This window comes from Rutidosis leptorrhynchoides, chromosome 5 (assembly GCF_046630445.1).
Source record: "Rutidosis leptorrhynchoides isolate AG116_Rl617_1_P2 chromosome 5, CSIRO_AGI_Rlap_v1, whole genome shotgun sequence".
In the NCBI taxonomy this organism is placed as follows: domain Eukaryota; kingdom Viridiplantae; phylum Streptophyta; class Magnoliopsida; order Asterales; family Asteraceae; genus Rutidosis; species Rutidosis leptorrhynchoides.
In genome coordinates this window covers 331,203,879-331,275,967 of record NC_092337.1, presented here as the reverse complement: position 1 = coordinate 331,275,967, position 72,089 = coordinate 331,203,879, and the positions used below count along the sequence as shown (strand labels likewise).

Sequence of the window (72,089 nt, the reverse complement as noted above, 5' to 3'; positions counted from 1 at the left end):
TTATTAAGGTAGAAAAGCGCATCATCATAGTTCTTTTTATTAGTCTGATTCTCCAAACTTAAATTCTTAAGGTCAATTCTAAGCTTAGGACAAGTCTCACATGTAACAGATATCTCATTAAGCTTTGTGATAACACATTCAAGCCTCTCACTTTTATGTTCATAACCAATGCATTTAGAATAATTAGAAACTGAGTCAATACATACTTTATCATTTCCGGGCATGTTGGCCATGAATGCATAGTCATTTCTTCCAACCTGAGAATCTGCATCTGATTCTGACTCTGACTCTGAGCTGTACTATCCGAGTAATCAGCCTCATAACCTCCTTTACCCTCACCTTGATCTGCACAAACTGGACTCTGAACAGTAACAATCTTCTCATCACCACTCTTAAGATCACAGTTGAGCAAATGTTCCAGCTCTTTTCTGAACCAAGTACCAACATGACAACTCATCCCTTCTTCTTCATCAGACGAGTCAGTAGTAAACTCAAGATCTGATAAGTCCTGAGCTTTGCGAAACTTATCATACAACCTATCCTTAATCCTCTTCCTGAAGCAAAATTTCATCAGCTCTTCTGCTCTTTTCAACCTAGCATCACATTTGCACGCATAGCATGGGCAATTTGGATTATCCTTACCCGTACAACCTGCATTTTTCTGAACAATTCTTTCCTCTTCAATTTCTGCTTCTCTTTTACCTACAAACACAACGTTAGCTTTTTGTGTATCTACCGAAATGGACCAGTCACATACTTCATCCGCATACGTTGTAGTCAAAGTCTTGGATTGAACAGAACCCGAAGATTCTTTTTCTACAATTACATGTTGTGGTGTAACTGAGATGGTTGTCTGGTGAAAAGGATCATGAAAACCAGGCTTGGGTGGTCTCGTGCAAGTCTTCTTAAAATGACCATATTCATCACAATTGTAGCACCTGACCTTTGACATATCAAAACTGAATTTCGAATCTCGATTCAAACTCAACGATCTTTGTCCTGTTCTCTTCAAGTACTTTCTAGCCCGTCTCACAATGCTACCCATACAGTAGAGTATATCCATTCTCTCAAGCTCGTCCTCATCAATCTGATCATAGTCTTCATTTTCAAGATGACTATTAAGCACTTGTCCACCAATCATATCGTTGTATGAGTTAACTTTTTCTTAAAATCATCATTCCCTTCAGGCAATGACAATATAGGTACCGTAGTTAGCTTTTTCTTTAATAATTGAAACGCCTTCTCTTGTTCATCCTTCCATTCAAATTTCTTCACTTTATGCGTTAATGCAGTCAAGGGTTTTGCTATTCTGGAAAAGTCTTGGATGAATCTTCTGTAGTAACCAGCCAATCCTAAAAATTGACGTATATGCTTCGGAGTTTTTGGGGTTTACCACTTTTCAACGGTTTCGATCTTTGCCGGGTCCACCTGGATACCTTCTTTGTTCACTATGTGACCGAGGAATTGAACTTCTTCCAACCAAAATGCACACTTTGAAAACTTAGCGTACAGTTTTTCTTTCCTCAATACTTCTAGCACTTTTCTCAAATGTTCTTCGTGCTCTTGATCATTCTTTGAGTAAATAAGTATGTCATCGATGAAAATAATGACAAACTTGTCAAGATATGGCCCACACACTCGGTTCATAAGGTCCATGAACACAGCTGGTGCGTTAGTCAATCCAAACAGCATAACCATAAACTCGTAATGACCATAACGCGTCCTAAAAGCAGTTTTTGGAATATCATCCTCCTTTACTCGCATTTGATGAAATCCAGAACGTAAATCGATCTTCGAATAAACCGACGAGCCTTGTAGTTGATCAAATAAGTCGTCAATTCTCAGCAGTGGATAACGGTTTTTGATGGTAAGTTTGTTCAACTCTCTGTAGTCAATACACAACCTAAATATACCATCCTTCTTCTTAACAAACAAAATAGGAGCTCCCCATGGTGATGTGCTTGGTCGAATGAAACCACGTTCTAATAGTTCTTGCAGTTGGCTTTGCAGTTCTTTCATCTCGCTGGATGCGAGTCTATAAGGAGCACGAGCTATTGGTGCAGCTCCTGGTACAAGATCTATTTGAAATTCAACGGATCGATGTGGGGGTAATCCCGGTAATTCTTTCGGAAATACATCGGGAAATTCTTTTGTGACGGGAACATCATTGATGCTCTTTTCTTCAGTTTGTACTTTCTCGACGTGTGCTAGAATAGCATAGCAACTTTTTCTTATTAGTTTTTGTGTCTTCAAATTACTAATAAGATGCAGCTTCGTGTTGCCCTTTTCTCCGTACACCATTAAGGGTTCTCCTTCTTCTCGTACAATGCGAATTGCATTTTTATAACATACGATCTCTGCTTTCACCTTCTTCAGCCAGTCCATGCCAACTATTACATCAAAACTCCCTAACTCTACTGGTATCAAATCAATCTTAAATATTTCGCTACCCAGTTTAATTTCTCGATTCCGGCATATATAATCTGCTAAAATTAATTTACCGTTTGCTAATTCGAGTAAAAATTTACTATTCAACGGCGTCAACGGACAACTTAATTTAGCACAAAAATCTCTACTCATATAGCTTCTATCCGCACCCGAATCAAATAAAACGTAAGCAGATTTATTTTCAATAAGAAACGTACCCGTAACAAGCTCCGGGTCTTCCTGTGCCTCTGCCGCATTAATATTGAAAACTCTTCCGCAGCCTTGTCCATTCGTGTTCTCCTAGTTCGGGCAATTTCTAATAATGTGGCCCGGTTTTCCACATTTATAACAAACTACATTGGCATAACTTGCTCCGACACTACTTGCTCTGCCATTACTCGTTCCGACACCATTTGTTCCTTTCATTCTGTTAACCCCTGGTCCGTAGACCTCACACTTCACCGCGCTATGACCATTTATTTTACACTTGTTACAAAATTTGGTGCAGAACTCCGAGTGATACTTTTCACACCTTTGGCATAGCTGCTTCTGATTGTTGTTGTTATTGCGGTTGTTATTGTTGTTGGGATGATTGTTGTAGTTGTTGTTGTTGTTGTTGTTGGGCCGTTTGTTGTAGTTGCGATTGATGTTGTGATTGTTGGGATAGTTGTTGCGATTATTGTTGTAATTGCTATTGTTGTTGTATTGGTGATTCTTATCACCGTTTTCCTCCCACTTTCTTTTGACTTGCTTCACATTGGCCTCTTCAGCCGCCTGTTCTTTAATTCTTTCCTCAATCTGGTTCACTAGTTTGTGAGCCATTCTACATGCCTGTTGTATGGAGGTGGGCTCGTGTGAACTTATATCTTCTTGGATTCTTTTCGGTAATCCTTTCACAAACGCGTCGATATTCTCTTCCTCATCTTCGAACGCTCTCGGAAACAATAGGCACAATTCTGTGAATCGTCTTTCGTACGTGGTAATATCAAATCCTTGGGTTCGTAACCCTCTAAGTTCTGTCTTGAGCTTATTGACCTCGGTTCTGGGACGGTACTTCTAATTCATCAAGTGCTTGAATGCTGACCACGGTAGTGCGTAAGCATCATCTTGTCCCACTTGCTCTAGATAGGTATTCCATCATGTTAACGCAGTACATGTGAAGGTATGCGTAGCGTACTTCACTTTGTCCTCTTCAGTACACTTACTTATGGCAAACACCGATTCGACCTTCTCGGTCCACCGTTTCAATCCGATCGGTCCTTCGGTTCCATCAAATTCTAAAGGTTTGCAGGCAGTGAATTCTTTGTAGGTGCATCCTACACGATTTCTTGCGCCGTTAGGTGCATTGCTAGATTCAGAGTTATTGTTGGTATGTAGCGCAGCCTGTACTGCGGCTATGTTTACAGCAAGAAAGGTACGAAATTCCTCTTCGCTCATATTCATGGTTTGTCAAGTAGTCGGTGCCATTTCCTTCAAATAGTCAAATGAAACAAGTTAATCATACAGAATATTAAGAGTAGTCAATAGTATCTCGTAGCATAATATGAACTCATTTATAAAAGCTTTTTCTTCATATTAGCGTTTTATAAGTTTAAATTCGGGTAGTACCTACCCGTTAAGTTCATACTTAGTAGCTAATATACAATTCAACTACTACAATTCTATATGAAAAACTGATTATAATAATATTTCGTGTTCAAACTTTTACACAATATTTTACAAACTTACAATACCGCTTATTTTACATATAGCATGAAATATAGCACACAATAACTTTGATACAAGATAGTTGTGAAGATAATTCTAGCTAGTACACAAGTCGTTCAGTAAAGGCAATAAAGACACGTAATTCATACGTCCAGAAACAAGTCATGCATTCTGGTTTTACTAGGACTACTTCCCATCCTTGGTATTGTGGAACATTACCATTATGGCCGTTGATAAGACAGCGTGTTGTAACGTCGTCAAAGGGACGAGGGTTACGTAATGTCCAACAGTCCCGTAACAATCTAAAAACCTCATTTCTTACCCCAATTACCGACTCTGTCACTTGTGGGAACGTTTTTTTTAATAGTTGTAGCCCGATGTTCTTGTTCTCACTTTGGTGAGAAGCGAACATTACTAACCCCTAAGCATAACATGCTTCTTTATGTTGCATGTTAGCCGCTTTTTCTAAATCACGAAGTCCTATATTCGGATATATTGAGTCAAAATAATTTCTTAACCCGTTGCGTAAAATAGTATTTGGGTTCCCCGCAATATACGCGTCAAAGTAAACACATCGTAACTTATGGATTTCCCAATGTGATATCCCCCATCTTTCGAACGAAAGCCTTTTATAAATCAAGGCATTCTTGGAACGTTCTTCGAATGTCTTACAAACTGATCTCGCCTTAAATAGTTGTGCCGAGAAATTCTGACCGACTCTAGACAAGATTTCATCAATCATGTCTCCGGGTAGGTCTCTTAAAATATTGGGTTGTCTATCCATTTTGTGTTTTTAAACTGTAAAATAGACAAGAGTTAGATTCATAAAAAAAAAATACTTATTAATACAAGCAATTTTTACATATATCATAAAGAATAAGCACACTATATTACATATATTACACCATACGAATAGAACTATCTTATTCCGACTCGCTCGTTTCTTCTTCTTCGGTTTTGGTTCGTTTTGCCAAGTTTCTAGGGATATATGATGTTCTCCTAATACGATCCGTCGTTTTCCATATTGGTTTAGAAAAACCTGGTGGTTTAGAGGTTCCCGGGTTATTGTCACAACTTAAGAAATACGGGTGTTGACGATACATATAAAGTTCATCGGGTTTGGAATCAAATTTCTCTATTTTTATGCCCTTTCCCTTATTGTTCTCTTTTGCCTTATTAAATTGTGTTGGGGTAATTTCTATAACATCATCGGAATCCTTGTCGGGATCCGATTCATCGGAGAATTGGTAATCCTCCCAATACTTTGCTTCCTTGGCGGAAACACCATTGACCATAATTAACTTTGGTCGGTTGGTTGAGGATTTTCTTCTACTTAACCGTTTTATTATTTCCCCCACTGGTTCTATTTCTTCTTCCGGTTCCGATTCTTCTTCCGGTTCCGACTCTTCTTCCGGTTCCTCTTCGGGAACTTGTGAATCAGTCCACGAATCATTCCAATTTACATTTGACTCTTCATTATTATTAGGTGAGTCAATGAGACTTGTTCTAGAGGTAGACATCTATCACATAATATCAAACAAATTAAGAGATTAATATATCACATAATATTCACATGTTAAAAAAAATATAGTTTCCAACAAAATTTGTTAAGCAATCATTTTTCAAGTAAACACGGTCGAAGTTCAGACTCACTAATGCATCCTAACAAGCTCGATAAGACACACTAATGCAAAATTCTGGTTCTCTAAGACCAACGCTCGGATACCAACTGAAATGTCCCGTTCTTATTGATTAAAAACGTTCCATATTAATTGATTTCGTTGCGAGGTTTTGACTTCTATATGAGACATTTTTCAAAGACTGCATTCATTTTAAAACAAACCATAACCTTTATTTCATCAATAAAGGTTTAAAAAGCTTTACGTAGATTATCAAATAATGATAATCTAAAATATCCTGTTTACACACGACTATTACATAATGGTTTACAATACAAATATGTTACAACGAAATAAGTTTCTTGAATGCAGTTTTTACACAATATCATACTAGCATGGACTCCAAATCTTGTCCTTATTTAAGTATGCGACAGCGGAAGCTCTTAATAATCACCTGAGAATAAACATGCTTAAAACGTCAACAAAAATGTTGGTGAGTTATAGGTTTAACCTATATATATATATCAAATCGTAACAATAGACCACAAGATTTCATATTTCAATATACATCCCATACATAGAGATAAAAATCATTCATATGGTGATCACCTGGTAACCAACATTAACAAGATGCATATATAAGAATATCCCCATCATTCCGGGACACCCTTCGGATATGATATAAATTTCAAAGTACTAAAGCATCCAGTACTTTGGATGGGGTTTGTTAGGCCCAATAGATCTATCTTTAGGATTCGCGTCAATTAGGGTGTATGTTCCCTAATTCTTAGATTACCAGACTTAATAAAAAGGGGCATATTCGATTTCGATAATTCAACCATAGAATGTAGTTTCACGTACTTGTGTCTATTTTGTAAATCATTTATAAAACCTGCATGTATTCTCATCCCAAAAATATTAGATTTTAAAAGTGGGACTATAACTCACTTTCACAGATTTTTACTTCGTCGGGAAGTAAGACTTGGCCACTGGTCGATTCACGAACCTATAACAAATATGTACATATATATCAAAGTATGTTCAAAATATATTTACAACACTTTTAATACATTTTGATGTTTTAAGTTTATTAAGTCAGCTGTCCTCGTTATTAACCTACAACTAGTTGTCCACAGTTAGATATACAGAAATAAATCGATATATATTATCTTGAATCAATCCACGACCCAGTGTATACATGTCTCAGGCTAGATCACAACTCAAAGTATATATATTTTTGGAATCAACCTCAACCCTATATAGCTAACTCCAACATTACTGCATATAGAGTGTCTATGGTTGTTCCAAATAATATATATACATGGGTCGATATGATATGTCAAAACATTTGCATACGTGTTTATGGTATCCCAAGATTACATAATATATTAGAATATATGTATAATACAATATAAGTTAGCTAGGATATGATTTGTATAGAATTGTTAATATTTCCCGTAGCTACAAAAATAAAAAAATATCCAATCTTGTTTTACCCATAACTTCTTCATTTTAAATCCGTTTTGAGTGAATCAAATTGCTATGGTTTCATATTGAACTCTATTTTATGAATATAAACAGAAAAATTATAGGTTTATAGTCAGAAATATAAATTACAAGTCGTTTTTGTAAGAGGTAGTCATTTCAGTTGAAAGAACGACGTCTTGATGACCATTTTGAAAAACATACTTCCACTTTGAGTTTAACCATGATTTTTGGATATAGTTTCATGTTCATAAGAAAAATCATTTTCCCAGAAGAACAACTTTTAAATCAAAGTTTATCATAGTTTTTAATTATCAAACCCAAAACAGCCCGCGGTGTTACTACGACGGCGTATGTCCAGTTTTACGGTGTTTTTCGTGTTTCCAGGTTTTAAATCATTAAGTTAGCATATCATATAGATATAGAACATGTGTTTAGTTGATTTTAAAAGTCAAGTTAGAAGGATTAACTTTTGTTTGCGAACAAGTTTAGAATTAACTAAACTATGTTCTAGTGATTACAAGTTTAAACCTTCGAATAAGATAGCTTTATATGTATGAATCGAATGATGTTATGAACATCATTACTACCTCAAGCTTTCTGAATAAAGCTACTGGAAATGAGAAAAATGGATCTAGCTTCAAAGGATCCTTGGATGGCTTGAAAGTTCTTGAAGCAGAATCATGACACGAAAACAAGTTCAAGTAAGATTTTCACTCGAAATAAGATTGTTATAGTTATAGAAATTGAATCAAAGTTTGAATATGAGTATTACCTTGTATTAGAAAGATATCTTACTGTAAATAGAAATATTTCTTGAGGTTGGATGATCACTCTACAAGATTGGAAGTAAGCTAGCAAACTTGGAAGTATTCTTGATTTTATGAAACTAGAACTTGTAGAATTTATGAAGAACACTTAGAACTTGAAGATAGAACTTGAGAGAGATCAATTAGATGAAGAAAATTGAAGAATGAAAGTGTTTGTAGGTGTTTTTAGTCGTTGGTGTATGGATTAGATATATAGGATATGTAATTTTGTTTTCATGTAAATAAGTCATGAATGATTACTCATATTTTTGTAATTTTATGAGATATTTCATGCTAGTTGCCAAATGATGGTTTCCACATGTGTTAGGTGACTCACATGGGTTGTTAAGAGCTGATCATTGGAGTGTATATACCAATAGTACATACATCTAAAAGCTGTGTAATGTACGAGTACGAATACGGGTGCATACGAGTAGAATTGTTGATGAAACTGAACGAGGATGTAATTGTAAGCATTTTTGTTAAGTAGAAGTATTTTGATAAGTGTCTTAAAGTCTTTCAAAAGTGTATGAATACATATTAAAACACTACATGTATATACATTTTAACTGAGTCGTTAAGTCATCGTTAGTCGTTACATGTAAGTGTTGTTTTGAAACCTTTAGGTTAACGATCTTGTTAAATGTTGTTAACCCATTGTTTATTAAATCAAATGAGATGTTAAATTATTACATTATCATGATATCATGATGTATTAATATATCTTAATATGATATATATACATTAAATGTCGTTACAACGATAATCGTTACATATATGTCTCGTTTCAAAATCATTAAGTTAGTAGTCTTGTTTTTATATATATAGTTCATTGCTAATATACTTAATGATATGTTTACTTATCATAATATCATGTTAACTATATATATATATATATATATATATATATATATATATATATATATATATATATATATATATATATATATCCATATATATGTCATCATATAGTTTTTACAAGTTTTAACGTTCGTGAATCGCCGATCAACTTGGGTGGTCAATTGTCTATATGAAACCTTTTTCAATTAATCAAATCTTAACAAGTTTGATTGCTTAACATGTTAGAAACACTTAATCATGTAAATAACAATTTCATTTAATATATATATAAACATGGAAAAGTTCGGGTCACTACAACATCGGCCGGTGGTCTGGGACCTACGGCCGATGGTGATAGTCCCTCGATCGATGGTCTCTACCATCGGTCGATGGTCTGAGCAGCTGATAATGCTAAAAACGAACATATATTTCATAGCATTATTCCTCAAGAAAGACAAGCTTTTAGTTGCAATTGTTCTATTTACAAGTGATATTCGTTTAAATAATAAAAGGTGAAGACAAAAGACAGATTCGACGAATTGAAGACACAAACGACCAAAAAGCTCAAAAGTACAAAAGACAATCAAAAAGGTTCCAATTATTGATAAGAAACGTCTCGAAAATACAAGAGTACAAGATTCAAAACGCAAAGTACAAGATATTAAATTGTACGCAAGGACGTTCGAAAATCCGGAACCGGGACCAGAGTCAACTCTTAACGCTCGACGCAACGGACTAAAAATTACAAGTTAACTATGTATATAAATATAATATAATATATAATTAATTATATTAATTATATATATATTATATTTATAAATAAAAACCGTCGGCAGAGAAAGACTCCAAGGGACTGAGCTGTAATTTCATTCTCTGCGACTCGCGGAGTTTGAAGGCAAAAATGCCGCGAGTCGCGGAGCCCCAAAATGAAATTCTGCCTATAAAGCCAACCGAATTCTGATCGTAAAAATCATCTTTTTCTTCCTCATTCATACGTAAAATTTATATTTATATTTATAATTTATATTTTAATTTTAATTATAATTCTAATAATAAGGGTATGTTAGCGAATGTTGTAAGGGTGTAAGTCGAAATTCTGTCCGTGTAACGCTACGCTATTTTTAATCATTGTAAGTTATGTTCAACCTTTTTACATTAATGTCTCGTAGCTAAGTTATTATTATGCTTATTTAAAACGAAGTAATCATGATGTTGGGCTAATTACTAAAATTGGGTAATTGGGCTTTGTACCATAATTGGGGTTTGGACAAAAGAACGACACTTGTGGAAATTAGGCTATGGGCTATTAATGGGCTTTATATTTGTTTAACTAAATGAAAGTTTGTTAATATTAATATAAAGATTTACAATTGGGCGTCCCTATAAATTACCATATACACTCAATCGGACAAGATGGGTGGGGTATTTATATGTACGAATAATCGTTCATTTAACCGGACACGGAAATGGATTAATAGCCACTAGAATAATTAAAACAGGGGTGAAATTACATTCAAGGGTAATTGGTGTAATTGTTAACAAAGTAGTAAAACCTTGGTTTACACGCAGTTGATAACCTGGTGTATTCATTAAACAAAGTATTAAAACCTTGTTACAATTCGAATCCCCAATTAGTTGAAATATTTAACTTCGGGTATAAGGATAATTTGACGAGGACACTCGCACTTTATATTTATGACTGATGGACTGTTATGGACAAAAACCAGACGGACATATTAAATAATCCAGGACAAAGGACAATTAACCCATGGGCATAAAACTAAAATCAACACGTCAAACATCATGATTACGGAAGTTTAAATAAGCATAATTCTTTTATTTCATATTTAATTTCCTTTATTTTATATTTAATTGCACTTCTAATTATCGCACTTTTATTTATTGTTATTTAATCGCACTTTTAATTATCGTACTTTTTAATTATCGCAATTTTATTTTATCACACTTTTATTATTCGCAATTTCATTATCGTTATTTATTTTACGCTTTAAATTAAGTCTTTTATTTATTTAATATTTTACATTAGGTTTTAACTGCGACTAAAGTTTTAAAATCGACAAACCGGTCATTAAACGGTAAAAACCCCCCTTTATAATAATAATATTACTTATATATATATTTGTATTTTTATAAAAGTAAACTAATATAGCGTTGAGCTTTGTTTAAAAAAAAAAGATTCCCTGTGGAACGAACCGGACTTACTAAAAACTACACTACTGTACGATTAGGTACACTGCCTATAAGTGTTGTAGCAAGGTTTAAGTATATCCATTCTATAAATAAATAAATATCTTGTGTAAAATTGTATCGTATTTAATAGTTTTTCCTAGTAAAATATAAACTATTTCGTATACCTTAGCTTTGACATCAAGTATTTTTGGCGCCGCTGCCGGGGAACTCTCTTAAAAGCCGGAAGCGCAACGCTAATATTAAAAAAAAAAAGATTTTTAGTTAACTTTTATTAAAATTCGTTTTTGTAAAAATACGTTTTAATTATTCAAAAATATAAAAAGAAAAACAAAAATATAAGTATTTTTAAGATTTTGTTAAATATTTAAGTTTTATAAGTTTCTTTATTTTTATTTTAGTTTATAAAAATATAATTTTTATTTAAATATCTTTTATTTATTTAAAAACAGAAAACAGAAAATAAAAAAAATATAAAAAAAATAAATAAAGAAAAACGCGTCGAAATTAAAAGCTGTCATCTGAATTTCTGAACCCCGCGACTCGCGGGGTTTGATGCAATAAATACCGCGACTCGCGGAGACTTTCTGACACGCCGACAGAAGCCCTAATTCAGCATTAATTACGGGTTATTTAATAATTATTATTATTATTAACCCTAATTATTATTATTATTATAATTAATTTTATTTTAACTTTTACTTTTTATTTAATTTATGTATTTAGTATTAATTAGTTTTATTAAATTGTTAAATTAATAGTTTTAATAAATAAATAATATAAAAATAATATTTGTAATTTTTACAACTTTTTGTATATTTTTATATTTTGTCCCTTTTTAATTGTTCTAGCATAACTTTTGTATTTTTAGCTCATATTTAATTTTAAACTTAGTTTTTGCCATAGTCATTTTTACTCCTAGATTTTTAGGCTTTGCCGTAGAATTCCTTAAGTGCTTTTTCTTTAGACTAAGATTTAGGTGCTTTAGAATTTTGCGACGCCTTTTTAAGTTTTAGTTTCTTTTTAAGTTATTTCCATTTGGGATTTAGTTTTTCCTGTAAGCTTTAATATTTTTAGACACCTTTTACTATGTATCAATTATCATTCCAATTAGTAATTTCAATTTGCGATTATAATTTTAAGTTAGTTGTAGTAATAAGATTAGGTTAGTCAAGTATTTTTAAGTTTTATAAGTTTCTTTTATTTTTTTTTTCGTCACCTTTTATTTTTCAACCATTTTTTCTTTTTCGACCTTTTTCGACGAACTCTTTTTCTTTCTTATTTCTCGCTATTCTAGTTTTTAGGACTTAGAATTTTTTCTACTTCTTATCTAAATTTTCTTAAAATTACGAAAATTTATTTTAAGTGGTTAAATTGATAGACATCAAAATTTTCTGGTTCGTAGTAATAGTTGGATTTGTACGTGGACCGGGTTATTGGAGCCAAACAGTCCTCAATTATATTGAGACCAAACGAATCCTGCCCCTCTGCTGTATCTTTTGGCTATTCGAAACGTGGGCAAAATCAGAAAAGTCTATTGGTTGGATAACTTATTATAATTTTTCTTTCCTTTTTAAAACTAATAGGATATTCAGTGAATGCACCGAGCAAGACGTTCACCACCTGTAACTAGATCAAGACATTTAGCAAATATAACCGCCATTGATTTTTCTTTAGAATCGTCATCCAGTCAACCAAGTACTTCAGTTCAAATTTCCGATAATCCATTTTTTGAATCCAACCTCACAATTGAGAATCCGGAGAATATTCAGGAACGGTTCGTAAATCCTGAACCACTAAACTTTCCTCCGGAGCCACCAATTATTCAAACAGAGATTGTTGAGGAACGAACCATTAAATCAGAATCATCTAGTGATACCGATTCAACAAATTCAATTATGGAGAATCTGGAACCTTTAAGTATGGAAGACCGAATGAGAGCTAAACGCACTGGCCAAGGTCACGCAATTACTCATCCAGACATTAATGCGCCAGATTATGAAATCAAAGGACAAATTCTACACATGGTGACTAATCAATGCCAATTTAGTGGTGCGCCGAAGGAAGATCCAAATGAACATCTACGTACCTTTAATAGGATCTGCACACTATTTAAAATCCGAGAAGTGGAGGATGAACAGATATATCTCATGTTATTTCCTTGGACTTTAAAGGGAGAAGCCAAAGATTGGTTGGAATCGTTACCTGAATGGGCGATTGATACATGGGATGTTTTAGCTGACAAATTTCTTAAACAATTCTTTCCTGCATCTAAAGCCGTAAGACTTCAAGCAGAAATTGTTACGTTCACACAGAAACCAAATGAAACTCTATATGAGGCGTGGACAAGATATGGAAAGTTATTAAGAGGATGTCCGCAACATGGTTTAGACACCTTTCAAATAGTACAAATATTCTACCAAGGATGCGACATCACTACAAGGAAAGACATAGATATAGCAGCTGGTGGTTCTATTATGAAGAAAACCAAAACTGATGCTTACAAAATTATTGATAACACTGCTTCCCACTCACATGAGTGGCACCAAGAAAAAGACATCATTAGATCATCTAAAGCAGCTAGAGCCGATTCTAGCCATGACTTAGATTCCATTTCCGCAAAGATAGATGCTGTGGAGAGACGAATGGAAAAGATGACTAAGGATATTCACTCAATACGAATTAGTTGTGAGCAGTGTGGAGGACCACATTTGACAAAAGATTGTCTCAGTATTGAATTAATAATGGAACAAAGAGAGAATATTTCATACATAAACCAAAGGCCTGGAAATAATTATCAGAATAATTATCAACCGCCAAGACCGATTTACAATCAAAACCAAAATTATAACCGAAATATTCCATACAACAACCAACAAGGTCCTAGCAATCAACAAGTATCCAATAATAATTACAATCAGCAAAGACCGAATTTTCAAAACAAACCACCACAACAAACCGATGATAAAAAGCCAAATTTAGAAGATATGATGACAAAGCTAGTTGAAACTCAAACGCAGTTTTTCACATCTCAGAAACAAACCAATGAACAAAATGCTCAAGCATTTAGAAATCAACAAGCTTCTATTCAAAATCTGGAACATGAAGTAAGTAATCTAGCAAGGTTAATAGGTGAAAGAAAACCGGGAAGTCTACCGAGCGATACAAATGCTAACCCCCGAAATGAAACAGCTAAAGCCATTACCACAAGAAGTGGTACAACACTTAAACCACCTGAAATACCTGTAACTTCTGATGAAGCCATTCCTACTCCACAAGAACCACAACCTGATCAAGATAAGGAAAAAGAACCGGTAGTTGAAAAGGTTAATGAAGATAACACAGTTAAGGATAAACCTTATGTTAAACCATACCAACCACCACTTCCTTACCCGAGTAAAATGAAGAAAGAGAAACTTGAAGCCGAGCAATCCAAATTCTTGGATATGTTTAAACAGATAAATGTAAATCTTCCTTTCATTGATGTGATTTCAGGAATGCCTAGATATGCTAAATTCTTGAAAGATCTAATCTCAAATAGAAAGAAAATGGAAGAACTCTCGGCTGTTACTATGAATGCTAATTGTTCAGCAGTGCTGTTGAATAAGATACCAGAAAAACTATCTGATCCAGGAAGTTTTACAATTCCATGTTTTCTGGGTAGTCTTAGTTCAATAGAAGCATTGGCAGACTTAGGTGCTAGTATAAATTTAATGCCGTATTCACTATACGCTAAACTAGACCTTGGAGAATTGAAACCAACAAGAATAAGCATACAACTAGCCGATAGATCAATAAAATATCCTAGAGGGATAATGGAGAACATGCTAGTTAAAGTTGGTACTTTAGTATTTCCAGTAGATTTTGTTGTTCTGGACATGGAAGAAGATTCTCAAGTTCCTCTCATATTAGGAAGACCATTCTTAAACACGGCTAAAGCAATGATAGACGTGTTCGGTAAGAAACTGACCCTAAGTATAGAGGATGAGAGTGTTACCTTTTCAGTTGATAGAGCAATGCAACAACCACAATCTGCAGATGATACATGTTATTATATTCAAACTATAGATGCACATGCAGAATTATTAGAAGAATTTCCAGAATTACAAGGAACAGGAGAATGCTCTTTAGGAGAAGGTAATGAACCAATTGATGAAGCTGAAATGTTAGCTACACTTATAGCTAATGGCTATGAACCAACAACAGAAGAAATTCAAATGCTAAAAGAAGAAGACAGATATCGATATAAATCATCGATAGAAGAACCCCCGAAATTAGAGTTAAAGCCACTTCCAAACCATTTGGAATATGCTTATTTACATGGTGAATCTGAATTACCTGTAATAATATCGTCTTCTCTTACTGAAAATGAGAAATCACAACTCATTTCTGTGTTGAAAGCTCATAAACCAGCCATTGCATGGAAGATTCATGATATTAAAGGAATAAGTCCTTCGTATTGCACACATAAAATCCTTATGGAAGAAGGTCATAAAACGTATGTGCAACGCCAACGAAGACTAAATCCTAATATGCAAGATGTAGTTAAGAAAGAGATTATTAAACTGCTAGATGCAGGTTTAATTTATCCAATCTCTGATAGTCCATGGGTAAGCCCAGTTCAATGCGTGCCTAAGAAGGGTGGCATGACTGTCATTACAAATGAGAAAAATGAGCTTATTCCTACTAGGACTGTAACAGGATGGCGTGTGTGTATTGATTATAGAAAATTAAATGACGCCACCAGAAAAGATCACTTTCCCTTACCTTTCATTGATCAAATGTTGGAAAGATTAGCCGAAAATAGTTACTATTGTTTTCTAGATGGATTTTCCGGATATTTTCAAATTCCAATAGCACCCGAGGACCAAGAGAAAACCACATTTACGTGCCCTTATGGTACTTTTGCTTACAAACGCATGCCATTTGGACTTTGCAACGCCCCTGCAACCTTTCAAAGGTGTATGATGGCGATTTTTCACGACATGATAGAAGAATGCATGGAAGTATTCATGGATGACTTTTCAGTCTTCGGTGATACATTTGAATCATGTCTAGTTAATCTGGAACGAATGCTAATTAGATGCGAAAAATCAAATCTAGTTCTTAATTGGGAGAAATGCCATTTCATGGTTAAAGAAGGCATCGTTCTTGGACATAAAATTTCAAAAGAAGGAATTGAAGTGGATAGAGCTAAAGTAGATGTAATTGCTAAACTTCCACATCCCACCAATGTTAGAGGAGTTAGGAGTTTTCTAGGGCATGCCGGTTTTTACCGACGTTTCATAAAAGATTTTTCTAAGATTGCCACTCCTATGAATAAACTCCTAGAAAAGGATGCGCCATTCATCTTTTCAGATGAGTGTATCAAATCTTTTAATATTCTTAAAGAGAAACTCACTAATGCGCCGATCATGATAACGCCAAATTGGAATCTACCATTTGAACTAATGTGCGATGCAAGTGATTTTGCAATGGGAGCCGTTTTAGGACAAAGGATTGAAAAACGATTTCAACCTATATATTATGCTAGTAAGACATTACAAGGAGCACAAACGAACTATACAACTACTGAAAAAGAACTCCTTGCTATTGTCTTTGCTTTTGACAAATTTCGATCATATCTCGTTCTAGCAAAAACGGTGGTCTATACCGACCATTCTGCTCTTAGATACCTATTTTCAAAACAAGATGCTAAACCAAGATTAATCCGTTGGATCTTACTCTTACAAGAGTTTGATATTGAAATCCGAGATAAAAGAGGAGCAGAAAATCTCGCCGCTGATCATCTTTCTCGTCTTGAAAATCCCGAATTAGAAGTTCTAAATGAATCAGCCATACAAGACAACTTTCCTGATGAATATCTATTGAAAATAGATTATAAAGAAATCTCATGGTTTGCAGACTATGCAAACTACTTAGTTTGTGGATTCCTTGAAAAAGGATTATCGTACCAAAGACGAAAGAAATTCTTCAGTGATATAAAACACTATTTCTGGGAAGATCCACATCTGTTTAAAAGTTGTCCCGATGGAATAATACGCCGATGTGTATTTGGAGATGAATCTAGTAAAATATTAAACCATTGTCACACAGGACCAACAGGAGGGCATTATGGGCCTCAACTAACAGCAAGAAAAGTTTATGATGCTGGATTCTATTGGCCTACAATTTACAAAGATGCACACTTTCTTTGCAAATCCTGTGATGCATGTCAAAGGGCCGGAAAAATAAGTCAACGTGATGAAATGCCACAAAATGTCATCCAAGTATGTGAAGTATTTGACATTTGGGGTATTGACTTTATGAGTCCATTTCCAAAATCTAATAATAATCTATATATACTCGTAGCCATTGATTATGTATCTAAATGGGCGGAAGCACAAGCTCTCCCAACTAACGATGCACGAGTTGTAGTCAACTTTTTAAAACGTCTTTTTGCAAGGTTTGGAACACCGAAAGCTTTAATAAGTGATCGGGGTACTCATTTCTGTAATAATCAACTTGAGAAAGTTCTTAAAAGATATGGAGTAACTCATAAAATCTCCACCGCATATCATCCACAAACAAGTGGACAAGTTGAAAATACCAACCGAGCTTTAAAACGTATTCTAGAGAAAACCGTAGGATCAAATCCGAAGGAATGGTCCATTAAATTGGAGGATGCACTCTGGGCTTTTAGAACAGCCTACAAAACTCCAATTGGAACCACACCTTTTAGACTTGTTTATGGAAAAGCATGTCATCTTCCAGTAGAAATTGAACACAAAGCATTTTGGGCTTTGAAGACATGTAATCTTGATTTACATGAAGCCGGACGTCTACGATTAAGTCAACTAAACGAATTAGAAGAATTAAGACATGAAGCATACGAAAATTCGTTAATCTATAAAGAAAGAACGAAGAAATGGCATGATAAAATAATCAGAAGTTCAAAAGAATTTAAAGAAGGAGACAGAGTTCTTCTTTTCAATTCACGATTCAAGCTATTTCCTGGAAAATTGAAATCAAGATGGTCTGGACCATTCATAGTCAAAAGAGTTTTCCCATACGGAACTATAGAATTAATAAATTCACATGGGATTGAATTTAAAGTTAATGGTCACAGAGTTAAACATTACATACATGGTCCGATGGAAGTCGACAACGAAGTTAATCACAATTTCGACACCACAGCTAACTAAGTGTGGGGAGAATCAAGTCTTTAAAGGATAATATGTATTTCTGTTAGAGTTAGATTATCTGTTTTCGTGTAGTTCTCGAAAATGGAACCCGAATGGTCTTTCCCTAGCAGACCCTAAAGAACTAGTCTTCTCCCCCCATTCTGAATTTTTATTTTTTTAGGTTTTTACGAAATGAAGACTGCCTGTGAACTAAACCATGGTCTAATGCTACATGCTTTGATCACTAAAAGAAATAATGACATACTACCGAGTGAATTAGTATCAGTAATCAGAGAAAGAATGGACGGAGTTAGAAAAGAATCTAGATGCGAAGATAATAAGTTACAATTTGGTAAAGGAAAATCAAAATCCGCAGCGAAAAGAAGAGCACGACACCTAGAACGATGTCACAAATGCGGAAAATGGTCACATGGAGGTAAATGTTCAAATAATCAAACCTATTCAAATACCGAATTTGTTACTTTATGCAGAGACGGACCGTTCATATGTTTAGAAGAAAAGACACTGAATGCTCGAGGTTACGCCTATGTAGCCATGGAAAATCAATTAAACCGACTATCTTATGAATGGGATAGATCATATAACTAAGAAATCTATTCCACAGGTATGTCTGTACAGTTTTTATTTTTATTTTTATTTTTAACCTTTTGATAATAAACGCTAATTTATTCGCTAAAAAGTATTAAATTGGTATTGAATAAAATTAGGTTTGGCGACCGAAATTATTGATATCATTCAAAAATTTATTACATCACTGCGAAATTTAACGTTTATTCTTAAGGTATAAATATCTTTAAACAATCAACCCAAAATATTTCAAAAATTCGTCATGAGTTAAATTAGGTCTTGGAACCGAAATTACTTTACCGAAAAGAGGGGCGCATATTTTTGATAATATTTGATTGATTAAAGTGGGATAAAAAGCCAAAAAAAGATTTTTAATTTTATTTTTACCATGTTTTTAAAATTAATATTTAAATCTTAAATTAATATTGTAAACTTTGTAAAAACAATATATTTAAAATTGTAAATATTTAAAAAATTAATATAAGTTTGGTGTGAATTTATAATATGAATTTTTAAATTAAGATTGGTGTAAATTTTTAATTTTTAAAATATAAATTTTTAATTTTATGCATTTTAAATTTTAAGTTTGGTGTGAATTTTTAATATTAATTTTGAATTTTATATTTAAGTTATGTGAATTTAAAAACAAAAATTTACTTTATCTCATTAAGTTAAGAATATGATTTTTAAAATTCGTCGTAAGTTGAAGACTAGGTCTTTGAACCGAAATTGCTTTACCCGAGGAAGGGACGAGAACTTTTATTATCATTATTTTTAATCTTATTGAATTAAAGTATACCAAAAACAAAAAAAAAACAAAAATCTTAGCTTTTAAAACAATCGCTACAAAAAGACAAATTTTAAAATTTTGTCGAGGGACGGACTAGGACATCGATCCGAAACGACCTCGTCCTAAATAACAAGGGAAACAAAATTTTAAAATTAATTACTTAATTGTTTTAATAAGTTAAAGATTATAAAAAAAAAAAAAAATACCAAACTCCACGACTCGCGGAGTTTGGAGGGTTAATCCCCGCGAGTCGCGGAGGGACTAAAAATCAGAAAAAAATATACCCGCAGAACAGATCAGTCCCCAACCCAAAACAAAAACATACTGCGAATTCTGCACGAAAAACACTCCGCAAAAACACGAAAAAAACCCCCCAAAATCACAATTTTTAACCGTTAATCACCAAATTTTTTGCTAAAATCATGTTGAGAAGAATGCTATCTAAGAATTACTCAAGAAAAACGGTAAATTTCTACACCTAAACACCATTTAATTTGAAATTTGATGTTCTTGAGCAATTTTTTTTCCAATTTGATTTTGATGCTTTTTAGTGTAATTAGGCTTAAATTGTTTATGTATTATGCTTGTATAACCTAGATTGATGCTGTTTAACATGATTAGAAGCCTTAAACTTCAAATTTTGAGTAATCTAGGGTTTGTGTTCTTGAGCAAATTTGGGGCTTTTTGATATAAACAGGTTATGACCGATTTTTGTCATGAATTGTTGCTAAATTGAGTAGTGTAACATGTCTAGGTAGTTAAATGATCCAAACTTTGAGCCTAAACATGATTTTGAGAATTAAAGTGGACTTTTTCAAGTCTAAAATTCATGAACTTGATTTTTGAAAGATAATGCCATTTGAGACTTGTTTAATTGCTAGTAATGATTATTTTGACATGTTATTTGAGTTGAATGATTATGAACTTGGCAAACATTTTCGTATATGCTTATTTGAAAAAGTGTAGATTTGATAAAAATGTGAAAATGAGCTTAAGTTTGATATAAATTGATCATGTCATTGTAATTATTTTGATTGATGATTTTGCTGACACTAATGCATATTTGGATGCACAAAAATTGTGTTTGATGTGTTTTGCAGAATGAAAGGGGTGAATCTTCATCCCAAGCCCGCAATGCTCCTGCTGAGAATTTGGAACAACAGGAGGTGGATAACTACTACAAGCAGGATATACCTCATCCAGTCATGACCTTTTCCGATATGCACTTGGAAGAGTTGCACCCGAACCTGAGATTTGACAGACTTTGGATAGATTATCCAAAATATCAAAGGGGTTTGCATACTCTTCATTCTAAGGTTGTTGAGGTACCAAGGGTCATAGAATGGGGACCCTTAGAAGCTGTAGAATTGGCCGGGCCAATTAGGGAATTACTTGTACAGAGGTATGGTAATTCTTCTTTTAATGACTGGGTACGTTTATTCACCATACGTAGACCTGTATATAAAGTATGGTGTGAAGAATTGTTATGTAGTATAGAGTTGAATGATCGGGTAGCTAGTTTAACCGATCGTTCTTTTATTAGATTTTTGTTAGGAGGTTCGATGCGCCACATGTCTTTACTGGACATGGCTCAGGCTTTACGTATATATACGCCTGAGGAGTTAGCGTCTTCCGATTGTAGAGGATTGATACTAAACGGTAGAAAGATAGATGAAAATTTTGATACACACGGTGTGTGGAGTCAAATGACAAGCCATCACCATTTCAAAGGGGGAAATTACTCTTATTTGGATATAGATAGAGCCGAATTAAGAGTGATACATAGGTTTTTAGCTAATTCGATTACACAAAGAGGTAAGAACAAGGAAAAAGTAAATGAACAAGATTTGTTTTACCATATGTGTATTCGAGACCCACAAAGCGCTGTAAGTATACCATATTGTGTGGGTTATTATTTATCAGCTATGGTTCGGGGGATGCGACCACATAGCATAATAGGAGGTGGTATTTTTATTACTTTGATTGGTGAATATCTCGATGTGGATATAAGTCGGGGGGGATTATTAGTAGAAGAACAGGAACCCCGCGATACTATAGGTTTAAATGTATACCATGGTGCGAAAGTTTTGAAGAGGCGAAATAACGCCGCAGTACGATACCATGGTAGACATCCACAGGTGGAGAGAAACCAACAGCAAGGTAATGTAGGAGGGGGGAATGAGATGCAAGAAATGCATAGGTTTATAGCTTCTCAGGAATACGAAAATGCTAGACAGAGAGCATTTGAAGATTGGCAAGTTCATCAGAACCAAATCATAGCTCATTGCCAACATATAGGTAGAAACTATATTCCTACACCGACACCCATCTTCCCTCCCTGGTCTATAGAGATGCAGCCACCGTATCCTACGTATGACCCTGCTGAAGCATTCTATAGCACCTATGGTTATGCCTGGAACCCCTATTGGTACCAATATCATCCTTAGTTTACTTATTATTTTTTTTATTTTGTAATTTGTAATTATTGATACGTTTAATACTTTTGTTAATATTGTAATCATTTTTATAATTATCTAACTTTTATTCTTAGATTTTAATAATTTTTGAATGTGGGGTAATATACCAAACTTCAAAAATATGTATATATGTTTGCAAGTTTATCTTATGTACACAACAAGGTAAAACAACGCATTTTCAAAGACTGGCATTAAGTTCAGCAAAAGCAACTAATTTTGACGACAAGATGCAAAATATATGTGAAATAACAACAAGACGGAATGAACAAATGATGTGCACCATTTATCATTCAGCAAACAAACGCCAATATATTTGGAAACTTTGGTAAAAATTTAATCATTTTCACACAAATCACCCTCAATAATTTAAATTGTTACTGATTTCTTGCAAATGAGGGCATTGCAAGATCTTAAGTGTGGGAAGGGGTTAAATTCTTTCGGATTTTAAAATTTTTTACTTTATACACTTGGTTACCATTAAAAATACTAGTAAAGCAGTAGTTGTATTAGAATCTAGTGCTCTCTGATAATAAAGAACAGCCCTAGTCTTATATACTGACTACCCAATTCTAGTAAAATTTTTAAAAATTTTCAACTAAATGAACTCAAATTCATGTTTATATATATTTATGAACGATAAAACTAGGTTTTAACACCGAAATTATTGTTACCTCGGAAAGAACATAAATTGAGAAACAAACTAAAATGTTAAAATTCATTTAAAATGAAATAGAGGACGATAAAAAGGAAAATAAAAGCCAAGTGTGGGAAAATTTACCAAGTTATCTTAAACATATGTCACATATATCTGTAACAAATAACTGAAAATACTTTTGCTTTGGACTAAACTAAACTGTTTTACCCGATGAAAGAAAAGAAGAGATGGATCTGCACGATGAATCAATTCCATCATTAAAAGGAAGTAAAGTCTTCCGAAAAAGAAACGCGCTTCTTGATTTAGGTCATGAAGTTGTCGTCCAGGCCAGCTGTAGGTTGACGAAAAATCCAGAAAAGTCATCACTAAAATCAGCAGGAAATCCACGGACCTCAGCATCAAACAGGGTCGTCATGTGGTCAGATTTATCCTAACCATGAGAAGGATTTATCTTGTAAAATGGGGGGGCACCATGCAAATCAGCTGGATAAGACTAATGAATCAGATCCCCAGAAAGGATAATCTCCTTAAAGATTAAAAATCAGCTTTTAAGACTGATATTACTCAATCCTAGAGATTGACCTTAAAGATTGAGAATTCAAACTCATGGAATTTGATGATATCTAAACTCGAGCTTGAACGAGAAAATATTTTGATCAAAATTATAAACCGATTTGTTTTCTGAAAACCCTATTTTCAATGCGTTCATTACCATTGAACGTAAAATCCTAGGAATTCACCTGGAATTCATTAGGTCACCTGAACCAAAACGGGTGTCAACCGTAAGAACGGTGGTTGCATAGTGGTCAAAGACAGGACCTTGTGCCATACCGAAAAATTATAAGGGTGAGCTTTACTATTGCTCCTACCAAGGATAGTAATTGCGTCCGACACGTTATAGACCATAATTAAAAGCATGTCAGGGGACATTGCCTTAACAGTTGCTTGTTCAACGCTTTCCTTTACAACCGGACGGTAGTTTACCGAAAGGTAATATACGGGACAAGTGAACTGGACGTGTTGCTTTCCAAATACAAGGTTAGCAAGTGGGTGACACAAAACCGCAAGTTTTGAGCTAAAATTTTCAAATCTGAAACCCACCAAACCCACAAAAATATTTTGCAAACACCGGTAAAGGGTTATTCCGGAAAACTTATCTAGGGTAAAAACTAGATTTAATTTTCAAAAGATCAAATGTTTTCATAAAGATCCAATTTCCTTAATGGATCTAAATTTTTATAGTCATGTGGGACTGTAAACCATATCGTTACTACTATTGTTTATACCGTCGTATAAAAATCACTGATGTACAAAGTGTGAAGAATAAAGAAGTGATTCTAGTATTTCAAGACAATATTGCTTGAGGACAAGCAACGCTCAAGTGTGGGAATATTTGATAATGCTAAAAACGAACATATATTTCATAGCATTATTCCTCAAGAAAGACAAGCTTTTAGTTGCAATTGTTCTATTTACAAGTGATATTCGTTTAAATAATAAAAGGTGAAGACAAAAGACAGATTCGACGAATTGAAGACACAAACGACCAAAAAGCTCAAAAGTACAAAAGACAATCAAAAAGGTTCCAATTATTGATAAGAAACGTCTCGAAAATACAAGAGTACAAGATTCAAAACGCAAAGTACAAGATATTAAATTGTACGCAAGGACGTTCGAAAATCCGGAACCGGGACCAGAGTCAACTCTTAACGCTCGACGCAACGGACTAAAAATTACAAGTTAACTATGTATATAAATATAATATAATATATAATTAATTATATTAATTATATATATATTATATTTATAAATAAAAACCGTCGGCAGAGAAAGACTCCAAGGGACTGAGCTGTAATTTCATTCTCCGCGACTCGCGGAGTTTGAAGGCAAAAATGCCGCGAGTCGCGGAGCCCCAAAATGAAATTCTGCCTATAAAGCCAACCGAATTCTGATCGTAAAAATCATCTTTTTCTTCCTCATTCATACGTAAAATTTATATTTATATTTATAATTTATATTTTAATTTTAATTATAATTCTAATAATAAGGGTATGTTAGCGAATGTTGTAAGGGTGTAAGTCGAAATTCTGTCCGTGTAACGCTACGCTATTTTTAATCATTGTAAGTTATGTTCAAACTTTTTACATTAATGTCTCGTAGCTAAGTTATTATTATGCTTATTTAAAACGAAGTAATCATGATGTTGGGCTAATTACTAAAATTGGGTAATTGGGCTTTGTACCATAATTGGGGTTTGGACAAAAGAACGACACTTGTGGAAATTAGGCTATGGGCTATTAATGGGCTTTATATTTGTTTAACTAAATGAAAGTTTGTTAATGTTAATATAAAGATTTACAATTGGGCGTCCCTATAAATTACCATATACACTCAATCGGACACGATGGGCGGGGTATTTATATGTACGAATAATCGTTCATTTAACCGGACACGGGAATGGATTAATAGCCACTAGAATAATTAAAACAGGGGTGAAATTACATTCAAGGGTAATTGGTGTAATTGTTAACAAAGTAGTAAAACCTTGGTTTACACGCAGTTGATAACCTGGTGTATTCATTAAACAAAGTATTAAAACCTTGTTACAATTCGAATCCCCAATTAGTTGAAATATTTAACTTCGGGTATAAGGATAATTTGACGAGGACACTCGCACTTTATATTTATGACTGATGGACTGTTATGGACAAAAACCAGACGGACATATTAAATAATCCAGGACAAAGGACAATTAACCCATGGGCATAAAACTAAAATCAACACGTCAAACATCATGATTACGGAAGTTTAAATAAGCATAATTCTTTTATTTCATATTTAATTTCCTTTATTTTATATTTAATTGCACTTCTAATTATCGCACTTTTATTTATTGTTATTTAATCGCACTTTTAATTATCGTACTTTTTAATTATCGCAATTTTATTTTATCACACTTTTATTATTCGCAATTTCATTATCGTTATTTATTTTACGCTTTAAATTAAGTCTTTTATTTATTTAATATTTTACATTAGGTTTTAACTGCGACTAAAGTTTTAAAATCGACAAACCGGTCATTAAACGGTAAAAACCCCCCTTTATAATAATAATATTACTTATATATATATTTGTATTTTTATAAAAGTAAACTAATATAGCGTTGAGCTTTGTTTAAAAAAAAAAAAGATTCCCTGTGGAACGAACCGGACTTACTAAAAACTTCACTACTGTACGATTAGGTACACTGCCTATAAGTGTTGTAGCAAGGTTTAAGTATATCCATTCTATAAATAAATAAATATCTTGTGTAAAATTGTATCGTATTTAATAGTTTTTCCTAGTAAAATATAAACTATTTCGTATACCTTAGCTTTGACATCAGCAGCCAACCAAACTGCTCAAACCATTTCACGTCATCATATTAAACAATCCAAACACAATGTATTAATGACGTAATCCTTACACGACTGAAATAGAAAATACAAAACGAATAGAACTCATTACAAAATAGAACTTGAGATTATGCACCAACACTAGGGGAGGTGATTCTCACACACCACTTTTTGATCCATATACACTTTTGTCTCATAAAATCACAGTTATACACCTAGAGAGTTGAACTTATATTATTAAAGTAAGTATAATTAAGGGTAAAATAGATAATTAGGTGTACATGGATCAAAAATGGGATATTCGCAGCAAATTAATGGATAGAGTATTGACAAACAAACCTTTATAATGAGTGGCACTTTTTGAATTCTCTCTCCTAAAAGGGCGATCCGGCCACTGTTCACTGCCTTCCACCACTGAATTTTAAGTTTTTTCTTTTGATTTTTGCATCTCACCACCCCCGCCAATCGATTCATACATAGTCGAATTGCAAACCCTGAAATTTTCATTCAGTTCTGACCACCACTGCCATTCCCACGCGCCGCCTTGCTCAGCTGCCGGTATTCCACGTGCCGGCGTGTGAACCTCTGTTGCACCGCCGTTTTCTGCCGTTCTCTTCCAGTAAGACTATCTTAGATCTCCGACCAAAACCCAGGTGAGTATTGGTCTGATTTGTCGCTTTCAAATTTGAGTTATAGTACTGAGATACCTGCTATCTCTGTTATTGCTATCTGCTGAGTATCATGGTGTCCAAGAAGAAGAAAAAGTACCAAGATTTAACGGACACTGCTACTAGGATTTTGCGAAACCGATTGGTTAGTCGTGGAACATCGGATGCGGCTTCTAAAAGTGGAGAAGTGTTTTCATCTGATTCTGATGGGGATCGTTCATCTCCGATTATGAATGACGTCGTACGTTCCAATCTGATGGTAGATGAAGTTGATCAGCCAAATAAGAACGAGGGAGATGTGCCAATTGATCAACCTGGGAAGGATAATTGTGATTCAGAAGGGAAGATTCTGAAAACCTATAGTTCTAGAAAGAGGAAGGGTAAAGTGAACCAGCTGATTGAAGTTGGGGATGGTCCGTCAAAGGAAAAGAAGAGTGCTCAATTTGTTCCTTATGTTGGTGATTCTTCTATTCCTGCTAATGAAAAAATTCTCCCTGAAGTAATTAAAAAACGCAAAGGTAACAGGAAGAAAGATGGGTATGGTAAGAATTCTGCTGTAACTGATCATTCTATTGATGATATTGTTGCTAGTAACTATGATATTATTGCTAAATCTATTGGTGAAACTATTGCTGTTGCTAAACCGGCTAGTCCTGTTGTATTCTTTAAAAGTTCAAAAGATGGTAGCTATAATGAGGTTGATGTAAACCTAGTGGCTGCTGCTGAGAATGCTGTTAAGTTATTTAAGAATGATGGTATTAGAGAGTCAATTGTTGTTCCTGATGATTTCTCCCAATTTACATTGGGTGACAATGTAAATTTAATGAATACGCAGGATAATAATAGCGGTGATAAAGATAATGTGTTTCTGGGATTAAATCTACAACAATGGAAGGGGTTGAGACTAGTGATGGGCAATGCAATACAAATACTAAATCCCCAAGAGCATGGGTAAATCCAAACATCATTTTTGCTGACTTCTTAAAACAAACCAAAGATGAAGAAGAATTAAAAATGGAGTTCATTCCTCCAGTTTTAATGTCTAGTGGTCAAAAGAGAGTAGTTTTCTCCGCCGAGGAGGTTAAGAAGGGCGGTAGTGCTTTTTCCCTTCAATTATATGGGTATTTTATTGGAACTTCTATGGAATATAGGGTTGTTAATGCCCATCTAAGGAGAATGTGGCGAAGGTATGACCTTAAAGAAATCGTCAAAACAGCTGCAGGATTTTATTTATGCAAATTTAATAACGAAAAGGGTATGAAGGAGGTTCTTGAGAGTGGTCCATGGTTAGTTAATAATGTTCCTTTTTTCGTGAATCAGTGGGAACCTGGGGTTTGGCTTGAAAAAATTGAACCTGAAAAAGTTCCAATTTGGATTTGCATTCACAATATACCCATTGAACTATGGAATGGCAGAAGTATAGGTAAACTTGTTAGTGGTATTGGTAGGCCTATGTTGATGGACAAAGTTACTTCAGAGAGATGTTTAAGTAAAAGTGGAAGACTAGGTTTTGCTAGAGTTTTGACTGAAGTCAATGCAGCTGATGACCTTCCTAGCTTTGTCGAATTTTCCTATCCTGTGATTGGTTCTTTTCCAGCCAAAGTGGGTAAACTTGAGGTGACTTATCAATGGAAACCGCCTTTATGCACTCATTGCAAAGTGTTTGGGCACTCTTTTAATACTTGTAAAATTAGGCCTAAAACAGAAGATGAAGTTTCAGCACAAGTGTTAAAAGACGCTTTGAAAAACAACAATGATGGTGAAACAGTTGATTTAAATAACCAGTGTGTTGAGGACGGCTCTAAAGTTGTTAGTCAGAAAGGAAGGGTATCTCATAAGTTGAATTTTGATAATAATAAAAGTCAATGGCAGTCAACAGAAGCAAAAGGTATCAAGCAAAATGCAGTTAAGAATAATCATGGTATTAAAGACAATATTGCTGTGGAGGAAACAAATTGGAATGTGGAGTCCCAGAAAAACCGAAATCAGAATGTTTTAAGGAAAACAGATAAAGGGAAGGGCATTGATGGTGAAGGTAATAATAAGACATATTTCAAAGATAGAATTGAAACAAACAATCCTTTTTATGTATTAGTAGATGATGAGGGTAATGGTGATTGATGTTAAGTTTGATAATACTGTTCCGATATATCTAGTATAGGTCCTCGAGTTTCGCTCAAATTAATGTTATTCATGTTGTAATCCTCGTTGTATCATTTCCTTATCAATAAAATTATCTTGCTTTTCAAAAAAAAATATTGACAAACAGTTAAAAGGAAGAAATCTACAGTAAGATATATACTGGCTGAATAATTTAATATAACTACTATTCCTTCCTAAGTCTTTCTTTTTTGACTTTTTTGCTCAGTTGGTCCCTCTATTATACCCCAAATCGCTAGTTTGGTCCCTCAGTTTTTAATTTGGCAATCAGCGTCCCTGAGTTATTTTAATTTTGCAATTGGCGTCCCTCCGTCAAATTTCTGTTAAAAAACTCCGTTAACCTGGTCATGTGCAATGCATGTGAGGGTAAAATCATCTTTTTACTAAAACAAGGGACCACCGGCGCAAAACTAAAACTGAGGGACCACTGGCGCAAAAATAAAAACATAGAATTTTTCTCTTTTTTTCTGTTCTTTTTTTTATTCTTTTTTTTCTCTTTTTTTTTAATTTTTTCCTTTTTTTTCTTTTTTTTAACTTTTTTTTTTGTATCGAAACTTTTTTTAACTTTTTTTAATTCTTTTTTTTAACTTTTTTTTTTGTATCGAAACTTTTTTTAACTTTTTTTTAATTCTTTTTTTTAACTTTTTTTTTCTTGTTCGAAACTTTTTTTTAACTTTTTTTTTCTTGTTCAAAAAAAATTAATGCCATAGCCGAGACTCGAACCCGAGACCTCTCATTGACCCGACACCTCCCTAACCATCTGAACCATTCTGTTTTTCTGATTAAATGTGAGACCCGTAAATATATAACCCGTATTAATAATGTTTTTATTCCCTTCATCATTTTCTTCAAACCAATCGGCCCAAAACAATACTCAATCGTAATAATCAAAACGTTGAAATGGGTTTTAGGATTAACAAACAGAAACGATTTTACTGGAATGATCAAACACAAAAAGAAAGGAAACAAAAATAAAGAAACAGCAGAAGCAGAAGCTGTTCGTGAAAAAAAAAATATAAACTCAAATCGTGTTTTTGAAATTAAAGTTGTTTTAACCCACGATTCCTAAACAAAATATGTTGCAAATCTTTTATAGAAACTTTCTGAATCATCAATTTCAACAGAAACACTAAAACAAATACGAATTTCGCGATGAACAAAACGTTTGACTTTTACAACCGAAACTTTGACTCGTAAATTCGACTTTGATAACAAAAATTGGAAGTTGATATTTTACAGGAAGTTTCACTAGAGGATTCCTAACAGGACTGCATTATTACTTTTTGAAAATTGAATCGAATTCGAGGTTTTGGCAAAATGGGTCAAGAACAAAGGTGTCGATGGAAAAAAAATATTCCTGTTTAAATTCGATAAAAAAATAACTATAATAATAATAATAATAATAATAATAATAATAATAATAATAATAATAATAATAATAATAATAATAATAATAATAATAATAATAGTAATAATAATAATAATAATAATAATAATAATAATAATAATAATAATAATAATGAAACCGGGTTGTCACATTTGTTGTATTATTTCGATAAAAAAAAGTTAAAAAAAAGAAGAAAAAAGGAAAAAAAAAGAATAAAAAAAGAACAGAAAAAAAAGAAAAGAAAAAAAGAGAAAAATTCTATATTTTTATTTTTGCGCCAGTGGTCCCTCAGTTTTAGTTTTGCGCCGGTGGTCCCTTGTTTTAGTAAAAAGACGATTTTACCCTCACATGCATTGCACATGACCAGGTTAACGGAGCTTTTTAACAGAAATTTGACAGAGGGACGCCAATTGCAAAATTAAAATAACTCAGGGACGCTGATTGCCAAATTAAAAACCGAGGGACCAAACTAGCGATTTGAGGTATAATAGAGGGACCAACTGTGCAAAAAAGTCTTCTTTTTTTATCAATGTTTTAAGAAATAATTTACCTGTGTAATCTTTCGAAACTCCAGAGTTATCTATTGAATCTCTAGTTAATCCATGTTTTGATGACCACCGCGTTTTTAGGCGAATTATATCTCCATTCTTAGTGTTTGGGGTAGCGGTGAGGTCATGAGTTCGAGTCTCGTTCAACTCACCTTCTTAATTAATCTTCCTGAAATATGGAGCTCCAGATTGACCCTGAGGGGGGTTTTCTCACATTTATATAGGATTCAAACTCGGTCCACCTGTCCCTCGGGATGGTATAAGGATCGGGTTCCTGCAATGCGATTCGGGTTTTCTCTCGAAAGTTCGTGCGTGTGTGGAACATGACGCGAAGGTTAATTCCTCCCTGGGTGATACCAGCACCCAGCAACTTGCCTTAAAAAAAAAAGAAAATCAATGTTTTCATGGATCCGAACCTTCCGTTCCAAAACTAAATCAACTGCATTCCAAGACCCGTTAAAATGATGGTTTGAGTGACTGATTTATTTGCGAGTGTCTTAATGATCAAGTTTTTAAGTTCAAATGTGCAATCTAGTTGTAGTACTGATCGATAATGTAAAAAGTTCAAATAGAGCAAAACTACTGCAAAAGAAGTGTTGCTCTCTTTCACAGGGCCATTTCCCCTCTATGGATCAGTGTCGTAGGTTCACAAAAACCGAATGCATTTTGCATTCGTTTCTTTATGTTTTCTATTTTATTGTTCAATACAAAATAAAATGAAATATTAACATTTTGAACATTAACCGTAATACTACGAACCACCAACTTTTAGTCTTAAACTAGAAAAAAATTCGACCGCGCGTTGCTGCGGTTGTATTCAACGCGCGGTCGAATTTGGATATATGTTGTTTGGTATTCAATATATCTAATAGATTGAGTTGTTTGTTGTACGTGTATGTATATGTATGAAATATGCCCCGAAATATTTAGTTTTTTTTTAACGATGTCCGTTTCGCGCGTAGTTAGTCCCGTTGTGTTCGTTAGATTTTTTCGAGTTGAACGATGATTTCGAAAAAATTTAACTCGCACCGAGCGATATGAAATACAGCCCGAAATATTTAGTGTTTTTTTAACGATGTCCGTTTCGCGCGTAGTTAGTCCCGTTGTGTTCGTCAGATTTTTTCAAGTTGAACGATGGTCTCGGAAAAATTTAACTCGCACCGAGCTAGAAAATAGGGCCCGTTAAAAATTCGAGTGGAATTAGTTTCTTTTATTTTAATAAAATTATATATTTACGTTTTCTACCCCTGAAAAAGTGTAAACTCAAGGGAGCGTTGTGTAAGTTAAGCCGAAGTTGAGGGACCGGTTATAGTGTGAACGCAAACTTAAAACAACAATCCGATATAACTGAAACGACGAATTCTGCCACGCCTTTACATGGATAATTCAACATCAAAATTCACATCTAAGTTTCCCATGAACCCTCCTGATCTATAAATATTATCATTATCAATTATCATTATCAATATTTACTAAATGCCATCAAAAAATTGGTCGTATTATATACTTATGCTTGCCGTATTTGCTAGAGGAAATTTCTGTAACATGAGAGTTACTTAGGGGGTAAGTTTTGTAAGTATTTAGGGATAAAACTTAGGTATAAATTATATTTTGAGGAGTTAAAACGTAACTTTGAAATTTAATACAATAATTATTAAATAATACTCACCCAATTTTTTGACGGGATTTATCTTTTTTCCCGTTGCGATTTAGGTTTCTCCGTCATCACCGTTCAGCTCGAAATAAATTTACGAACAAAACACAACTAATTATATTCGAAATAGAGTTTTTTTTAAAGGGAAATATATACACTATATAATAAATAAACTCAACTTATAATTGTATCAAGTGAATGTCTAATGCAAATTGTAAGTTCATGAGTTGGTAAGGCAAAAGATTCGAGTCCTCTTGACCTCTTTTTTCTTAGTTCTCAGAATGTTCCGCTGCAACGCGCGGTCTGAAATATTTCTAGTTACTACTAATTTGTAAGTTGCAAGCAATAACTATGAGGAGCATATAACTTATGTTGGCGAAAATGTGTAGATCGGCAGAGTCATCAAACTTTGTATTTTCTTTGGAAACTCACCAAATTCATTTTGTAAAAGTTGGATGTTTAGACAATACCTCCACCTAATACCCTATGTGGTAGGAACAATTATCTTCTCACTTTATCAATAATTGTATTTACTCCTGCGTTCCATTACAAGTGTTCAGTTTGACTTTTCAGAGTCTTTTTAGTTAAACTTTGACTCTAAATAAATTTTTTTTTTGCTATGTAACTTTTTACAAAAATGATATGAATGGAATGTTTTTTAAATATATTTTAATGGATATAAATTTTATCAAGTATTATATAACATAAATAAAATAATTTAGAGTTAAAGTTAAACAAAAAGGACTATGAAAAGTTATATTGGACAATTGTAATGAAATGGATGGATTATCAAAAATGAGATTCGAACATGCGCTCGTTTTGATGAAAACTTCCAAATGACATAACTTTTATCACTAACGGGTACGGGGTATCACTGTCATTCGTAAATATACAATTTATGTTGTAGGAACTATAAAGTTAGGAAAGAGCATAACATAGATATTGGAATTAGCAAAAGATTAGGTAGTTTGCAGTGAATGCGCATGTGCAAATAATTGAACCTGCCAATTATCTACCCAACCCTCCCTAAACTCATGCATTTGGTCCTTTCCTAGTTTGGCAGTGTGTGTTTGGTACTTTTAATCTCCCTTTTCACCTTTTTGTCATATTTATTCATCCTTCTACCCACCACATATACTTTTCAAACTTAATAAATTCGATTTTTTTATTTGTAAAAAAATTCAAACAAATACCTCATCGATCCTAAATATATTGTCTTGTTTTAATTTTAAAATTATTTTCTTTTTACTTTAACTTAAAATATTATGTTTATATTATATCTTATTCAATAAAATTTATATCATCAAGTTGATTTTTGAATATATTTTTAACGGTATAAAATTCATTAATTATTATGTAATACATAAAAAATAATCTAAAGTTAAAGTTAAAAAGAAAAGATCTCTAACATTAAAATAGGACAATAGATTAGAGATGGACGGATTAGTGATTTAAGTTTGCTATCAATTTTAGCTAATTTTCATATTACTAATAGCCACATTGGTCGTTTTAGACCATTTTTAATGGTGATGAGCAAAAGTGACGTGTTGAGGGTTGAGGTGCAGTACTTGACGGGCGTGCTGATAAACTGTAAAATAAAGGAGTGACTTGTTGGGTGATGTGTTAAAATAATATTGGAAGTTGGGTGAAAAAAAGAATAAAAAATAATTAAAATATATTAAATAGTAATAAATATACCAAATATATGTTGCTCGCCAATTTTATTTCCTGTGCTCAAATGTGCACCTAATAATGAAAATTGGTTCGAGCTAGATTTCTCCGTTATCAACGTTCAACTCGAAATAATTTTACGAACAAAACGCAATTAATTATATTCGAAACGGAGCTTCATTTTAAGAGAAACATTTTGGATAAATTATATAAATAGGATCAAGAGAGAACTTAGGTATGGAGAGAACTCATAGAACCATCTTCAATCTGGTGTAGATTGAGGTCAATCTGGTGCTACGGGTTCTCTCCCATCATTGATTCTCTCTGGATCCTCACCATATATATATATATATATATATATATATATATATATATATATATATATATATATATATATATATATATATATATATATATATATATATATATATATATATATATATATATATATCAAGTGGATGGCTAGAACAAATTGTAAGTTCATGGCTTGTTTGGTTGGCATCTTTGGAAATGACGAAACAGGGTTTTTTCAACTTTAAAAAATTGAAAGAGAATTGTATTTTCGATTATATTCAATTGTATTCGTTTAATTGATTTGTTAGTAGAGGAAAATCGAAATAAGATGGAACGATTGACTAATTAAGCCATTGTAATGGTTGTTTTCTCTCTAGCTCCTTGTTAGAAGGTTTGATTCTTTTTAATAAAAAATTTTGTTGTTAAAAAAAACTAGAGAATTTTTTTATAAAGTATTTGTAAGTAACTAGAGGGGGTGAATAGTTACTTAATACGTTTTTAACACTTTATCGATTGATCACTAAATTTGATTAACTATGATCAACCAATTCAACTCAAACTTGATGTGTGGTGTTTATGTTCAAAATGATAAGTAAAGTAATATAAAGTACATAGACACAAGGATTTATAGTGATTCGGGTAGATGTTAACTAATCCACCTTAATCCACTCCCCGATTACACTTTTCTCCAAACCCGGTGGAGGTTCGATTTACAAGTCTTCAACTTCTTTGGTAGGCAACAAACCTAATCTTTCTAAGTCTTTGAAAGACCAACTCCAACCTAGCACAACTTGTCTTCAACTTGGACAAGCATTAATCTCCAAATAAGATTAATCAACTTCTTAAGTCCCTTTAAGGAAGTAGATTACTAAGCTAGCCTATGCTTCTACTAATTGAAGTTACAAGACTTATACAATTAGTGATGATAATCCTAAGACAAATTTAGGATATACATCACACTAAGTAAACTCACAAGATAAACAAATTTGATTAGTAAGTTTACAACAATCAAATTCTATATCTATAAGATCATAGAATCTTCTCTTGCTTGATCACATTTGAGTAGTAATTAAAGCCCTTGTGATCTTTGGAAATAAGCCTTTGAAATGTGCATGAGGTTCCGCTTCAAATGTTCTCCAATGCTTGCTATTTATAGTGGAATTCAAAAACTAGCCGTTGTCACACGGTCACTGGCACGGTCGACCGTGGTTCGATCGTGCGTGCCTCAGTCCAAAATATGTATCCGTTGTATAGCCGTTTGACTCAGATTTGACACATTTTAGAATCTTTACTTCATCTTGCACCTGCAAAAGAAACTCAATATCCTATGCAAGTACTATATGCATTAAGTGTGTGAGATTTGGTTTTATTGTGTGAAAATGACATAACAATTCAAATGTGGTAAACCTAACAGTCTTGGAGAAGTGTCTTGATTGTCATTTTGGGTAATCTCAGTTTGGTCAAGACTTAGTTAGATTCATTAATGTATTTGGTTCAATCCTAAAGACTAGTCAACATGTCATTAACTTCCTAGTTTCAATTAATCACAAATCATATTTATTTCAAGATTAAATAAAGATTAATTGAAAGATGTCTTTCTAAGTTAAACATTAAGTGTGTCAAGACATCAATGTTAAGTTATACTTGGACATGTTACATAATGTGTTACTTAGACAAGACCAAATAGATTATTGACCATTATTGCTTGTAAACCATTTTACACTTAATTCATTGAAGTAAGCTAGTTATTTGAATCCTAGTGTTCTAACTAATAACACATAGCAAGCATGTTAACAAGTTGGCAAATTAATGAGTATTAAACATATTAGCAAGTAGCAAGTAATACTCACATATAACAAGAGATAGTTATTCTAAAATCAATCATATAGATATTTGCACAACACTATGGTTTAAGCTTTAGCAAGCTTACTTGCAATATAACATATTGCATGATTAATGTGTAGGCACACATTAATGTCCAACACATGTACAAGGGAAGAACAATCTCTAGTTGGGACTTGGTGACCATCCTAAATGTATCTAAGTGTATTCTAGGATTATAAGTCTTTACTAGTTACACTTAAAGATGTTGTTCTTCATTTAGCCTTAGTTTGTCACTAAGTAATCTTTAATTGTAATCAGTGTTCTAGTGACATTGACTTATGTGTGTTGGTACCTGGTGATCATTCTAAGAATGTGTAGACAAGTTTTAAGATCACAAGTTATTGATTAACACTTATGTGTTATGCCTAATCATGGTTAAATTATCATTAAGATGTAATTAAGCGTGATTAACCATGATTAGTGTATTTATGACCAAAACACAATTGAGTATGGAGGATGCATCTATTCTAAGCGTGTTGAGAAAGGTTGAATTATAGATGTCGGAAAGTGGTCAAACTAAATTTGATCAAAAATGGTGATAGTGAATTCTGCGGTCGCACTGCGGTTGACCGTAGTGGAGACCGTGCAACTTGTTTTCACAAAACTGCGTTGCAGATTCAGTCTGGGCTTCTACGATTGGGTATACGGTCGACCGTACTTTGACCGTGTAACTTTATGATGTTTATTTTCATTCTAAGTTTTGTTGATTTGGTCATTTGCAAGATCAAGTATGGATTAGTGAACTTGCGTGTTTTATGTTAAGATGTCGATCATCACTTATGCATATTTATGTGTCATCATCAAAACATATTCTTTGGTTAACCATCATACTTAACTTTGTCGGTTAGTTCATTAACCAACATTCAACCAACAGTATTTTCTTCTTCTCCTTTTCATTTTAAAATGCACCCCGTTTGGCTCAAATGGGATTCCGACGGATTTTGAATTAAATTTAGACACAAGGCGTGTCTAAATTTAATTCCAATTTTGCCGATATCCCATTAAATTTCGTGAACTAAACGGGGCCTAAATTTGGTCTCTAACTCTACTTAAACATTAAATTTATAGTTTGCCCATCCAAATCCACCGTTATCTTTCACCACCAAAACATATTGCGGCTTAAAGATTACATTAATTTGTTATAAGGGTTTTCATATGAGATGTTTTTCGAGTAAAGAATGGATACAAAAGAGATTAGGTGGTGGCTACCAAAGTCGTGATGAGACAAGATGGTTGGGTGATGTAGGGTAGTCGGGTAGTGAAAGATCGTAGTAAACTACAGTATAAAATTTGATGTTCCAATAGAGAAGTAAAGGACTTTGTTAGATGATGCGAAAAAAAAAAAAAGATGTTCTTTCTACTTTCTAATATATTTGGAAACATGTATCGAAATATTATTAGGTGCACAACATATTATTATTCTAACTAGTGTGTTATACAAGTGAAATTATGACACATTTGAGTTTACTTTACTTTTTTTTTTTTTTTTTTTTTTTATAGAAAAGTTTACACATCTCAAATTGTGAGAACTAGTTGTGGAGCCCTCGCTTCGCGCCGGGGGCTCCGTTTTGAATGCGAGTTAAAAAAAAGTCTTGATCTATTTTGTAAAAAAAAATGTTTTTCGATATCTTTTGGTAGCATTGAAGGGTTGTTCCTTTTACGAAAGTTGCTTATTTTTATCGTTAGAGACAAAAAAAAAAAATGTAGCACAGTAGTTACGTGGTGGGTGTTATTATTCAGTATTTTTGGTGTTAGTGATGGGATAAATAATATTTTAGAATATAGGTCTAAAATGGGGGGTTCGATTTGTATTTTAATCAAAGTTAGAGGTTAGGTGTGTGAAAAATGAAAAATAGAATATAGGTATAAAATGGAGAGTTCGATTTGTATTTTAATCAAAGTTAGGGGGTTAGGTGTGTAAAAAATGAAAAATTAAATAGTACTATTCATAACTAATAAGACAAATTTTGTCTATTAGTTATATTAGTAATAGTAATAGTAATAGTAATTTATGCTTTATGGTATATTTCTCATTGTTTTATCTTTGATAAATGGACATTATGTGTTAGTTGCATTCAAATTAACCTTTTCTAGCAAAATAAAGTCATTTCTTCATTCTTCTATGAATTACCCAATTGATCCCAATAATAGAATGTGCAAGTGGCCCTTTCTTGTTACATGTTACATCGTAAGACTTGTTATAGAAAGGATTAAAGAGCGTCGAGCTCTATTCTCGAATTCGCTACTACCATACTTCAATTCCTTTTTCAACCACACTACATTATTCTTAACTTTCGGTTATATTTTACCTATGGGGAAAAGTGTCGATTACGTGCTTGAGATTCTGAAAAACTTAACTGGCATTTTTTTATACATGTGTATTCTTCTGACTTGCTTTACGAACAACTAATCCAGAACAATTACTCGTTTCGTGAATACCCGGAGTTATCAGGAATGATCCTCTGTGGCCACAATGATATTACTTTTTTCAACTTTGTTGATTTGAACTCACAAATGAAAAATGATCTGGTCAAATTTGTTGAGATAATGTTAAAAAATCCTTATTTATCTTATGGTAATACCAGTTACACCAAAACCTAACTAGTCTAGTTCAATTCAACTAATAATGTGTATATAACTTAAAAATTGGCAGGTTACATGATAAAATTAACCGATGACATAGTATATTATATGTATATTCAGTATTTTACTGGACATTGATTCATAAATTAAATGCTAAATTTTTTATTATAAGAAAAATTCACTTGTATTCATTCCAGGGTTTTTTCTTGATCCACAATTTTCTTTACTTTACCTTAGTAGCACCACCATTATACATATATACAAGGTTGCAAAATTCACTTTTCGGAAATTAATCGGTCGGGTCTTTGAAAAGGATAATCGAAAATTTAGGGATTAATCAGATTATACTTTATACATCGAAATATTATATTTATGTGTAAATATAGAAGAAAATCGAAACATAAACATTAAAATATTAATATTCTAAAATTGTTAATTTTTTTCAAAAACTCTTAAGTATAAGTTTAAATTCATGTTAGAATGTTGACCAATTTTGACTTTAACCGACATTGATTACCATATTCGATTTTGACCCATCAATTGACTTTGACCTATTAATTAAACAAATTTTAAAAAATCGAAACGGATTGCTCTTAAAAAGGAGTAATCGGGGATTAATCGACGAATAATCAGGAATTAATCGGGTTTTTTACAACAGTGCATATATATATATATATATATATATATATATATATATATATATATATATATATATATATATATATATATATATATGAGATCAAGGGATAAGCACTAATTTTAGGATAAGGGAATAAGTGATTTTGTTTTTTTATATCTTTAGTTCTAAAGCTCCAATTCAAAAAAATAAAAATTTCTGAAAATAGCATTCATTGTGTAGATTCAGAAAAAAGTTTTTTTTTGTTTTTTTAATTTTGACCGCAACTTAACATATATCTGATGCATTTAACCTGTTTTTAGTTTTTTTTTTATATTTTAATTTAGCCCGATTTAGAATTTAGGGGTTAGGGTTTAGAGTTTTTTTTAAACCCTAAACTCTTAACCGTTCGTATTAAAAACTCATTCTAAACTCTATATCTAAACTCTAAACCGTAATTACTAAACCCTAAACACCGTTTTTCATTAATCAGAAGTCATTTTTTCTCTTTTTTTTTGTTAACATACATCTAGTGCATGAACAACAGCTAACATGCATCAGATGTATGTTAAGGATCCGGTTAAAAAAAAATTATTTTTTTTCTGAATCTACACAATGAAAATTGATACCATCAATTTTTTTATTTTTATTTTTAAATAGAAGTTGTAAAACTAAATATATAAAAATCACAAAATCACTTATCCCCTTATTCCACCAACACCCACTAAGCGCTGGATCCTTACCATATATATATATATATATATATATATATATATATATATATATATATATATATATATATATATATATATATATATATATAAATAAGAGGTGGTCAGGATCCCGGTGGAGCAGAGGATACGGTTAGGATAACGAACTTGAAACGCGGAGCCCGAGCGTCCGGCGAAGCCGATACATACATATCATATCATATATTGTCTATATTTAGATTATATCTTGGATAGCAACTAACCATTAGTCAACCTTGTATTTTTGAATCCTTTTACTCCAGATTATGAACACCCAATCGGATCTGTCAAAAACGAGCTGACGACTACAGGGGAAGCGACTATATATATATATATATATATATATATATATATATATATATATATATATATATATATATATATATATATAAAGTTTTTATCAAAATCCTAAAATGATGACATCATAATTAAGCTATTATCTTTTTTTAAAAAAATTAAAAAGAAAATAAAAAAAATCTTAGTATGTTGGATAATGTCATTAACCAAATTAATTTTAAATTAATTAACCAAATTAATTTGTTCTGTTTTGTAGCAGCATGAACAATGAACTTCTAAAGTTAAAAACTGACCATACACATTACCTCAACCATTCCTATTTTATACCATCATAAAATCATTCTTGATAATATTTATAATATCAAAAAAACATATCCTTCATACTTATCTGACTTCTTCAAACATAATTGTCAGATTATGAAGACTAACAAAAGAAATCATAAGTATTTGGATTAAACGCTGACCAAAAGAATTTTTCTTCGTGTTATTTATTGATATTTTTATCATGAAAACATTGAATTGAATTTTACTAGATGCACTATTCATCCCAATATCCGATAAAAAAGATGCATATACATCCATATATTGATATTCTAATTATGAAATCACTTAATGTTACTGGATATTGTGTTCATCCCAATATTCAAAATATAAACAAAAAGGATTCATATACTGATATACATCTATAATCAACGTACAAAATGGAGACTGCAAAATGAATTCGAATGAATAATTGATGCACAAAATATAAAGTAAATAAAAAATTACTCCGTTGGTACCTGTGGTTTGTTCATATTTGCATCATAACACCTAAACTTTTTTTTTGCGTAGTTGATATCCCAGTTTTGCTTAACTATCGTGGTTGGCACCCCAACCTAACTATAGTAAAAGTTTAAGGGAAATTTCATCATTTTTGACCATGGCCCTGGCAAATTCGTACAGTTATATATGTAATATAATCGTCTACGAATGTATTATATATACAATCTATTCACATTCTTTTATTTTTTTTAACCACAAATCACTAAACTCACAATCTTTCCGAGCTTCAAACCATAGCCCACCTAAAGTATAATGTATGTCCTTCGAGTACGTTAAAATGTCCCGTTCATATCGATTATAAACGTTCCATATTAATTGATTTCGTTGCGAGATTTTGACCTCTATATGAGACGTTTTTCAAAGACTGCATTCGTTTTTAAAACAAACCATAACCTTTATTTTATCGACAAGGTTAAAAAGACACCACCTAGATTATCCAGAAATGATAATCTAAAAATATCACACTTACACACTACCAATACATATTGGTTTACTATACTAATATGTTACAACAAAATAAATTTCGAATGCAGTTTTAAACAATATTATACATGCATGCTGACACCAAATCTTGTCCACATATTAGCATGCAACAGCGGAAGCTCTTAATAATCACCTGAGAATAAACATGCTTTAAACGTCAACAAAAATGTTGGTGAGTTATAGGTTTAACCTATATATTTATCAAATTGTAATAATAGACCACAAGATTTCATATTTCAATATACATCCCATACATAGAGATAAAAATCATTCATATGGTGAACACCTGGTGACCGACATTAACAAGATGCATATAAGAATATCCCCTATCATTCCGGGAAATCCATCGGACATTATAAAACAACATCGAAGTACTAAAGCATCCGCAACCATGGATGGGGTTCGTTAGGCCCAATAGATCTATCTTTAGGGTCGCGTCAATTAGTAGATCGGTTTACTAATTCTTAGGTTACCAAGTAAAAAGGGGCATATTCGGCTTCGATCATTCACCCATATAATGTAGTTTCATTTACTTGTGTCTATTTCGTAAAATATTTATAAAACTGCATGTATTCTCATCCCAAAATATTAGATTTTAAAAGTGGGACTATAACTCACTTTAACAGATTTTTACTTCGTCGGGAAGTAAGACTTGGCCACTGGTCGATTCAGAACCTATAACAAATATGTACATATAGATCAAAGTATGTTCAAAATATATTTACAACATTTTTAATACGTTTATGTTTTAAGTTTATTAAGTCGGCTGTCCTCGTTAGTAACCTACAACTAGTTGTCCACAATTAGATGTACAGAAATAAATCGATATATATTATCTTGAATCAATCCACGACCCAGTGTATACACGTCTCAGGCTAGATCACAACTCAAAGTATATATATTTTTGGAATCAACCTCAACCCTGTATAGCTAACTCAAACATGACTGCATATAGAGTGTTTATGGTTGTTCCAAATAATATATATACATGGGTCGATATGATTTGTCAAAACATTTACATACGTGTCTATGGTATCCCAAGATTACATAATATATTAGAATACATGTATAATACAATATAAGTTAGCTAGGATATGATTTGTATATAATTGTTACAATATTTCCCGTAGCTAAAACAATCAAAAAATATCCAATCTTGTTTTACCCATAACTTCTTCGTTTTAAATCCGTTTTGAGTGAAACAAATTGCTATGGTTTCATATTGAACTCTATTTTATGAATCTAAATAGAAAAAGTATAGTTTTATAGTCAGAAATATAAGTTACAAGTCGTTTTTGTAAGAGGTAGTCATTTCAGTCGAAAGAACGACGTCTTGATGACCATTTTGAAAAACATACTTTCACTTTGAGTTTAACCATGATTTTTGGATATAGTTTCATGTTCATAAGAAAAATCATTTTCCCAGAAGAACCACTTTTAAATCAAAGTTTATCATAGTTTTTAATTATCAAACCCAAAACAGCCCGCGGTGTTACTACGACGGCGTATATCCGATTTTACGGTGTTTTTTTTGTGTTTTCAGGTTTTAAATCATTAAGTTAGAATATCATATAGATATAGAACATGTTTTTATTTGATTTTAAAAGTCAAGTTAGAAGGATTAACTTTTGTTTGCGAACAAGTTTAGAATTAACTAAACTATGTTCTAGTGATTACAAGTTTAAACCTTCGAATAAGGTAGTTTTATATATATGAATCGAATGATGTTATGAACATCATTACTACCTCAATTTTAGTAGGTAAACCTACTGGAAATGATGAAAAAATAACTTGAGCTTCAAAGGATCTTTGGATGGCTTGAAAGTTCTTGAAGCAGAATCATGACACGAAAACAAGTTCAAGTAAGATTTTCACTCGAAATAAGATTGTTATAGTTATAGAAATTGAATCAAAGTTTGAATATGAGTATTACCTTGTATTAGAAAGATATCTTACTGTAAATAAGAAATATTTCTTGAGGTTGGATGATCACTTTACAAGATTGGAAGTAAGCTAGCAAACTTGGAAGTATTCTTGATTTTATGAAACTAGAACTTATAGAATTTATGAAGAACACTTAGAACTTGAAGATAGAACTTGAGAGAGATCAATTAGATGAATAAAATTGAAGAATGAAAGTGTTTGTAGGTGTTTTTGGTCGTTGGTATATGGATTAGATATAAAGGATGTGTAATTTTGTTTACATGTAAATAAGTCATTAATGATTACTAATGTTTTTGTAATTTTATGAGATATTTCATGCTAGTTGCCAAATGATGGTTCCCACATGTGTTAGGTAACTCATATGGGCTGCTAAGAGCTGATCATTGGAGTGTATATACCAATAGTACATACATCTAAAAGCTGTGTATTGTACGAGTACGAATACGGGTGCATACGAGTAGAATTGTTGATGAAACTGAATGAGGATGTAATTGTAAGCATTTTTGTTAATTAGAAGTATTTTGATAAGTGTCTTGAAGTCTTTCAAAAGTGTATGAATACATATTAAAACACTACATGTATATACATTTTAACTGAGTCGTTAAATCATCGTTAGTCGTTACATGTAAATGTTGTTTTGAAACCTTTAGGTTAACGATCTTGTTAAATGTTGTTAACCCATTGTTTATTATATCTAAAGAGATGTTGAATTATTACATTATCCTGATATTATGATATATTAATATATCTTAGTATGATATATATACAGTTAAATGTTGTTACAACGATAATCGTTACATATATGTCTCGTTTCGAAATAATTAAGTTAGTAGTCTTGTTTTTAGATATGTAGTTCATTGTTAATACACTTAATGACATTTTTACTTATCATTTATCATGATTAAACATAGTGTATCAATATCTTAATATGATTCATATGTATTTAGTAAGACGTTGTTATAACGATAATCGTTATATATATCGTTTCGAGTTTCTTAATTCAACAAACTCAATTTTATGTATATAACTCATTGTTAAAATACCTAATGAGATACTTACTTATCGTAATATCATGTTAACTATATATATGATCATATATATGTCATCATATAGTTTTTACAAGTTTTAACGTTCGTGAATCACCGGTCAACTTGGGTGGTCAATTGTCTACATGAAACTCATTTCAAATAATCAAGTCTTAACAAGTTTGATTGCTTAACATGTTGGAAACATTTAATCATGGAAATATAGTTTTCAATTAATATATAATCATGGAAAAGTTCGGGTCACTACAGTACCTACCCGTTAAATAAATTTCGTCCTGAAATTTTAAGCTGTTGAAGGTGTTGACGCATCTTCTGGAAATAGGTGAGGGTATTTCAGCTTCATCTGATCTTCACGCTCCCAGGTGAATTTGGGTCCTCTACGAGCATTCCATCGAACCTTAACAATTGGTATCTTGTTTTGCTTAAGTCTTTTAACCTCACGATCCATTATTTCGACGGGTTCTTCAATGAATTGTAGTTTTTCGTTAATTGTAATCTCATCTAATGGAATGGTGAGATCTTCTTTAGCAACATATTTCTTCAAATTTGAGACATGAAAAGTATTATGTACCCCGGCGAGTTGTTGCGGTAAGTCAAGTCGGTAAGCTACTGGTCCGACACGATCTATAATCTTGAATGGTCCAATGTACCTTGGATTTAGTTTCCCCCGTTTACCAAATCGAACAACGCCTTTTCAAGGTGAAACCTTAAGCATGACCATCTCTCCAATCTTAAATTCTATATCTTTTCTTTTAATGTCCGCATAGCTCTTTTGTCGACTTTGGGCAGTTTTCAATCGTTGTTGAATTTGGATGATCTTCTCGGTAGTTTCTTGAATTATCTCCGGACCCGTAATCTGTCTATCCCCCACTTCACTCCAACAAATCAGAGACCTGCACTTTCTACCATAAAGTGCTTCAAATGGCACCATCTCAATACTCGAATGGTAACTGTTATTGTAGGAAAATTCTGCTAACGGTAGGTGTCGATCCCAACTATTTCCGAAATCGATAACATGTGCTCGTAGCATGTCTTCAAGGGTCTGTATCATCCTTTCACTTTGCCCATCAGTTTGTGAATGATAAGCAGTACTCATGTCTAGACGAGTCCCCAATGCTTGTTGCAATGTCTGCCAAAATCTTGAAACAAATCTGTCATCCCTATCTGAGATAATAGAGATTGGTATTTCATGTCTGGAGACAACTTCCTTCAAGTATAATCACGCCAACTTCTCCATTTTATCATCTTCTCTCATTGGCAGAAAGTGTGCTGACTTGGTAAGACGATCGACTATTACCCAAATTGTATCATAATCACTTGCAGTCCTTGGCAATTTAGTAATGAAATCCATGGTAATGTTTTCCCATTTCCATTTCGGGATTTCAGGTTGTTGAAGTAGACCTGATGGTTTCTGATGTTCAGCTTTGACCTTAGAACACGTTAAACATTCTCCTACGTATTTAGCAATATCGGCTTTCATACCCGGCCACCAAAAGTGTTTCTTGAGATCTTTGTACATCTTCCCCGCTCCGGGATGTATTGAATATCTGGTTTTATGTGCTTCCTTAAGTACCTTTTCTCTCACATCTCCAAACTTTGGTACCCAAATTCTTTCAGCCCTATACCAGGTTCCGTCTTCCCGAATATTAAGATGTTTCTCCGATCCTTTGGGTATTTCATTCTTCAACTTTCCTTCTTTTACAACTCCCTGCTGCGCCTCCTTTATTTGAGTAGTAAGGTTAGTACGAATAATTATATTCATAGCTTTTACTCGAATGGGTTCTCTGTCCTTTCTGCTCAAGGCGTCGGCTACCACATTTGCCTTCTCCGAGTGGTAACGAATCTCAAAGTCGTAATCATTCAACAATTCAATCCACCTACGCTGCCTCATATTCAGTTGTTTCTGATTAAATATGTGTTGAAGACTTTTGTGGTCGGTATATATAATACTTTTGACCCCATATAAGTAGTGCATCCAAATCATTAATGCAAAAACAACTGCGCCTAATTCCAAATCATGCGTCGTATAATTCTGCTCGTGAATCTTCAATTGTCTAGACGCATAAGCAATTACCTTCGTTCGTTGCATTAATACACAACCGAGACCTTGCTTTGAGGCGTCACAATATATCACAAAATCATCATTCCCTTCAGGTAATGACAATATAGGTGCCGTAGTTAACTTTTTCTTCAATAATTGAAACGCTTTATCTTGTTCATCCTTCCATTCAAATTTCTTCCATTTATGCGTTAATACAGTCAAGGGTTTTGCTATTTTGGAAAAATCTTGGATGAATCTCCTGTAATAACCAGCCAGTCCTAAAAATTGGCGTATATGCTTCGGAGTTTTCGGGGTTTCCCACTTTTCAACGGTTTCAATCTTTGCCGGATCCACTTGAATACCTTCTTTGTTCACTATGTGACCGAGGAATTGAACTTCTTCCAACCAAAATGCACACTTTGAAAACTTAGCGTACAGTTTTTCTTTCCTCAACAACTCTAGCACTTTTCTCAAATGTTCTTCGTGCTCTTGATCATTCTTTGAGTAAATAAGTATGTCATCGATGAAAACAATGACAAACTTGTCAATGTATGGTCCACACACTCGGTTCATGAGGTCCATGAACACAGCTGGTGCGTTAGTCAACCCAAACGGCATAACCATAAACTCGTAATGACCGTAATGCGTCCTGAAAGCAGTCTTCGGAATATCATCCTCCTTCACCCGCATTTGATGATACCCGGAACGTAAATTGATCTTCGAATAAGCCTTGTAGTTGATCAAATAAGTCGTCAATTCTCGGTAGTGGGTAACGATTCTTGATGGTAAGTTTGTTCAACTCTCGGTAGTCAATACACAACCTGAATGTACCATCCTTCTTTTTGACAAACAAAACAGGAGCTCCCCATGGTGATGTACTTGGTCGTATAAAACCACGCTCTAAAAGTTCTTGTAATTGGCTTTGGAGTTCCTTCATTTCGCTGGGTGCAAGTTTATATGGAGCACGAGTTATTGGTGCAGCTCCTGGTACGAAATCTATTTAAAATTCAACAGATCGGTGTGGAGGCAGTCCTGGTAATTCTTTCAGAAATACATCGGAAAATTCTTTTGCGACGGGAACATCATTGATGTTCTTTTCTTCGGTTTGTACTTTCTCGACATGTGCTAGAACAGCATAGCAACCTTTTCTTATTAGTTTTTGCGTCTTTAAATTATTAATAAGATTTAGCTTCGCATTGCTCTTTTCTCCGTACACCATTAAGGGATTTCTTTTTTCTCGTACAATGCAAATTGCATTTTTGTAACATACGATTTCTGCTCTCTCCTTTTTCAACCAATCCATACCGATTATCACATCAAACTCCCTAACTCTACTGGTATCAAATCAATCTTAAATGTTTCGCTAACCAAATTAATTTTTCGATTCCGACATATATTATCTGTTGTAATTAATTTTCCGTTTGCTAATTCGAGTAAAAATTTGTTATCCAAAGGCGTCAGTGGACAACTTAGTTTAGCACAAAAATCTCTACTCATATAGCTTCTATCCGCACCCGAATCAAATAAAACATAAGCAGATTTATTGTCAATAAGAAACGTACCCGTAATAAGCTCCGGGTCTTCCTGCGCTTCTGCCGTATTAATATTGAAAACTCTTCTGTGGCCCTGCCCACTAGTATTCCCCTGATTCGGGCAATTTCTACTAATGTGGCCCGGTTTTCCACATGCAAAGCAAACTATGGCGGCATTATCTGTTCTGACATTATTTGTTCTTTTAGTTCTGTTAAACTTTGGTCCGTAAGCCTCACACTTTGCCGCACTATGACCATTTCTTCTACACCTAGTGCAAAATGTCGTGCAGAACCCCTATTGATTCTCTTCACACCTTTGGCATGACTGTTTTTGGTTTTTGTTGCCATTGTTGTTATTAAGATTGTTGTTGGGATTGTTATTGTTGCTATTGTTGTTGTTGTTATTGTTGTTGGGACAGTTATTGTAGTTGTTGTTAGGACGTTTGTTGAATTTGTTGTTGCGATTGATGTTGCGGTTATTGAGATGGTTATTGCGATTATGGTTGTGATTGTTGTTGTTGTATTGGTGACTCTTGTCATTGGTTTCTTCCCACTTTCTCTTGACTTGTTTCATGTTAGCCTCTTCAGTCGTCTGCTCTTTAATCCTTCCTTTGATCTGGTTCACTAATTTGTGAGCCATTCGACTTGCCTTTTGTATGGAGGCGGGTGTAGCGACCCGACCAAATCATGTTTGACGGCGCCGTCTACTTAGGTCCCGTTACGTGGTCATAAGTCTTTAAGACAAAGTTTGACCAAAATATGTCGCCTTCATTTCAAAATAAAGATTGTTCCCAAAGTTTACAAGAATTGTTCAACCAATAGTTAAGTTACAACGTTATAATACGAATGAAATCTAGGCGACACGGTTTAAAATAAAGTCAAAAGACGCTCCATGAAATGCACGTATACTCGACATCCAATGCAAGTATCAAATAATGAGCGGAAGCATGTATCATGTATCGTTCAAGGACCTGAGAAAAACATAGAAATCTGTCAACGAAAACGTTGGTGAAATCATAGGTTTAAGTAAGTAAGTACAAGTGAACCACAAGATTTGCATCAATGAAATAATAGTAATACATTCCAAAAGTTTGTTTCACGAGCACCCAATTATCAATGCTTAACATTTCCTTCCATTGAACCCCATCACTTAGTGCTAGAACATACACTGTTTCTCGAAAATATATTTCATTCGTAAACGGTAGCGAACCGTTTGAATGAGGGTTTGTCAAACCCATATGGATCCATACAACATAAGTTCTCGCTTACACCCGGCAAGTGTAACTAATGATAATCGAATTGAGGATTTTGTTCTAAACTCGTATGTAGAATGTTTGTTTTCCTGTACTTGTGTTCACTTAGTAAAGAAATGTTTATGTTTTCTCATCCCAAATGTAAGTTCAAAAAGAGTAAAAGTGGGACTATGATCTCACCTTGGGTGCACGAGTAGTAAAGTACTTCGACAAGTAAACGTGTGCAAGGAACAATGCTAGTCTTGACCTAAACAATAGGTTGTATCAATAACGGTAAACACGATAGGTCAGAGATGTTCAATTAGTCCTATGGCTCGTTACGACTCAATAATGTAGCATGTGAATCACGTTGTCATGTTTCATGCAAAATACAAGTATAAAAGCTTGTTAGAACGATTGCACAACCATTTGGTTAAGTTTGATTAAAAGTCAACTTGGTCGGGTCAAAGTCAACAGAAAAGTCAACGGGGTCGGGTTGGATATCCGACAATTTTTCTAAGTTATATAATCATATATGAGCATGTTGGCCAAGTTTCATGTTAATCGGAGGTCCGTAGCATAGCAAACATTTTCATGTCAAATGACCAAGCGAACAGCCAGTTTTAGGCAAACGGGACGGCGTCCCTGAGAGCTAGACGGCGTCCCTCTTTTAAGGTTGGGACGGCGTCCCTGAGAGCTAGACGGCGTCCCTCTTTTAAGGTTGGGACGACGTCCCTGAGAGCTAGACGGCGTCCCTCTTTTAAGTTTGGGACGGCGTCCTGCTTTTCTGGACGGCGTCCTGGTTTGTTTCCAGACCCTGTTTGCTGCAACTCTAAGTGCACGAACCAACAATCAAACCAACCCAAATTACAAACCGCAAACAATTAGAACATGTATTTTATATCATCGGAAAGCTCTTTCGACAAGGAACGCAACTAAGCACTTTTCATCAAGCAAAAACATCATATACTATAACCGAAATCCCGTCAAGCGATCAATAGAGGTTTATTTTCAAGTTTCAAGTTTATCAATTTTGATTTAAGTTTCGGGAATCCAATTTATACATATGATATGCCGTTTTGAAGGTAATTAAGCATACAACACAACCTAACACTTACCACTAACATTCCATGTCATTCAAATCATTAAAAGTCCATTTTAAGTTCATGAAACCTTAACCTAAATTCACCAAATTTCATAATCAAGTTTAGGAGGTTTCATTAATCAAACTATACATCATAATGAAGCTAGTAACACTAGAAACACAATTAAAACATGAACTTTTAACATCTAACAACATATGATCATCCAAAATTCAAGAACAACACACCAAAATTCAAGTTCATGCTAGTTACACTAAAACAACGAGATCGAGCATATAAATCATATATTCATGTTAGACTTGAGCCATAGACACTAATTAACACTTTTATAAGTTAAAAATCTCAAGAACACAAGAATTAGTGATTTTAGAAAGTTACCCAAAATTGATGAAATCGGTATGGAAACGACGAGGAGATCACGAGGAGTTCAAATATGTATTTTGTTTGGCAAGTAGATCACTAGCTCGGTTTTGGATGATGAATCTTTGTTCTTGAAGTTGAGAGGAAAAGTTGAAGTATTAAGAAATTGGAAGAGATGAATGAATGGATAGAATGAGAGTTTGACTCTTTGACCTAGTCACAAGTTTCAACATTTGGCAAGATTGGTCCCTCAACTTAAATCGGGTGCGAGAATTACCTAACAAGATAATTCAAACGCATATTAACGAGATGTGTTATAAACATCTAACGGAACTTAAATAGTTAAACGGAAAAGTTGACGGAAAAAGGCGGGATGTTACATTACCTACACCTTAAAAGAAATTTCGTCCCGAAATTTAAGTAGGCGTAGTAGTCGTTGTTTCTTCCTCGAGACCTTGCGTTTCCGAATTCACGAATAGATGAGGATACTTCCTTTGCATTTGATCTTGTCTTTCCCAAGTAAACTCGGGTCCCCTTTTGGCGTTCCAACGGACTTTAACAATCGGGATTCGGCTTTGTTTCAATGTCTTGACGGAGGTGTCCACAATTTCAACCGGTTCTTCCACGAAATGAAGTTTGTCATCAATGGTAAGCTCCTCTAGAGGAATGACGATATCCGGTTCGGCAAGACACTTTTTCAAGTTGGATACATGGAAGGTAGGATGAACGGAGTTCAATTGAGGCGGAAGATCTAAACGATAAGCAACGGTTCCAATACGCTCCAAGATTTCGAAAGGACCAATATACCGCGGATTTAGCTTCCCGCGTTTCCCAAAACGGATTACACCCTTCCAAGGTGCGACTTTTAACATTACTCGGTCACCGACTTGAAATTCGAGATCGTTGCGTCGTTTGTCGGTATAGCTCTTTTGACGACTTCGGGCCGTCCTAAGCCTATCTCGAATTTGAACGATTTTCTCGGTGGTTTCGTGAATGAGTTCGGGTCCGGTGATTTGTACGTCGCCTACTTCGGCCCAACAAAGAGGTGAACGACATTTGCGGCCATATAGCGCTTCAAAAGGTGCGGCTTTAATACTCGCGTGATAACTATTGTTGTAAGAGAACTCGGCGAGAGGTAAGTGCTTGTCCCAAGTTTTTCCGAAATCAACCACGCAAGCTCGTAACATGTCCTCTAAGGTTTGAATTGTACGTTCGCTTTGTCCATCGGTTTGAGGATGATATGCGGTGCTCATGTCTAAACGCGTTCCCAACGCTTCTTGCAATGTACGCCAAAATCTAGAAACGAAACGGCCATCTCGGTCGGAGATAATCGATAAAGGTACACCGTGTCGGGCTACGATCTCCTTAATGTAAAGTTGTGCAAGTTTCTCCATTTTGTCCGTTTCTTTCATGGCAAGGAAGTGTGCGGATTTGGTGAGACGGTCAACAATAACCCAAATGGTATCATAACCGCCCGTCGTTTTTGGTAGCTTGGTGATAAAATCCATCGTTATCCTTTCCCACTTCCATTGCGGGATCTCAGGTTGTTGAAGTAATCCGGACGGTCTTTGGTGTTCGGCTTTGACTTTGGAACATGTCAAACACTTGGAAACATAAGTAGCTACGTCCCTTTTGATGTTCGGCCACCAATATAGTTGTTTAAGGTCGTGGTACATCTTATTGGCACCGGGGTGAATCGAGTATCGTGACTTATGGGCTTCATCTAAAATAAGGCTTCGTAGATCCCCATAACTAGGCACCCAAATTCTTCCGGCGAAATATCGGAGTCCGGTTTCTTTAACTTCGAATCGAGAGGTGAGGACGTTCAAGTGTTCGAGAGAGATGTTTTCATCCTTGAGAGCCTCATCTTGGGCTACCCGAATTTGGCTATTAAGGTTGGTGTGAATGGTGATGTTTAAAGCTCGGACACGGAGAGGCACCGCTCTTTCTTTTCGACTTAAGGCATCGGCTACTACGTTTGCCTTCCCGGGATGGTAACGAAGCTCGCAATCGTAATCGTTCAAAGTTTCAATCCACCGTCGTTGCCTCATGTTTAGTTGCTTTTGATCGAAAATGTGTTGGAGACTTTTGTGGTCGGTAAAGATAGTACTCTTGGTTCCATAAAGATAGTGTCTCCACATTTTAAGTGCAAAGACAACGGCTCCGAGTTCGAGATCATGTGTCGTATAGTTTCGTTCATGAATTTTGAGTTGTCGAGAAGCATAAGCAATGACTTTCGTTCGTTGCATCAATACACACCCAAAACCATGTTTTGAGGCATCGCAATATACAACAAAGTCATCATTGCCTTCGGGAAGTGACAAGATAGGGGCGGTGGTTAGCTTCGTTTTCAAGATTTGGAATGCGGATTCATGTTCGGTCGCCCAAATGAATTTCTTTCCCTTGTGAGTCAATGCGGTTAGAGGACGTGCAACCAAAGAGAAATTTTCGATGAATCTACGATAGTACCCGGCGAGACCCAAAAATTGACGAATGTGAGTAGGAGTAGTAGGAGTCTCCCATTTGCTAATGGCTTCGATTTTCGTTGGATCGACTTTAATACCTTGGTCACTTACAACATGACCAAGAAATTGAACTTCCTTTAACCAAAATTCACACTTGGAGAATTTGGCATATAGTTGTTCTTGTCTTAAAAGTTCAAGCACAAGTCGGAGGTGTTCCTCGTGTTCTTCTTCGCTTTTTGAATAGACTAAAATATCATCGATGAACACGATAACGAATTTGTCAAGATACGGTTTGCACACGCGGTTCATAAGATCCATGAACACCGCCGGTGCGTTAGTGAGACCAAATGGCATGACAAGGAATTCATAACTACCGTAACGAGTCCGGAAAGCGGTTTTGGAGACATCTCCCCCCTTAACCCTTAATTGATGATAACCCGAGCGGAGATCGATTTTCGAATATACACAAGACCCTTGTAGTTGATCAAAGAGGTCATCGATGCGAGGAAGAGGATATCGGTTCTTAACCGTCAATTTATTTAGTTCACGATAATCAATGCACATTCGTAGGGATCCGTCTTTCTTTTTAACAAACAAAATCGGAGCGCCCCAAGGTGAATGGCTAGGTTGGATAAAACCACGATCAAGTAGTTCTTGGATTTGACTTTGCAATTCTTGCATTTCGGATGGAGCGAGTCTATATGGTGCACGTGCTACGGGTGCGGCTCCCGGAATAAGATCGATTTGGAATTCAACCGGTCGATGAGGCGGAAGACCCGGCAATTCGTCGGGAAATACATCGGAATAGTCACTAACAATTGGCACATCATCGATGTGCTTCTCATCGGACTCGACTTTCTTAACGTGAGCAAGGATCGCAAAACAACCCTTACGGAGTAGTTTTCTAATTTTAACACACGAAACGAGGTTGAGTCCGGTGCAACTCTTATCGCCATAGACGATCAAAGGTTCACCATTCTCGATAGGAATTCGGATTGCGTTAAGATCACAAAGAATGTGAGATTTCGTTTTGACTAACCAATTCATACCGATTATTACATCAAAGCTTCCTAGTTCCATGGGTATCAAGTCAATTTCAAATTCCTTACCCAAAATGTTTAACGTACACCCCCGGTAATATGTGTTGGCACTTAATAGTTTCCCGTTAGCCACTTCAATGGTATAAGTGGTATCTAATGGAAGAGGTGGAGTGCTAAAAGAATGAGTCAAAGTCTTGGATACAAAGCATTTATCGGCACCCGAATCGAATAAGCAAGAGACATAAGAATTGTTGAGAAGAAACGTACCCGTGACTAGTTCAGTGTCATCCCGGGCTTCCTCGGTGTTGATGTTAAAAGCTCGGCCGCGCGTGTTGGGGTTATCTTTCTTCTTTGGGCATGCATTTCTATAATGACCCGTTTGGCCACATTCGTAACAAGTGCCCGTCTTTGGTGCATTGGGCCACTTTCGAGCAACGGGAGTGGCACTTTTACAATCGTTGGCCTTATGACCAACTCCTTGGCACCGGTGGCAAATTAACTTGCCACATTCACCAAAGTGATGTTTGTTGCATTTGTTGCAAAGAGGTAGATTCCCGGCATAACCCTTCTTGCCGTCGGAAGTGAAAGATTTCTTGGCAAAGTTGTTGTTGCTTGATTGGGAAGGTTCCCACTTTCTTTTGTTGCCGCCCGATTTATCCTCGGCCTTAGGTGCCGGAACTACGATTTCGTCAACCGTTTCAATTAGTTGGCGAGCCATGTTCATAGCGGCTTGATGAGTAGTGGGTTTGGATGACATCACCCCTTGTTTGATGCTTTTTGGAAGACCGAGCATGTAGAGCTCAATCCTTTGAGATTCGGGGTTAACGAGATTAGGACACATCAAGGATAGTTCGGCGAAGCGTTGATTATAAGCTTTAAGATCGTTTCCGACCGCTTTCAAAGCTCTTAGTTCTTCCTCAAGTTTTCGGGTTTCTTCGCGCGGAAAATGTTCAACAATCATCTTTTCCTTTAGATCGGCCCAAGAGAGGGCATGAGCTTCATCGGTACCCACCGATTGAACATAGGTATTCCACCATGTTAGAGCAATTCCGGAGAAAGTGTGAGTGGAGTATTTGACCTTATCTTGGTCCCGACAACCGCTTATGCTAAAGACGGCTTCCGTTTGCTCAAACCATCGGGTGAGCACGACCGGTCCCCCGGTTCCATCAAAAGTGTGAGGTTTGCACCCCATGAAAGCTTTATAGGAGCATCCCTCGTTTGAGTTTCCGGCCCCATTGTTGTTGTTGTTGTTGTTGTTGTTGTGGTTGTTATTATTATTGTTGTTGGATGAGTGACCGGCCATGGCCGCATCTACGGCGGTGGCTATCATCCGTTCAAGAGCTTGTTCGGGAGTTTCATTGCGGCGTACACGACGAGGAGCCATTGTTCCTTCAAGACACAAGAATATCATTGATTAGTATTCTCAATAATACTAACCGTGATATAGAATAAAGATAAAGAGAAGTTTTTCCTCGACTCGCCTTAAATTCTTTATGTCATAATGTCGGAACGTTCATATGAGTCACCGTAATATAATCCCGGAAATTATATTACCCTGATTCATATGTGCATTCGACATCATTTCATATAGTCAAGGTGGCGTGTCAATCAAATTAAACAACGTGAGATTAAGATGAGCTAAGAGTAGATATGAGTAGAAACGTTCGAGTATAAATGCACAAGTAGTCAAGTAATTCCTACTTCAAGTCTATATGCCGGTTGTAGTCTAGACTCACCAATGTACCCTATGACTCGGGGTCGACACCAATGAACTCTAAATCCCTACAACCAACGCTCTGATACCATCTGTAGCGACCCGACCAAATCATGTTTGACGGCGCCGTCTACTTAGGTCCCGTTACGTGGTCATAAGTCTTTAAGACAAAGTTTGACCAAAATATGTCGCCTTCATTTCAAAATAAAGATTGTTCCCAAAGTTTACAAGAATTGTTCAACCAATAGTTAAGTTACAACGTTATAATACGAATGAAATCTAGGCGACACGGTTTAAAATAAAGTCAAAAGACGCTCCATGAAATGCACGTATACTCGACATCCAATGCAAGTATCAAATAATGAGCGGAAGCATGTATCATGTATCGTTCAAGGACCTGAGAAAAACATAGAAATCTGTCAACGAAAACGTTGGTGAAATCATAGGTTTAAGTAAGTAAGTACAAGTGAACCACAAGATTTGCATCAATGAAATAATAGTAATACATTCCAAAAGTTTGTTTCACGAGCACCCAATTATCAATGCTTAACATTTCCTTCCATTGAACCCCATCACTTAGTGCTAGAACATACACTGTTTCTCGAAAATATATTTCATTCGTAAACGGTAGCGAACCGTTTGAATGAGGGTTTGTCAAACCCATATGGATCCATACAACATAAGTTCTCGCTTACACCCGGCAAGTGTAACTAATGATAATCGAATTGAGGATTTTGTTCTAAACTCGTATGTAGAATGTTTGTTTTCCTGTACTTGTGTTCACTTAGTAAAGAAATGTTTATGTTTTCTCATCCCAAATGTAAGTTCAAAAAGAGTAAAAGTGGGACTATGATCTCACCTTGGGTGCACGAGTAGTAAAGTACTTCGACAAGTAAACGTGTGCAAGGAACAATGCTAGTCTTGACCTAAACAATAGGTTGTATCAATAACGGTAAACACGATAGGTCAGAGATGTTCAATTAGTCCTATGGCTCGTTACGACTCAATAATGTAGCATGTGAATCACGTTGTCATGTTTCATGCAAAATACAAGTATAAAAGCTTGTTAGAACGATTGCACAACCATTTGGTTAAGTTTGATTAAAAGTCAACTTGGTCGGGTCAAAGTCAACAGAAAAGTCAACGGGGTCGGGTTGGATATCCGACAATTTTTCTAAGTTATATAATCATATATGAGCATGTTGGCCAAGTTTCATGTTAATCGGAGGTCCGTAGCATAGCAAACATTTTCATGTCAAATGACCAAGCGAACAGCCAGTTTTAGGCAAACGGGACGGCGTCCCTGAGAGCTAGACGGCGTCCCTCTTTTAAGGTTGGGACGGCGTCCCTGAGAGCTAGACGGCGTCCCTCTTTTAAGGTTGGGACGGCGTCCCTGAGAGCTAGACGGCGTCCCTCTTTTAAGTTTGGGACGGCGTCCTGCTTTTCTGGACGGCGTCCTGGTTTGTTTCCAGACCCTGTTTGCTGCAACTCTAAGTGCACGAACCAACAATCAAACCAACCCAAATTACAAACCGCAAACAATTAGAACATGTATTTTATATCATCGGAAAGCTCTTTCGACAAGGAACGCAACTAAGCACTTTTCATCAAGCAAAAACATCATATACTATAACCGAAATCCCGTCAAGCGATCAATAGAGGTTTATTTTCAAGTTTCAAGTTTATCAATTTTGATTTAAGTTTCGGGAATCCAATTTATACATATGATATGCCGTTTTGAAGGTAATTAAGCATACAACACAACCTAACACTTACCACTAACATTCCATGTCATTCAAATCATTAAAAGTCCATTTTAAGTTCATGAAACCTTAACCTAAATTCACCAAATTTCATAATCAAGTTTAGGAGGTTTCATTAATCAAACTATACATCATAATGAAGCTAGTAACACTAGAAACACAATTAAAACATGAACTTTTAACATCTAACAACATATGATCATCCAAAATTCAAGAACAACACACCAAAATTCAAGTTCATGCTAGTTACACTAAAACAACGAGATCGAGCATATAAATCATATATTCATGTTAGACTTGAGCCATAGACACTAATTAACACTTTTATAAGTTAAAAATCTCAAGAACACAAGAATTAGTGATTTTAGAAAGTTACCCAAAATTGATGAAATCGGTATGGAAACGAAGAGGAGATCACGAGGAGTTCAAATATGTATTTTGTTTGGCAAGTAGATCACTAGCTCGGTTTTGGATGATGAATCTTTGTTCTTGAAGTTGAGAGGAAAAGTTGAAGTATTAAGAAATTGGAAGAGATGAATGAATGGATAGAATGAGAGTTTGACTCTTTGACCTAGTCACAAGTTTCAACATTTGGCAAGATTGGTCCCTCAACTTAAATCGGGTGCGAGAATTACCTAACAAGATAATTCAAACGCATATTAACGAGATGTGTTATAAACATCTAACGGAACTTAAATAGTTAAACGGAAAAGTTGACGGAAAAAGGCGGGATGTTACAGCGGGCTCGTGTGAACTCACATCTTCTTGAATCCTCTCCGATAACCCTTTTACAAATGCGTCGATCTTCTCTTCTTCGTCTTCGAACGTCTTGGGGCACAATAAGCACAATTCGGTAAATCATCGTTCGTACGTAGTGATATCGAAACCTTGCGTTCGTAATTCTCTAAGCTCTACCTTGAGCTTGTTGACCTCGTTTTTGGGATGATACTGCTCGTTCATCAATTGCTTGAATGCTGACCACGGTAGTACGTAAGCAGCATCTTGTCCTACCTGCTCGAGATAGGTATTCCACAATGTTAGCGCCGTACCTATGAAGGTATGCGTAGCGTACTTTACTTTGTCTTCTTCAGTATATTTACTTATGGCAAACACCGATTCAACCTTCTCGGTTCACCGTTTCAATCCAATTGGACCCTCGGTTCCATCAAATTCTAAAGGTTTGCAGGCAGTGAATTCTTTGTAGGAGCATCCTACACGATTTCTTGTGAAATTAGTTCCACTGCTAGATCCAGAGTTATTGTTATTTTGCATCGCAGCCTGTACTGCGGCTATGTTTGCTGCAAGGAAAACACCAAAGTCTTCCTCGCTCATGTTCAAATTCTGACGAGTCGCCGGTGTCATTTCCTTCAAAAATAGCCCAAAAGAATTAAGTTAATCATATAGAATTTTAAGAGTAGTCAATAGTATTTCGTAGCATAATATGAACTTATTTATAAAAGCTTTTTCTTCATATTAGCGTTTTATAGTTTTTAATTCGGGTACTACCTACCCGTTAAGTTCATACTTAGTAGCTAATATACAATTCAACTACTACAATTCCATATGAAAAACTGATTATAATAATATATCACATACAAATATTCTTCAAACTTACAACTTCGCTATATTACATATAACATGAAATATAGTACACTTTGATACAGGACAGTTTTGAAGATAAATCTAGTTAATACGCAAGTTGTTCAGCAAAGGAAATAAAGACACGTAATTCATAAGTCCAGAAACAAGTCATGCATTCTGGTTTTACTAAGACGACTTCCCATCCTTGGTCTTGTGGAAAATTACCATTATGGCCATTGGCTAGGTAGCATGTTGTAATGTCGTCAAAAGGACGAGGGTTTCGTAATGTCCAATAGCCCCGTAATAATCTAAAAACCTTGTTTCTCACCCCAAATACTGAATCCGTCACTTGTGGAAAGGTTTTATTTAAAAGTTGCAATCTGATGTTCTTTTTCTCACTTTGGTAAGAAGCGAACATCACTAACCCGTAAGCATAACATGCTTCTTTATGTTGCATGTTAGAAGTTCTTTCTAATTCACGAAATCCTATGTTGGGATATGTTGAGTCAAAGTAGGTTCTTAACCCGTAGCGTAAAATTGCATCTGGGTTCCCCGCATTTAACGCTTTAAAGAAAACACGGCGTAACTTACGGTCTCCCCAATGTGATATACCCCACCTATCAAAGGAAAGCCTTTTATAAACAAAGGCATTTCTGGAAAGTCTTTCAAATGTTTGACAAGTTATTTTTGCCATAATTAATTGTGCTGATGAATTCTGACCGACTCTAGACAAGATTTCCTCAATCATATCCTCTGGTAGATCTTCTAAAATATTCGATTGTCTACCCTTAACGTCCATTTAGTTTTTATACTGTAAAATAGACAAGGATTAGATTCGTAAAAAATAATTAACAAACAATACTAGCAATTTTTACATAGAACATAAAAGTACAAGCACACTACAATACATATAATACACAATATGATTACAACCCTCTAATCTGAATCACTGGTTTCTTCTTCTTCGGACTTGGTTCGTTTTCCTAATTTTTTAGGAATATATGGTGTTCCTCTAATACGAGCCTTCGTTTTCCACAATGGTTTAGAAAAACCTGGTGGTTTAGAGGTTCCTGGGTTATTGTTACATTTTAGGAAATACAGATGTTGTCGATACATATAAAGTTCATCGGGGTTGGAATCGGGTTTCTCTATTTTTATATCTTTTCCCTTATTATTTTCTTTCGCTTTATTAAATTGGGTCGAGGAAATTTCTATAACATCATCGGAATCCTCATCGGGATCCGATTCATCTGAAAATTGGTAATCTTCCCAATATTTTGCTTCCTCGGCGGAAACACCATTGACCATTATTAACTTTGGTTTGTTGGTTGAGGATTTTCTTTTATTTAATCGAATTACTGTAGGTATCAATATTTCTTCCTCCGGAACCTCTTCTTCTTCCGGTTCCTCCTCTTCCGGTTCCTCCTCTTCCGGTTCTTCTTCGGGAATTTGTGAATCTTCCCAAAATATATTCGACTCTTCATTATTATTAGGTGAATCGATGGGATTTGTACTAGTGGTAGACATCTATCACACAATATCAAACACATTAAGAGGTTAATATATCACTTAATATTTACATGTTAATAATATATAGTTTCCAACAAAAGTGTTAAGCAATCGTTTTTAAAGAAAACACGGTCGAAGTCCAGACTCACTAATGTATCCTAATGATAATGCTAAAAACGAACATATATTTCATAGCATTATCCCTCAAGAAAGACAAGCTTTTAGTTGTAATTGTTCTATTTACAAGTGATATTCGTTTAAACAATAAAAGGTGAAGACAAAAGACAGATTCGACGAATTAAAGACGCAAACGAACAAAAAGCTCAAAAGTACAAACTACAATCAAAGTGGTTCCAATTATTGATGAGAAACGTCTCGAAATTACAAGAGTACAAGACGCAAAACGCAAATACAAGATATTAAATTGTACGCAAGGACGTTCGAAAATCCGGAACCGGGACCAGAGTCAACTCTCAACGCTCGACGCAACGGACTAAAAATTACAAGTCAACTATGCACATAAATATAATATAATATTTAAATAATTCTTAAAATTATTTATATATTATATATATTTAATTAAACTGTCGGCAAACAAGAAAACAAGCGATCATGAGCTGGAATCCCAGGCCATGCGATCGCATGGCCTGGAAGTGTAATCTTCATGCGGTCACATGACCCAAAAAGTCAGGCCACATCCCTATAAAAAGCCGTTTGTTGAGCGAACTAAAACACATCTTTTTCTTCTATCTCTCTCACGTATATATATATATATATATATATATATATATATATATATATATAATAATAATTTTAATTTTAATTTTAATTTTAATAATAATAAGGGTATGTTAGCGAATGTGGTAAGGGTGTAAGTCGAAATTCTGTCCGTGTAACGCTACGCTATTATTAATCATTGTAAGTTATGTTCAATTTTTTTTAATTAATGTCTCGTAGCTAAGTTATTATTATGCTTATTTAAGCCGAAGTAATCGTGATGTTGGGCTAAAATATTTAAAATTGGGTAATTGGGCTTTGTACCATAATTGGGGTTTGGACAAAAGAACGACACTTGTGGAAATTAGACTATGGGCTATTAATGGGCTTTATATTTGTTTAATTAAATGATAGTTTGTTAATTTAATATAAAGATTTACAATTGGACGTACCTATAAATAACCATATACACTCGATCGGACACGATGGGCAGGATATTTATAAGTACTAATAATCTTTCATTTAACCGGACACGGGAATGGATTAATAGTTATTGGACTTATTAAAATAGGGGTGAATTATGTACAAGGACACTTGGCGTAATTGTTAACAAAGTATTAAAACCTTGGGTTACACGCAGTCGATATCCTAGTGTAATTATTAAACAAAGTATTAAGACCTTGTTATAGTTTAAGTCCCCAATTAGTTGGAATATTTGACTTCGGATATAAAGATAATTTGACGAGGACACTTGCACTTTATATTTATGACTGATGGACTGTTATGGACAAAAACCAGACGGACATATTGAATAATCCAGGACAAAGGACAATTAACCCATGGGAATAAACTAAAATTAACACGTCAAACATCATGATTACGGAAGTTTAAATAAGCATAATTATATATTTCATATTTAATTGCACTTTTAATTATCACCATTTTATTTACTATCATTGTATTTAATTGCACTTTTAATTATCGTACTTTTTAATTATCGCACTTTATTTATTGTCATTTTATTTTATCGCAATTTCATTATCGTTATTTAATTTCCGCTTTAAATTAAGTTATTTTTATTTTTAATATTTTCCATTAGGTTTTAACTGCGACTAAAGTTTTAAAATCGACAAACCGGTCATTAAACGGTAAAAACCCCCTTTTATAATAATAATATTACTTATATATATATTTGTATTTTTACAATTATAAGTTAAAACTAATATAGCGTTGAACTAGTTTATTAGATCCCTGTGGAACGAACCGAACTTACTAAAAAGTACACTATTGTACGATTAGGTACACTGCCTATAAGTGTTGTAACAAGGTTTAGGTATATCCACTATATAAATAAATAAATAACTTGTGTAAAATTGTATCGTATTTAATAGTATTTTCCTTGTAAAATATAAACTATTTTATATACACCTCGCATAACATCACCTAACAAACTCGATAAGACACACTAATGCAAATTTCTGGTTCTCTAAGACCAACGCTCGGATACCAACTGAAATGTCCCGTTCATATCGATTATAAACGGTCCATATTAATTGATTTCGTTGTGAGGTTTTGACCTCTATATGAGACGTTTTTCAAAGACTGCATTCGTTTTTAAAACAAACCATAACCTTTATTTTATCGACAAGGTTAAAAAGACACCACCTAGATTATCCAGAAATGATAATCTAAAAATATCACACTTACACACTACCAATACATATTGGTTTACAATATTAATATGTTACAACAAAATAAATCTCTAATGCAGTTTTAAACAATATTATACAAGCATGCTGACACCAAATCTTGTCCACATATTAGCATGCAACAGCGGAAGCTCTTAATAATCACCTGAGAATAAACATGCTTTAAACGTCAACAAAAATGTTGGTGAGTTATAGGTTTAACCTATATATTTATCAAATTGTAATAATAGACCACAAGATTTCATATTTCAATATACATCCCATACATAGAGATAAAAATCATTCATATGGTGAACACCGGGTAACCGACATTAACAAGATGCATATAAGAATATCCCCTATCATTCCGGAAAATCCATCGGACATGATAAAACAACATCGAAGTACTAAAGCATCCGCAACCATGGATAGGGTTTGTTAGGCCCAATAGATCTATCTTTAGGATTCGCGTCAATTAGTAGATCGGTTTACTAATTCTTAGGTTACCAAGCAAAAAGGGGCATATTCGGCTTCGATCATTCACCCATATAATGTAGTTTCATTTACTTGTGTCTATTTCGTAAAACATTTATAAAACTACATGTATTCTCATCCCAAAATATTAGATTTTAAAAGTGGGACTATAACTCACTTTCACAGATTTTTACTTCGTCGGGAAGTAAGACTTGGCCACTGGTCGATTCACGAACCTATAACAAATATGTACATATATATCAAAGTATGTTCAAAATATATTTACAACATTTTTAATACGTTTATGTTTTAAGTTTATTAAGTCAGCTGTCCTCGTTAGTAACCTACAACTAGTTGTCCACAATTAGATGTACATAAATAAATCGATATATATTATCTTGAATCAATCCATGACCCAGTGTATACACGTCTCAGGCTAGATCATAACTCAAAGTATATATATTTTTGGAATCAACCTCAACCCTGTATAGCTAACTCAAACATTACTGCATATAGAGTGTCTATGGTTGTTCCAAATAATACATATACATGAGTCGATATGATATGTCAAAGGATTTGCATACGTGTCTATGGTATCCCAAGATTACATAATATATTAGAATACATGTATAATACAATATAAGTTAGCTAGGATATGATTTGTATAGAATTGTTACAATATTTCCCGTAGCTAAAACAATCAAAAAATATCCAATCTTGTTTTACCTATAACTTCTTCGTTTTAAATCTATTTTGAGTGAATCAAATTGCTATGGTTTCATATTGAACTCTATTTTATGAATCTAAACAAAAAAAGTATAGGTTTATTGTCAGGAATATAAGTTACAAGTCATTTTTTTAAGAGGTAGTCATTTCAGTCGAAAGAACGACGTCTTGATGATCATTTTGAAAAACATACTTCCACTTTGAGTTTAACCATGATTTTTGGATATAGTTTCATTTTCATAAGAAAAATAATTTTCCCAGAAGAACAACTTTTATATCAAAGTTTATCATAGTTTTTAATTATCAAACCCAAAATAGCCCGCGGTGTTACTACGACGGCGTATATCCGGTTTTACGGTGTTTTTTCTTGTTTTCAGGTATTAAATCATTAAGTTAGAATATCATATAGATATAGAACATGTTTTTAGTTGATTTTTAAAGTCGAGTTAGAAGGATTAACTTTTGTTTGCGAACAAGTTTAGAATTAACTAAACTATGTTCTAGTGATTACAAGTTTAAACCTTCGAATAAGGTAGTTATATATATATATGAATTGAATGATGTTATGAACATCATTACTACCTCAAGTTTAGTAGGTAAACCTACTGGAAATGATGAAAAAATAACTTGAGCTTCAAAGGATCTTTGGATGGCTTGAAAGTTCTTGAAGCAGAATCATGACACGAAAACAAGTTCAAGTAAGATTTTCACTCGAAATAAGATTGTTATAGTTATAGAAATTAAATCAAAGTTTGAATATGAGTATTACCTTGTATTAGAAAGATATATTACTGTAAATAAGAAATATTTCTTAAGGTTGGATGATCACTTTACAAGATTGGAAGTAAGCTAGCAAACTTGGAAGTATTCTTGATTTTATGAAACTAGAACTTATAGAATTTATGAAGAACACTTAGAACTTGAAGATAGAACTTGAGAGAGATCAATTAGATGAAGAAAATTAAAGAATTAAAGTGTTTGTAGGTGTTTTTGGTCGTTGGTATATGGATTAGATATAAAGGATGTGTAATTTTGTTTACATGTAAATAAGTCATGAATGATTACTAATGTTTTTGTAATTTTATGAGATATTTCATGCTTGTTGCCAAATGATGGTTCCAACATGTGTTAGGTGGCTCACATGGGCTACTAAGAGCTGATCATTGGAGTGTATATACCAATAGTACATACATCTAAAAGATGTGTATTGTACGAGTACGAATACGGGTGCATACGAGTAGAATTGTTGATGAAACTGAACGAGGATGTAATTGTAAGCATTTTTGTTAAGTAGAAGTATTTTGATAAGTGTTTTGAAGTCTTTCAAAAGTGTATGAATACATATTAAAATACTACATGTATATACATTTTAACTGAGTTGTTAAATCATCGTTAGTCGTTACATGTAAATGTTGTTTTGAAACCTTTAGGTTAATGATCTTGTTAAATGTTGTTAACCCATTGTTTATTATATCTAAAGAGATGTTAAATTATTACATTATCATGATATTATGATATATTAATATATCTTAGTATGATATATACAATTAAATGTTGTTACAACGATAATCGTTACATATATGTCTCGTTTCGAAATCATTAAGTTAGTAGTCTTGTTTTTACATATGTATATATATATATATATATATATATATATATATATATATATATATATATATATATATATATATATATATATATATATATATATATATATTTCATTGTTAATACACTTAATGACATGTTTACTTATCATTTATCATGATTAAACATAGTGTATCAATATCTTAATATGATTCATATGTATTTAGTAAGACGTTGTTATAACGATAATCGTTATATATATCGTTTCGAGTTTCTTAATTCAATAAACTCAATTTTATGTATATAACTCATTGTTAAAATACCTAATGACATACTTACTTATCATAATATCATGTTAACTATATATATAATCATATATATGTCATCATATAGTTTTTACAAGTTTTAACGTTCGTGAATCACCGGTCAACTTGGGTGGTCAATTGTCTACATGAAACTCATTTCAATTAATCAAGTCTTAACAAGTTTGATTGCTTAACATGTTGGAAACATTTAATCATGCAAATATAGTTTTCAATTAATATATAATCATGGAAAAGTTCGGGTCACTACATACGTACTCAAATCACCATTCACGACCCGATTATGTCCCACACGAAAATTCCAAACAAAAGGAACCGACCCGCTTTCATCATCTTCCAACCATGAAAACCGGTGCAAAAAAAGCACCCGATTCCTTATTCACAACTTTAGTTGTCAAAATCTTATTCTTAACATGCCTACAATTATACAACAACATTGAACACCAATTCTTTCTAGGGTAAACCGTTTGAACTACACCATCCATTTTAATTATTTCTTTTGGTGTATAATCATGTTTGTACACAGATAACATCATACTTACACTACAAACAAAATGACATTTAATGGCATACAAAAAGTGCCATGAAAAATCGTAAAAGTGCCACTAAAACCTTGTTTGAGAATGTGTGGCACATAATAAAAGTGCCACTAGAAACGCCACCACTAAAACCCTTTTGTGGCACTTTTTCATTGTGCTGCTGCAGCCTTATGTGGTTTTAGTGGTACATTTTGTAATGCCACAATAACATAATATACTTTTGTGGCATACACTTTTTGCCGCTAAAACTTCTCAAAATTTCTAGATTATACAGTTTTAGTGTCATATTTTCTTATCCCACTAATAGGTGTATTGTAATACAATCATTATTACGTAAATTGTTGTTTTTATCATTACAGTTACAATCTACAATAAAATAAACGCACAAACACTAAACAATATACTCGTGTTAAATGCATAATTTCATTGATATAAAATTACAAATTAGTACTACAAAGTAGTTTACAATTCTTTGAAATTTATCCAAGATACACATGAAACTCTAAAGTAACTAAAACAATACATATTTTTAACAAATTTCAATTTTCCAATCAAATGAGTCTTCTTCCCATCATGCTTCCTTGAAAGCCAATGTAAGCAATATCATGAATTACCTGTTGAAATGCTCATGTAATACACTAAAAGGAAGGAGACATATGTTAACCTGTAGGCATTACATGCCACGTCTCTCCTTGATAGGAACCGAGAATTGAAAGAAATTCCGCATACCATATGTCACTAACTAAATCAAATAGCTCCTTAATATCAACAAGATATAAGAAATCACAATCAACAAACATTGCCCAAACTTTGTAATCGGCTAAAAAAAGGTGTTAAGAATCGAGTGAATGAAAATTTGGTGCTTTCGAGGTTATTGTGTTCACGTGTTGGGAATAATAATCTGATGAGTCAAAAGTATTTTGCAGATTTTAGAATCTGGAGATTTAGAGTATGAAGTTACAGACTCTGGAATTTGCTGAAGTCAACGGTTGAAGTTTTCTTGAAGCCAAAGCTACAGATTATTCTGGAGATATGCTTAAAGTTTAAGAAGATATGTTTTGAAGATTCAGTTTTATCTCCAGAGTTAACTTTTGAATTAATAGCTAATTTGTTTGGTTTTTAGTTTATCTTTTCCTTGTTTATAGCGAAGTAGTTTTGGAAACCAAATATTCAGATTTGGTGTTTATCTGTATAAATAGGGACGTATGGTTTAGTTTGAAGATGTACTTTTTACACGATCAATATCATTAGTCTTCTATTCTATTATCATGTTCTCTCAATTTCTGCACTAATAATTCATATTTGTTGTTTAAGTGAGAGTCTGGTGTTCATAGTTCAATTACTGTGAACTAATAACTGGTATCAGAGCGGGTAAGGTGTAAATCCTATTACGGTGATCTTTACAAACGATCCATATTTTTATCAATATGTCTACCAGTACCATTCATACCCTAGTTATGGCTGGAAAAGGTGTGCCAATATTCGATGGCACAGACTTTGCAACTTGAAAATTGAAAGTCCTATGGTTTTTAGGATCTATTCATGAAGAAGCTGAGCATGTTCTTACAACAGGACCCATTATTCCTGGTTCAATGATAGCTGCTGTTCCTGCCACAGATACTGTTGCTGCACAACCTGCCTATTTTCGTGAAACACCAAGAGAAAGGTGGACCGAAGCAGAAGCCATAAAGTTCAAACTGGATAGCAAAATAAGGAGTATTATTGGGAATGCTGTTACTATTCTAATTCTCATAAAGATCAGTCACGCCAAGACTGCTAAAGCTATGTGGGATCTGTTGCTTAATGACTATGAAGGAGTCACTGTTGTTAAGACTCAGAAGAAGAAGAATCTGATTAGATGCTATGAAAATTTTGCTGCTGAGCCTAAAGAAACTTTAAGTGATCTTCATTCAAGATTTCAGGTTCTGATAAATAATCTTGAAAGTGTTGGTGTAGAGAAAACACAACAAGTGTTATGTCAAAAGATCATTGAATTGTTACCTTCGAACTTTGAGTCTGTAATCACATCTATGGTAATTAGTGAGAAGATAGATAACTATGAGTTGAGTGAATTGTTTGGTATACTATCAAACTTTGAGGAAACACAACTGAAGAACAAGATCAATGCTAAGAAAACTGCTAAAGATCCAGAAGTTGCATTGGTGGCTACCACAAAGAAGAATAAGCAGTTATTCTCTAGTTACTCTAGCAAAGGTTGAATCTGAGAGTGATGAAACTTCTGATGATGATAGTGAATCTGATGAAGATGAGGAGATTAAAGATCTGGAAGTCCAGATGGCTCTTTTGACTCAAAGGATTGAGCAGAAAAAGTTTGGTTATAAGAAGGGTAAAGGCAAGGGTACTTTTGATCCAAAGAAAGCTAAATGCTTTAAATGTGGCAAGTTAGGACACATAGCTGCTGACTGCTGGTCTAAGGATGAAGGAGGTGCTAACTCCAACAAGTCTGTTGACAAAGCAAGAAAGTACAAACTTAAGTACATAAAGTTAAAGAGTGAACCAGAAAGATCTAAGAACAAAGAACAAGAGAAAGCTTTGTACACAGAAGCATGGGAAGATGAAGACTCATCATCTGATGAGGAGGAGGATAAGTATCTTATGGCTATAATTGATGGTGGTTCTAGCAAGTTTGAGAAAGATCTGAAAGCTATTGAGAAGATGGATAAAGACTCTACTTGTAATAAAGTTTCTGCTTATAAGGTACAAAACTTTGTGAACTATCTTGATAATGAAAAAGTGAGAATGTTTCAGTACTTGTTGCTTGACTTTCAATGGTGTTTAGATGATATTGATAGGTTAAGAACACAAATTTTTGATCTTAAAAACACTATCAAAGACAAAGATGCTGAAATTAAAGTCTTGAAAAAATGTGAGGTAGAACTTGACACATATAAAATGGCATACACAGAAGAAATTAAAAGGTTAAATATTGAATAAGGAAGATCAATTAAAAGGTCAAAACATTATGAATCAATTTGTAAATCTTAGTGTGTATCTTCTAAAAAGAATTCTGATGCTATTGCCAAACAAATTCCAAATGATGTCAAAGCTATACTAGGTGAAAACTACATATTAGATAATAATATGAAAGTTGATCCAAGTGTATTCAAACCTGACATTCTACCAAACACAATTGTAAAATTTGATGGTGACAAAAAGATTTTAACCAATGCTTTTGTAAGGTCATTAGATCCTGTTGAACCTTCTGAGACTATAATACTTGAAAATAAAAATCCATTAGAGTCTGAACTTTTGAAACCTTCAGACTCTAGCATTTTAGTCTCTCAAAATAAAAGTTTATGTTCTAACTTAGAGTCTGACACCCAAGAGTCAAGTTGCAAGAACAACTCTGAATTATCCTCTGACACTGACACTTGTCCAGATCTAAAAGGGTTAACTAAAAGAAGGTCAAAGTCAAAATAAGATAAAACTATTCAAAAACTCAAAAAGGAAATTTCTAAGCTCAATGAAAAAATCAAGAGTCAAGAAAAACCTTCAGTTAAAAGAACATCTTGTTTTCCTAAGGAAATTAAGAAGGTATGTGATGTGTGCGAGGTGTACTAAAAAATAGTATTATTTTTACAACGAAATACTATTAAATACGATACAATTTTACACAAGATATTTATTTATTTATAGAATGGATATACCTAAACCTTGCTACAACACTTATAGGCAGTGTACCTAATCGTACAGTAGTGTAGTTTTTAGTAAGCCCGGTTCGTTCCACAGGGATCTCTTAAACAAGCTTAACGCTATATTAGTTTTAAATTTATAAAAATACAAATATATATATAAGTAATATTATTATTATAAAAGGGGGTTTTTACCGTTTAATGACCGGTTTGTCGATTTTAAAACTTTAGTCACAGTTAAAACCTAATGTAAAATATTAAATAAATAAAAGACTTAATTTAAAGCGTAAAGTAAATAATGATAATGAAATTGCGATAAATAAAAGTGCGATAATTAAAAAGTACGATAATTAAAAGTGTAATTAAATATAATGACAATAAATAAAAGTGTAATAATTAGAAGTGCAATTAAATATGAAAATAAAGGAATTATGCTTATTTAAACTTCCATAATCATGATGTTTGACGTGTTGATTTTTAGTTTATTCCCATGGGTTAATTGTCCTTTGTCCTGGATTATTCGATATATCCATACGGATTTGTCCATAATAGTCCATCAGGCATAATCATAAAATGCGGAAGTCTTCGCCAAATTATTCTTATTCTCGAAGTCAAATATTCCAACTAATTGGGGATTCGAATTGTAAGAAGGTTTTAATACTTTGTTTAATGAATAGACCAGGTTATCGACTGCGTGTAAACCAAGGTTTTACTACTTTGTTAACAATTACACCAATTACCCTTGAATGTAATCCACCCCTGTTTCAACAAGTCTATTAACTATTAATCCAGTTCTGTGTCCGGTAAAATGAACAATTATTGGTATTTATAGATATCCCGCCCACCGTGCCCAGTCAAACGTATGTGGTTATATATAAATACGTCAAATTATAAGTCTATATATTAAATTAACGAGGTATCATTTAGTTAATATAAAGCCCATTAATAGCCCATAGTCTAATTTCCACAAGTGTCGTTCTTTTGTCCAAACCCCAATTATGGTACAAAGCCCAATTACCCAATCTTAATATTTTTAGCCCAACATCATGATTACTTCGTCTTAAATAAGCATAATA

The 72,089-nt window shown here is 33.9% G+C and overlaps 1 pseudogene; it reads right to left on the bottom strand.

The window, feature by feature from the left end:
- Positions 1-32,894: 32,894 nt before the first annotated feature.
- LOC139849550 (protein CDI-like) lies at positions 32,895-68,775 on the bottom strand (annotated as a pseudogene).
- Between the last annotated feature and the right edge of the window lie 3,314 nt (positions 68,776-72,089).